Genomic DNA, 72,089 nt, shown 5'->3' on the forward strand with positions numbered 1-72,089 from the left:
GATTTTGCCTTGAAGATTTGGAGACACTATCTTTATGGAGAGAAGTGTTATATTTCACGGATCATAAGAGCTTAAAGTATCTCCTGACCCAGAAGGAGCTTAATTTGAGACAACGGCGCCGGCTAGAGCTTCTGAAGGATTATGATTGTGTGATTGATTATCACCCTGGTAAAGCTAACATTGTAGCGGATGCTTTGAGTCGAAAGACGGTATCGGAGTTGAGATCTTTAATGGCCAGGATGAATTTATATGATGATGGCACTTTGTTAGCAGAATTGCAAGTTAAGCCGACCTTGGTTGATGAGATCAAGGCTAAGCAGCCCTTTGATAGCTCCTTGCTTCCCATCTTTGAGCAAGTAGAGCAGGGGACAAGCTCAGATTACGCCCTTGACCGGGATGAAGTTCTATGCTTCAAAGGTCGGTATTGTGTGCCTAATGATGCTGAGTTGAGACAGACTATCCTTACTGAGGCTCATAGTAGTCCATATGCTATGCACCCCGGTGGAGATAAGATGTATCGGAATTTGAGAGAGAGGTATCATTGGATCGGCATGAAGAAGGACATCTCAAATTTTGTAGCGAGGTGTTTGACTTGTCAACAAGTTAAAGCAGAACATCAACATCCATCAGGTTTACAGCCTATTAAGATTCCTGAATGGAAATGGGAGCGTATTACTATGGATTTTGTTACTAGCTTGCCTATGACTCCTTCGAAAAAAGATTCAGTTTGGGTGATTGTTGACAGACTTACAAAGTCAGCTCACTTTATTCCTGTGCGAGTAAATTATACTTTGGACAAGCTGGCAAGATTGTATATTTCAGAGATTGTCAGATTGCATGGTGTTCCATTGTCTATTATTTCTGATCGAGATCCGAGATTTACTTCGAGATTTTGGAAGGCGCTACATACGGCTTTGGGAACAAGATTGGATTATAGCACATCCTTTCACCCACAAACTGATGGTCAATCTGAGAGAGTGATTCAGATACTTGAGGATATGTTGCGGGGTTGCGTAATCGATTTTCATGGTAGCTAGGAGAAATTTTTGCCTTTGGCTGAATTTTCTTACAACAACAGTTATCAGACCAGCATTTGTATGGCACCTTATGAAGCACTCTATGGGCGTAAATGTCGCACTCCGATATGTTGGACTGAGTTGCGTGATAGGAAGACGTTGGGACCTGAGTTAGTGCGAGAGACGGAGGACACAGTCAGATTGATTCGTGACCGTCTGAAAGAGGCATTTGATAGGCAGAAGTCTTATGCAGATCAAAGAAGGAAAGATATACAGTTTGAGGCTGGAGATCAGGTCTTTTTAAAAGTTTCACTCTGGAAGAAAGTATTGAGATTCGGGCGTAAGGGTAAATTAAGTCCAAGATTTATTGGACCATTTCGTATCTTGAAGAAGGTAGGACCTGTTGCATACCAACTTGAGTTGCCCTCTGAGCTCAGTCGTATTCATGATGTCTTTCATGTATCAATGTTGAGGCGATACCATCCAGATCCAAATCACATCATTCAGGTTGAGAATGTAGAGCTGAGACCTGATTTGTCATATGAGGAGGAGCCCATTCAGATTTTAGAAAGAGATGAAAGAGTTCTTCGGAATAGGCGAATTCCAATGGTCAAAGTTTAGTGGAGTAATCGAGGCCCCTCAGAAGCTACTTGGGAGACATTGGAGTTAATGGAGGCTCAGTTTCCTCAACTATTCTCATAAGGTAAATTTCGAGGACGAAATTTCTTTAGAGGGGGAGATTGTAACAACCCGAATATTACAAAATAATATTTAATTGAAATGGACGTTAATTGTGAAAATTGGTGAAATTTGACTGAACTAAAATTTATGAAAAGTTTATAGGCCATTTTATAAGTTGAAGGAAATTCAGGGACCAAGCCCTGAATTCCTCCAAGGAGTGTCGACAGGCTTATAATTTAAGCGTGGTTTCTGATTGTAAATCAGAAAACACAATTGAGAATTTGCTCAATTTTCTTTCTCTCGTACCCTTACTTCCAAGCCCGATTCCGACGCCGTTCGACGTCCAATCGTAAAATTGAAACCACCGTTGTGTTCATCATCAAGCGAGGAACAAACCCTTCAAATTAATTGAAGTGAAACGCTGCCAAACGTCGGGAATTTTCAGTCAAAGCATCGTCGTTTTTTTTAGCTCTATCGCCGGGAAAAACTTAAATTCACCGCCGATCGTTGTTCCGTTTACGACACCTCCTGCACCATCGTGTTCCTTGTGTCATTTCGAGTCCGCTGGTGTCAACCTTGTTCACCGTCGACGGCGGCGCGTGAGGAGGTGTAGCAGTCAAAGATTCGGCCGAGTTGAAATACGAGCTCTCCGCCGTTCAAAAATTTGAACCGATGGTTGTAAGTATCTCGGAATCGCTCAAAATAATTTTTAGAAATTTTTCCAGGAATTTTCCGACACCGTGGCACTGTTCACGCGCCGCACGCACCGCCGCAGGGAGAGTGAGCTGCTGGAAAACCGGTTTGACCAGTTTTGAACCGGTTTGACCGGTTCGAACCGGTTTGACCGGTCTGAACCGGTTTGACCCGACCCGACTGTTGACCCGACCCGACCGTTGACCCGACCCGACCGTTGACCGTTGACCGTTGACCGTGACCGTTGACCGTGACCGTTGACCGTTGACTTTCTTTGACTAAAACTTAAAATGGCTTTGACCGACCCTTAAACGACCGTAAATCTTTTCCAAGTATACCTATCCTGATTGTTTTCGATGTGCCAAATCCATTTTCGCAGTCCATTTCACCAAATTCAAACCCGAAGATCTCCAAATCGACGGTCAAAGTGGTTGACTTTGACTTTGACCAAGAATCTGAATTTCTGAAAAGTCATACTTTATATTTTTCGACGTCTTGATTCCGTTTCCGCAATCCGTTTGGCTAAATTCAGACTCTAAATACCCCAAATTGATAGTCAAACTCGAAAAATGCTTATATACTTAAGAAGACTAGCTTTGAACAATTAAATAGGATTTGGGACTGATAGATTATTATTGTTTGAAGGTACAAGAGACTCTCCGGATTGTTCGACAGCTTGACCCAGCTCTTCTAGATCAGTTAAACCACGTGTGCCAGTATCACCCGTTCGAAATTGTAGCAGAGCGTGGTGAAACCAGCAATCAGTAAATTTGCTATTTGAACCTATTGTCGAGGTGTGTTCCCTACTTATTATTGAACTGTTTTATTGGTTTTAATATGTGGTACACCGAATTCATTGGCTATTGTTTTATGGATGCACCAATTTAATGTGACAATTTATGGAATATGGCTGCTATCTAATTTTTGTTTTGAAATGGTATATGATTACCATGTTTTTGGATTTATGGAATTTATGTCACGGTGCAATTGAATTTTGGAATGGAATTACGATGGAATAGCTCTGATCAAGCTAACTGGGCCTAATGTGACTCTTGAGGGCCCCAAGATGTTTCATTAGGTCGGCTTTCCTTTGCTGTGTGCTTAGGGTAAGCTATATGGACTTATTGACTTGGGCTTAAGGATACAAGATTCATAGCCTATCCTTAAGTCGGCTTTCTTTTTGCTATGTGCATAAAGTAAGCTATATGGAAAATACTTTTGGGAACTACTGATGGTGTACCAGAAAAGGGTTTAAACTATGATTTTAAAAAAGTTAAACTCTTTTACGAATTTGTGAGATTACTGGACTATGATTTGTACCTATTGTGATTTTATGGAAATGTTGGGACACACTGAGCCTAGCTCACCTTTTGAAAATGTTTTCCCCTTTCAGATACTGTTGGTTAGATACCTTGGTTCGAGCACTTGGAGGATCAACATATCTCTTGAAGTAAATCAAATTGTAATGTTTTTATCTGGCAAGTTGACTTTATTTTGGTGACATGGACCTTATTTTAAAATATCGGATTTTATAATGATAACTCTTTTGCTAATATTGCTCGGTTTATTGTGATATTGAATTTGAAGACAAGTTTTAAATTAAATTATTTTGGTACTATATTTACGAGTTGGATTTTGATAGTATAATTTGTTTATAATTTCATGTTATTTATAATGTGATTTTATATTGATGGAATAACGGTTTCGAAAAATGTCTTTAATAATCATAATGTGATCCACTAGACTTAGTCGAAACGCATAGGCCGGGTCTAAGGGGTTACAAAATCTTAAAATTTATGGTTTAAATTCTAACGATATAAATAAAACAACTTGCATTGAAATGGTTATTCTATAATAAATCTCTAAATGATATATTTCAACAATAATAGATTTTATACTTGGAATTAAACTAAAAATACTTTATACAGATATCCTGCGAAAACATTTGAATTTGTCTTTATATCATTAGATTCAGTTTTAGTTTAGGCAAAGGAAGGTGTAGCATTTAAAATCCACCATAAAGGTTTTTTAATGTCATTTAATGTTGCGAAAGCAATTTCAGATGACAAAATCCACAAAATTGTAATATATATATTATTAAACTGAGATGATAAAAATATAATATATGTTTTGAACATTATAAATCATTTGACGATGAAAGTTAAAATATCTCTGTTTACAGATATAAACAGATATTGCTATTTGAATCTGAGATTTTTAGAGACAATAAATATCTCTTTAATCACTGAAGTAGCTTGATCCATACATTTTAAATTATATTTAAGGAAGTAATCATATTAGGTTGGTAATTCATAAAATGGGGATGAAAAGTTTTTATAAGCTTGAATATATTAAGACTAATTAAGTTACTATTCCCCCAACCAATAATAATACCTTCAATAATTTCATAGGAAAACTATGTGTCGATTTGCAGTTATTAGTATTTTGGGTTATAAAAATATACATATTTTAGAATTTAAGTCATCAATGCAGCTTCCATTTCTTCTAATATCTAAATTTCGGTGAGTTAATAAGAAATTCAATGCTTATGTAATTGCTTTGGTAAGTCATTAAATGTTGAACTTCAATGCATTGTTTTTGTTTGTGTTGTTTTTCCCCTTTATGTTGAAATGTGTTTGAAACTTGGAAGTGCATATAGGGATGGGCGGAAATTGACTGACATTTCTTTAAAAATTTTGAATTTTTATATGAATTTTATGTTTTCTATTGATAATTTATTTCCGCTCTTAAAATTTTATGAGTGTATTACTAAAATTTTATAAATTCGTTCACTAATATAAAAGGATGGATCGGTCCGAGAGTGTAGATATTGAGTACTATTTCCTATGCACTCACCATATTGAGAGGTCAAATTCGCAGGTCCCTCTTGAATCAGAGGGAGAATTGATAGTGAAGACGACAATGCAAATGTGCCCTGAAAACAATGTTCTTAATTGGCCGCTGCAGTTGTCTAACTGTTGATTGAATCTAAGCCATAAACGCATCTAATGTTTCACCAGAAATTCTGAGTCTCATTCACTCTAAACTTTAATACAAAAATGAATTCCATAAGTAAATGGAAATATCCATAGATATTAGTGCTAACACTGAACTCTATCTCTTAAGTTGCCAATGCGAACTGTTGGGTTACACATTGGTATGTTGATTTTGAATGATTTAAATAATAAAATTTACTGATTTCAACGTATTAATAGATTTAGGTATGATTCTACGTTTAGTAATCATAAAGGCGAAATGGAGTTGGAAAATAATAAAGTTATGAGAAATTCTTTTATCTATTAGCCTTGAGTTATATATTTGAGATATGAAATCACGGACAAAGTCATGATTGAATTACGAGGGATGTCTTATTTAATTTTGAAATAAATAATATTTTTAAAATGATTTAATTTCATTAATTTTAAAATTGGCCAATCCTTCCCCACACACGTACTGATTTGGATTTGGATTTGGATTTGAGGTTTTATGGGTTGATTACATATTTTGTACTTGTTATGCTGTCTATATGCATTTTAGTCTCTATACTTTTCATGGATTTATTTTTAGTCATTTTATATATAGTTGTTTAATATGTTTTGAACCTTATGTGTTTATGTGTATACATTTTATTTCACGTTCTTTTAAGTTTATATTTTTTTAAATATTATAAAAAAGTTCATTTTATTTGATAATATATTTATGTTTAACACTCGTATCAATTTTCAAGGTTATATTTCGTAGAATGGGCATGAAAAGTGCAACCTACCGAGGTAGTACAATTCAATACGGCATTCGAACGAAATCGAACTTGACAATAATTGAGTATGCTTTGATAAAAAATAAAATAGTAAAAACAAAATCATCATTTTATTTAAATAATGTTGTTTAATTTATTTTATTTATATTTGATTCATGTTTAATATGAGGTTTTAACAAATAGCTCGAAATAAATTGACCAATTTTTTGATAAAATGATTATATTTTAAATTTCGACTCTAATTTACAAATTTCACTGTTTCGACAGCGTTTAAGCGATCAAGTACAAATTTTTTAGCATCGTGGGGTGTTAATCCTTCCCCACACGTAACCAACTTCCGAGCCCTTAAAAATGAATATTTGGTTAATACAGACCCATTTAATCTTTTTTAAATGATTTTTTAAGAAGACATTTTTTTTATATTCAACCTACCTAATTTAAAAGTCTATTGCGACTCCAAACCAAATTGATTTCGAAACCCATCATTTCTCAAAAATTGTACAGTTCTAAATTTTCTATTTTTTAAAAAAAAATGTTGACCACATATGTAAAATAATATTATATTTTATTAATTGTATTCATAGATATAATTTAACAATTTAAGAACCAAATGCATAAACAAATTTATCGTTTTACCATAGTTGACGTGAGTTATTATGTCATTTGCGCTCGCCCATATATATATATATATATATAATAAAGTTTTTGAAAAAGATAAAACCTTAAAATGTTGTTAAAAACATAAATAAATATATAGTTTTAAAAATTGTGAAGTTTATAAAAAAGGTAAAAATAAATAAATATATGATATCAATTTAATAAGATTTTTTTCGTGCATTGATTTAATTTCATACAAATTAAAAATTCGAGGATTAAAAGAGACAATGTTTTGAAAACCAGAATTTTCATTTCTAAAAAATAGAGGGGAAATGTCATTAAACCTATAATTAATAATCTTAATTTCCCCCACTTGAATAGTTCATACCTAAACCTTTCTCAAGTTCAAATTTTAATTAGACATTAAAGGATTAACGACTAAACATAACTAATTACAAAATTAAATGCGTAGGCACGATATTAGTTTTGTGTAATCTGTAATTTGGTCGAGTAATTAATATCTTTTAATAGAACTTAAGTGATTATCTCTACATAGAGCTTAGATATGGCATTAAGTCAACTAAGGGGATGTTTGTTTGTCTCTTAATGGAACCATTCAACGCGTTTGTTTCTCACCTCTGAATGATTCAGTGCTGACTGATTCAACAAAACAGTGCTGAATGATTCAACACAGAAGTACATTCTAGATGATTCAGAGCCATTATCAAACATCATGTCACATTCAGAGCTAATTCATACAGAGCCTCTGAATCATTCAACATTTGAATCATTCAGTGCTTAATCATTCTAAAGTAAACAAACAACCCCTAAATATATAATAAATAAAGATTTATTCATCTCTCATCATGTTACTGTGGTTAAAGATGTAATCTTGGAAACCCTAAAAGCAACATGGAATCATCTTTTGATGAATAAGTTGAATTTCAAGTATGCAATGATTTAGTTTTACCTTTGGATGACCAAGAAAAATTTCCATAATATATTTTTTTAAATAATCTAAGATGTTTATAAGATATGATTTGTTCAAAATTTTCTTAATATATTAACAAGGTATATGTGCATTGCAACGCCACTGCCAACGTTTCTTTTTATTACTACGGTCACTTGATCAGTTCAATCATCAAAAGATATTTTTATAATTTATCCGATTTTATAGCTTAATGTGGATGGGCATGAAATCTAACATACTTAGAAATAGAGTCAGAATTAAAATATGAGAGATAAATTATTTGACTTTAAAATATATAGAAAATTAAGTGAAATTAGTATTTAATACTTAATTGTACTAATATTAAAATTAAAAGTTCTTAAAAAGTTAAATCAGAAAAATTAAAATCTAAAGCATAATAATGATTATAAAAATATTAATGATTTAAAAATAATTAAATAATCGAAGTTTGGCGGCAATGCCCCCTTTCACCTACAACATAGTGTCCATGAACCTAGCTACCAGCTTCATTCATTTCCTATGATTTTTATTGTAGTTATAGTCTTATAGATTATCATAATTAATATTTTTTTATAATTATACAAAAATTGTTATAATTTCTTTTATAATAGTTTAGTTATTATGAATGTACATTGATTCTTTATAACCGAAATGATCGTTGATTAATTATAATAGTGGAAAGATTTTATTTAACTTGATTATTAATGTAATTCGATTTTGAATTAATAAAAAGATTAATAATAGCATATCATAAAATTTTAATTTTGATTAAGATCTAACGAGATTAAAAGATTTTTTGATGAATTTAAACCGAATAAAAAAGACAAAAAGAAGAGTAATTAGTTATATTTTTTATTGAAAAACCACCAACTGATAACAAAAAAAGACGATAAAAAGAAAAACGACTCTCAATTTAGAAAATAAATATGATATACTTGGAGGATTTTTGGAAAATAAAATGAAAAAAATAGACATGACATATCAATTTTTTTTAATAACAGTTGATGTTGGTGACCATAATAAAAACGAGTTAAAAGTTTAATGATCAGATGTAAATTACCCTATATATCTCAACACAAAAATATATAAAATAAATATTCATAAAATTATTAAAAATGTTTATAAATAATTTAATTAAAAATTCATGAGCATTGTTATATACTCTATTTATCATTTTTATATCGTAGAAGGAAATCTTATAAGAGATTGCTATTCTCATGTAATGTCCATTATATTAAAAATATGTTCGAGAAACGATAATAGACTTGAACCAGTAAGAGAGAACGTATCTACTAGAAAAGTACATTTTTTAAATTTGAAAATCTTATTTATTGAATATTTTTAATATTAGATTTCTTTTAATAAAATTTTAAACATAATTTAATTTAATTTTAATATTTTTATTATATTTTACTTAAGAATTTAAGTCGTCAAATTTTTTAAACAAAATAATCAAATTCTTAAATTTCCCAAAAAACCGATCTCTTTTATCATATCATTGTTGATATGTTAATTGTCACGTTAATAAAAATTTATGATTATATTAATATAATAAATTGTCAATAAAGAAAATTGTCAATCACAAACCAAAATAATATAATTTACTAGTTTAAATATTTAATTAAATAAAAATATGTTTCATTGATTTTTTTTAAATTCAAAAGTTTATATCCTTGCACCTTTTATGTATGATTTGACTTTTGAAATGCCGATTACAAAAAATAAAATTTTGATCGACAAAGAATGAGCTTCATTTATTTACCAACTAAACTAGTTTTTATTTTATACGTGAACATTGGCGGAAGTAAATGGATTTTGAACTCTGAATTTTTTTATACTGATTGTATATATATATATATATATATTTATGTTGTCTACTTTAAAATTTTATTTGTGTTATATTAGGGATGAATGTTCAATCGAGTCAAGTAAAAAAAAATTTTGAGTTATTCGAGTTGTCGAGTTATAACACCCAAAACCCAATTGAGTCTAAAGTGCCACATTTGACTACCGAGACAACCTCTGTTCAAGACCTATTCTTTCACTTTTCAAAACATATAGAATGGTACCAAAAGAAAATACATGACAACTATAAAAATCACTTTTATAAATCTGAGTTCCGTGACATATAATTTAAAACCAAAATAAAACAACTCAAAGTTATAAATTTGAATATAACAATAAGGGTCCTATGAATACAAATGCCCATTAAAGCTACAGTAAAGTACTCTTAGGAAGGTCTTGAAAGTCATGCTGTGACGGTGCTCCACGAACAACTCAAGCTAATAACATGCAAACGAAAAACAACCAAACGCTGAGATTACAAAGTCCAGCAGTATAGTCGCTAATTTAGAGCAACATTATGAGTCTCATAAACATAAGCATGCTAAAGACATGATACTAAGCAGTAGGTACATGCATGATCATAATCAAGTGCTACCTATTTAAGGTTCAACTGTTATATCGCTGAAGTAAGAGTTTCATGCTTCCCTTAATCCTCTATTAAGGGCCTCGCCATGAGTACACACCTCTATTGGGTCTCTAACCCCAATAGTTGTAACTGTTGTTCATTCCCTAAATGCAACACTGACACTATTTTGCATTATTTGAATGCGATACAATGCTAGTATTTGGTCTCACATAGCTACACACAAAACACTGACTCGGTCTCAGACAGCCGTTAAGCCAAGCTCTGAAGATATATGATGTGTACTATAGTAATGCTACTATACATGCATGACTGAGGGCTCAAGGCCACAAAACACTAAAAATTCCCAACGAGAGCAACCAAGGTAGCCTAGGTACACACCACTAACAATGCTCCAAGGGCAACTAAGGTAGCCCCACCACACACTAGCATAACTTGGCATACTAAGGTAAGGTCATCCCCTTTACTAGTTGTTATCTTGTTCATCTTCTCATCTAGAACATTAGTCTGTTATATATGTTAGTCTGTTAAGCTCCTCTATTCTGGATATTTAATATTGAAGGGTGTTTTGGTCATTTTTTTTCTAAGGAGATCTCTTTGTGTTTCATGACTTTACGATGATTAATGATTCTGTTGTTCACTTGATGTATTATTTACTAGCTCGATACCTGACTCGGGTTCAATACTAAGTAGCGATACTCTAGTCAATTTTGCTACACTTTCCCTCAATTCACGCTCGAATTAGAGGGGTAATTGTACTTCTACCATTCACTGACATTTTTCCAGCACATGATTCCGCTATTTTGTAATACGATTAATTCATCATACCGCTTGTCGGTACATCATCTTCAACGATCCTTCATTATTAGTTACTCGCTACATTCTCATATGAAGATATTTGGACGTATTACGCCTACTATGGTTACTTCGGTTGTACCACACTTCTACGAGTGTTTCTGGGTCCTTTTGGTCATTTATGTCCATCACATACTATGTTTTACCATTACAGATCATCCTTAACTTTAACGAGCCTTAATGAAGTCGAATTTAACCACCCAAAATGAGTAGTATCGATAACCTACATGCAATATCGATACCCCTAGGCCAAGTATTGATACCATGAGCATCAATATCAAAAATAGTTTCTGTTTGCTAAAAAGTGGCCCAATATCGATACCAGGTACCCTCAGTATCGATATTGGAGGGGCAGCATCGATACTCTCCCCCTTAGTATCTATACTCCCTTCTAAAATGGCAAAAAATTTGTCCTAGTTCATCTAGTATCGATACTCAAACCCATAATTACCTTAATTAAGCTTGGGTCATAGTCATCCTAATGGTCTTATTTTGGTTCATAATTATAACACCCATTGCCCGTATACGTCTTGTAATACAAGCTAAAGATGTCACAACCTAAATGCCTAAAAATTTTCTTTCGGTTTAAAATATTCTTTTTATCATTTAAAAAATAATTTTCCTTTCGTATACATAGTCATAACATAATAATTTATCATTATAAACAAAGCTGATTTTATACAACAATTAGGCAGTTCCATGCTGTTTTATATCTATATACAACTGCCTAATGTTGCTTGGTTTAAACCCAATTAAAACCATTCATAATATTCATTCATAAATACAATTATAACTGAAATTAACCAAAATTAAAACAATCATAAATTACTATTATCGACCCTTCTTAAAATAAATCTGATAAAGCAACCCAACGAATATAATGTGCATGCCACTAATAAGTCAAAGTTAGGATGTCTTATTGATACTGTCGGTAGGTTTGAATTCCACAAGATGTTGGCACACTCCTCACTTAACGTCCTTTTCTGTAATCAAACATACGCATGAAAATAATCACGCGCTAAGTAAAACTTAGTGAGACAGTAACATAGCTAAAATGAGATAAAACATAAGATTTCGTAAAACATTATAAACATAAATATGGAATTAAAATAAAAGTATTAAAGCTTTCAAACCATGATATTCATGTTGTTTTCCTCTTGAAAACATGAAAATCATCATCTCATGGTTTTATAAAAAATCATGTAAATCAACATCAAATATTATAAACAACTCATGTTCTTTTCATTCGAACATAATTTAGAACTTTCATTTCAATTCCACATTCCTTTCTTTCATATTCTATCATACCTTTCACATTTTCTGTTATAGCCCAATGTATATGTAAGAGAATACAAGGTACTGAGTCAGACGAGTGTGCACAATAAGTACTTTAGTGCTGTCATCACAATCTGAACAATATAAGCACACACAATGCTATCACATCAGAATCATACTATGCACACAAAGTGCAATCACATATGACAAATATATTAGTGTACCCACCGGTAACACCACAGTATATCATAAGCACACACAATGCTATCACATCGAAATCATAATATGCGCACAAAGTGAAATAATATCTGAAAAATATAATAGTGTACCCACCGGTAACACCACAGTATATCATAATCACTCCACCCCATGGCATGCCAATTGTACCTACGACTCTCAATGCAATATACAATGAGCTTTACTTTAAATTCATATAATTTATTATTCAACATTTCCAATCAGTAGCATTTTCAAATATCATTCTCATAAAAATCATAATTTATCAGTTCATATTCTAAACATTCATAAAACATTTATGCAAACATTATATAAATAATTCATATTTAAAATAGAAAATAGAAAATATACTCTAAAATAATACGAGATTGACTTATCACAAGGGGTCCTCAAGAAAATTAATTAAATAAACTTATGTTCTTATTTTAACACTTTACTTATAAATCAAAATATAAACCACACTAAGCTTTATGTTTAATCCTTTGCTTTCCATTGTTTCAACTACACTATTTATCAAAATTTCATATTCTGACAATTTGACTACCTTCAATAAAATATTATTATGTATTAATCCAAAAACTTAAAAATTATTCGGTTTGCACCACTGAAAACTAGACTTGGATGCAAATCTAGCCATATAAGGCACTTCATCTAGTTTCACTTGTAAAATTTATAGAGAATTTTCAAAGTTGACTGACAGAAGCTATTTTGGGCAGAATCTGCTTCCCTGTTTTCTGACCTATCACTGATTAAAAGTTCATATCTTTTTATATACTCCTCGAAACTAGTTTCCGTTTGTTCTAAACAAAACTAGACTGATATACAAATCCAATGGTGTAAGATTTATCCTTCAATTATTTTTTAGAATTTATGGTAATTTTCTAAACTTACTATTTATAATATAATTTCTAGGCAGATTTCACCAACTTGCATCCTTAATTTATTCACTAATTCTATTAGCTTACCAATTGAACATATAGGCTTAAATCATACTTCACATACACTAAGAGTCACTTTTTAACGTAACTCCAACAGTGGTTCATCGCAAGCCAATGTTTGTTCATTAACATAAATACAAATTAAATGCACTTATCTTTGCCTAGCTACTGAACCTTCTCCACAATATTCTTCTCGATCCTACACTTTTCTTTCCCTTTCAAACTACTTGGATCACTAGATTTACTGTGGTATGATGTCATTATATAATAATATAAAAATATTTAAACTATATGTTAGTATCGAACTAACATAATCTAAACGTAATTATAAAATTCGATAGAAATAAAATCAATACTTAAATCGATATAAAATTAAATCATACTTCATAATTTCAAACTTCTCAAAATACTTATTCAATCCTATGAATATTTATTTCCACTATCAACTCTTTAATTTTTTCCAATTATACCATCAAGCCATAAATTATGAATTCTTTTTAGAATTCATATTAACTTTCACATTTAATTCATAATTATGATCATTTTACATTAATCACATAAAATTTCCAGCGCCTTACTAAAGTATTCAAATCAACACTTAAACATTCAAAAACTTAAAATTTCATCCTAAACTTTCTTAGACTTTTCAAATTCAACCACACAACTTGATAAACTTGCAATTAGATCTCAACTTAATAATTAAACCCAAAAATCAGCATACTAAATATAATTTCTAGCATTGCAATAATTACCCAAATGATACTTCCACATTTAATAAACTTGAAATCAAGTCCCTATAATATACATGGATCACTTGATGAGCTTGCAGATGGGATCTTAAGGGAGTAGAGGAACTTCCAGAGTACATGAAATTTCTCTACGGAGCCATCTACAACCATGTTAGTGAAATGGTCCAAGATGCTTTGATAGATAATGGTATCGATATTCTACCCTACCTTAACGAACAGGTACGACCCAGTTGAATAACAAATCCAAATACATATTCACTTATCCTTCCCCAATGATTACTTCTTTATCTTTTTTTAGTACTCGTTATAGAATCTCAATGATAAAAAAAAAAAGAATTTTTCTCTTTAAAGGTTTCAAATTTGAGTAATTACATTTTGTATAGTGTATTATTAATAATTAAAAAAAATCTGAACATATATTATCTTATAATCACACCTAATTATTTAAAAATAATCTTCCTTGTTGACTTGTAATTTAATTCTTGAAGGAGTATATATTAATTAAAAAATTACATCAAACTTTTCATTTTTTGTGTGGAAGCATTATGTTAGAGCACATCTTAAGGAAGCATAATGGTTGCACAATGGATACAATCCAAGTGCAGAAGAATAATTAAAATAATCTTAATGATATAATTAAAATAAGAATAAAAATTTAATATTATAATTAAAATAATTAAAAATTTTATAATATAAATAACGTAGCATAAATATGATTTACTTTTGATTTTTTTGTCGGCAGTTATACTAACTAGCGTAGCATAAATATATACGATGAAAGCAAGCTAAACTGCCTTATATATAATATAGTAGTTCATAGAAGAATCAACAAATGATAAGATAGATAAAGCACATATATAAAAGTTTATCTCATGTCGTTGTAGAAATAATCTTAATCTTAGTTCATATAACAATGAATAATTGATAATACGTATAAAACATGCGTAGAAAATTCTGCATCATGTTGATGTAGAAAGAATCTTAATATTAGATCATTGCACTTGCCATTCACACTTTCAAGTTTTCAAAAATCTCCAAATTGTAGAATTAAAGTAAAAAAAAATACACCATTTATGACGGTAATACATAAAGATCGTACATCATATATTACTAAGATATTCAAGAACATGAATGGATCATACGTCTAATTTATTTTAGTGCCATACTAGTTGGTATTACATAGCACACCTCAAATAAGATATTTTAAATACACTTAAATATGCACGGCCAAGCACCAAGAAAGCTGGAAAAAGGATTGCCTTTAAATAGGTGTTGAATCAACGAATAAAGCACGGATGTCATCTTTCACATATTCCGGATGTGTGTATCCATCTCCATGCTTGTAAAACAAATATGATGCTCGAGCAAAGTTCAAATGTCGTAAGAGCAGATCTCTTGGGATACATGTCGGTCTCATGCATTCTTCATTTACATTCTTCCATGCATCCTCCAGCAGTTTCTCAAATGCTTTAAGAGTAAGATGACCTAAAAGGTTGTGTTGCTTCATGTAGCATTCAACGCTGGAAGGCGTGTGCTCTCTCAATTGCTCGATCTTTAATTAGAATGAACCACCAAAATAATTGTTAAGTTCTTTACGAGACAAGTTCAAAGAAATCCTTTTATTAAATGAATACCTTATGTGATACTACGTCATCCATGAGACGACCAATAACATTTAAAGCCTGCATGATTCTGGGATCATTTCACTGCCATTCAAATGCTTCTATCCCTGCAATTTCCCCATTCCTATGAGTGATATTGTTATAAAGGGATTAAAGGTAGACGTCTTCATTGCGACTCTCATACACTCCTCAAATGTTGGTACGTGTTAAGAAACTAGATTGAGCTTCAATATACAACACACATTGAATTCTTTCTCATTGCTTTCAGTGCTTTCAGTGCATCAGTTACATTGTTTTTATAGCAGCTCATAGAAGCTTAGCACAAGTATAGAGGCTTTACAACTAACTCAACTAACTACTAACAGTTCTAACTCCCTTAACTAATCCTTAACTGCTTAGCTATTTTAATAGTACGTGACCATCACGGTTCCATTTCACCTCAGCTTGATAGTTGGTCAATAGTCCAATGAGCTAATTATAAGACCAATGTTAAAACATGAACAATTATAAGTTACAATTAAATACAACCAATCAGTTGATAGTTGATCTTACAGCATCTTTTGCGTAAGGGACACCGTAAGATGTTCCTTCCTTCCTAGCCTCCTCAGCTATTTCATCAAAAACAACTAGCGAAGTCTTGCAAATAACTTCGGTGTAATCAAGCAACTCATCAAGAGAACTAATCTCCCATCTGACTATTAGAATGGATATGCATGAATATTAACTCTAGTATTATGGAGATGACTAAGCATAGCATGGCAAGAATTAGCTAGAATCATGTATCTCATTACATTTTTAATGCAGCTATAAGACGTTCAAGCTCTTGAGGTGTCCCATAAGCATCAAATGTGTCATCTAAAATTGATACAAGTACCATTATCTTAGTAATAATTATCCACCACTTTGCGTAGCAAGGTTCATAAAATACGGAATTAATCCATGCGTAGGCCTCCACATATCTCTCCCTTGCATAAGAAAGTTCAGAGGAAAACTTATTTTCCTCCCAAAACCTGCAACATAGAAATCCCTTTAACATGCATGCAAAAGTCATCAGGAAATCAATCCTCAAAGTAATATCAAAGATATATATAAACCTTGTGATTTGGCTGATCTCTCGTTTATGAAGTAGTACTCGATTAAAGTCTAGCTTTGCACACTTAAGCAGGATCTCATTTTTGGACTCTTGTTCCTCATAGAAAGAGATACAGGTTCTTGCCGCTAGCCTTGGAGGACATTTGTTCAATAGCTGATCAAGGGCGTTGGCTATTTGCTTGGCAAAAAGTGGGCCAAATTTCTTTGCCGAAGACTTCAAGTTTGCAGTGGTGATGCAAGGGTTGTTGGAAATAAAACACTCACACAAACAACTTTTATTGAAACTCAAACAAATATTACAAGAGCACTCTCACTCAAAAACAAGAACTACAACTTACTCTTATAGGACTTTGCTTCTTCACTCACTTAGAAGCTCTTAATTTTTCTTGATGCTTAAAACTAAAATGGGAAGGGGTATTTATACTACTCAAGAACAATCCCACACCACACAAATAAACTAATTTAAACCATTACAAATTTAACAAATATCTAACTCTCACTTAACTAAATTGATGTAAGCAATGACATCATTACTTAAATCATGTAAGCAATGACATCTTTAATTAAATGATGTAAATAATGACATCAATTTAGTTTGAGTTTGGGTTTAGGCTCCCATAATGGATCAAGTTTATGATCCAACACCCCCCTTAAACTTGATCTCGTGACCCCTAGTAGGTTCCTTAATCTTAAGAAGTCTTCGCTGGTCAGTGGCTTGGTAAAAATATCAGCAACTTGATCTTGTGACTTCACGTATTCAACTTCCACATCTTTTCTTGCAACACATTCCCTTATATAGTGGTAGCGAATATCAATGTGCTTGCTTCGATCATGGAATACTGGATTCTTCGCTAAGGCAATGGCTGACTTGTTGTCGACACAAACCTTGGTAGGCTCTTCTTGTATCAAACCTATCTCCTTCAATAGATTTCTAAGCCAAATTTCATGACAAACGCATGAGGTAGCAGCAACATATTCCGCTTCACAGGTGGACAATGTGACAATCAGTTGTTTCTTTGACATCCATGTGAACGCAATATCTCCCATGAAAAATACGAATCCAGTAGTGCTCCTTCGATTATCTATGTCTCCACCCCAATCACTGTCGCTATATCCAACAAGCTTGTAATCGTTAGAAACTGAATAGAACAAGCCAAAGTCAATTGTACTTTCAGATAGCGAAGAATTCTCTTTGTGGCTTTAAAATGGGTGGTTGTTGGAGATTCCATATAGCGACTAACCAATCCAACTGCGTGAAGAATATCGGGTCTCGTGCAAGTTAGATAGCGTAGACTTCCTACCAAACTTTTGAAGAATGTTGGATCTACACTTTCGCCTTCTTCATGTTTGGTCATCTTGATCCCGTATTCTGCAGGTGTGCTTATTGGCTTACAGTTCTCCATCTTGAACTTATTCAGTATCTCCTTTGCATAGCTTTCCTGTGAAATGAAAATTCCATCATTTTGTTGCTTAACTTCAATGCCAAGGTAGTACGCCATGACCCCCATGTCTGTCATCTCGAATTCTTTCATCATCACATCCTTGAATTCATTAAACATGCTTGGGTTGCTTCCAGTGAAGATCAAATCGTTCACATAGAGACACACGATCAAAATATCTTCATCTTTGATCTTGATATATAGAGCATGCTCGTAGGGACATTTGTTGAAGCCATTCTCTTGGAAGTACTTGTCGATTCGGCTATTCCATGCCCTTGGTGCTTGTTTTAGCCCGTAAAGAGCCTTCTTCAACTTCAACACCTTGTCTTCGTGCCCTTTGACTTCATAGCCTGATGGTTGCTGAATGTAAACTTCCTCTTCAAGAACTCCATTTAGGAAGGCGGACTTTACATCCATCTGTTGTATCTTCCACTTGTTTTGAACTGCCAAAGAAATGATTAGTCTGATAGTCTCCAATCGAGCAACAGGATCAAATACCTCATCATAGTCAATTCCAGCCTTTTGACTATAGCCTTTAGCAACTAGCCTCGCCTTATGCCTTTCAATCTCTCATTTGGCGTTTTGCTTAGTTTTGTACACCCATTTGACACCTATCGCCTTATGTCCCTTGGGAAGTGAGGTAAGTTCCCATGTGTCATTCTTCCTTCATCCATCGCATCTCTCCATTTCTTTTCTTGTACCGCTTCTTGAAAGCTCACTGGTTCACAATCGGCAAACAGATAAAATAATGTAAGATTATCTTGTCGTTCAGTTACCTCATAGAGATCTCTAAGGCTTCTTGTGTGTTGCACAACTCTTTCACTTTGACTCCCACTTGACGATGACGAAGGTGATGAGTCTCCTTGAGTGGTTGATGTTGGTGAAGTGGGTGGAGTTGCAAGCTCTTGTTGAGATTCATCTAGTTGTTCCCTCATTGTCTGCTCATCTTCTTCAAACTGAAGAAAGAAATTGAAGTCATCTGTATGAGAGTTAAAATCCCATTCTCCTTCTTCGTTGAAGACCACATCTCGACTAATCACAAACTTCTTATTGTTTGGATTGTACAACTTGTAGCCCTTCGAATTAGCATCATAGCCGATGAAGATAAAACTCTCGCTTTTATCATCAAGCTTCGTTCTTCTCTCGTCTGGTACGTGAACATGGGCTATACTTCCAAAGGTTCTCAAATGGGAATGTCAGGCTTTCTTCCACTCCATGATTCTTGCGGTGTCTTTCCCCATACACTTCTTGTTGGAGATCGGTTTGTCAAGTAGACTGCACAAATGTTTCGTGCCATGTCGAGGATTGTTCTGTTCTTTCTTTCTGCCACACCATTTTACTGGGGGGATCTAGGAACTGTCATTGGTCGACGAATTCCATTTGCTTCACATAACTCTTGAAACTCCCTGGAAGTAAATTCTCCACCTCGATCAGATCTCATGGCTTTGATCTTTCTACAACTTTCTCTCTCCACTGCTGCTTTGAACTTCTTGAAGACTTCAAAAACTTCTGACTTCTGTTTCAAGAAATATACCCAGGTTTTTCTTGAAAAATCATCAATGAAGAGAAGAAAATAGTTACTGTTACCGAAAGAGCTCGACTTGATCGGTCCACACACATCGGTATGGATGAGCTCAAGTGGCTTCTTGGCTCTTGTCTCTGACTCCTTTGGAAAGCTTTTCCTGAATTGTTTCCCAGCTAGACACCTTTCACAAAGCTGGTCAGGATGGTTGATACGAGGTAGTCCCTTCACCATCTCCTTCTTAGATAGGAGCTCTAGACCTCCAAAATTGAGATGCCCAAATCGAATATGCCAAATCCATGATGCATCTTTATAGCAAGCTTTCAGGCACTTTGCAACATCATTTTGTATGTTGATCAAGACCATTCTATTCTTTGACATCGACACTTTAGCAATGAAGTTATTATTATCATCTTTTATAGAAAGATTATAATTATTCATGTGAATATCATAACCTTTCTCTACCAGTTGCCCTAAACTAAAGATGTTACTTTTTTATATTGGGCACATAGTAGACATTTGAAATAAATTGATGCCTCCCATCTTTCAAACGGATAAGAATATTACCTCTCTCTTTCACTACTATTGTGGAATCATCTCTAAACGAAACATTTCCGCTTACTGACTCGTCTAGCTCCACGAACATGTCTTTCCTTCCACACATGTGATTGCTTGCACCACTGTCAAGATACCAGGAATTTGCTTGGCCACCATCAGTTTCCTTTCGTGCTAGAAGAAGAGTTTCTTTGCCATCTGTCTTTTCCTCCACGTAGTTAGCCTTCTCCTCAATTTTGTTGTTGGAAGCTCTACATTCTGAAGCATAATGCCCAAACTTTTGACAATTATAACATCGAACTTGAGATTTGTCATGCCTTGAGTTCGAATTGATTCTTCCACAGCCTCGTGTTGAGCTTTCTCCTTTCTCATAGTTGTTGTTGGAATTGTTTTTGTTGTAATTCCAGCCTCGTCCACGACCTCGACTTCCACCTCGTCCATGGCCTCTACCTCTGCCTTGGCCATGTTGGTTTCTATCATTGCGTTGGCTTTCATGCATATCTTTGAGTTGCAGCTTGAGGAGTTGCTCAGTAAACTCATGCTTCTTCTTATGCTTCTCTTCGTATGCTTGCAATGATCCTTGGAGTTGCTCGATCGTCATTTCTTCCAAGTCTTTAGTTTCTTCAATCGTCACGACGATGTTCTCAAATTTGGGATCCAACGAACGGAGTATCTTCTCTATTATCCTCACATCGTCTAACTTTTCACCATTTCTTTTTAATTGATTAGAAACAGCTACTACTCTTGAGAAATAATCTGAAATAGACTCAGATGATTTCATGTTTAAGGATTCGAATTCACCTTTTAATGTTTGGAGATGAACCTTCTTCACTTGCTCGAATCCTTTGTAAGAGGTTTGCAGCTTCTCCCACACTTCCTTGCTAGAGCTTGCACTTGAAATCTTTTCAAAACCATCATCATCTAATACTTGATAGATGAGGTAGAGAGCCTTCTTGTCTCTCTTTCTTGAATCCTTCAAAGTTGTCTTTTGATCTGATGTAAGAGTAGCATCATCATCCGCAGACTCGTTATAGCCTTTCTCTATGATATCCCACACATCTTGTGATCAAAGAAGTGCCTTCATTTTGATACTCCAATTGTCGTAGTTGTTGTTGTTGAGTGTCGGAACTTGGAATGGTGCCATACCATTTGCCATATCTCTCAATATAATGAGATTTTGTAAAATCCGATTGCACGGATGAATCCGGAACGCTGAAAAAAAAAACTTTGGAGGGACTTGGACAACTCGGTCAAGGGCTCCAACTCGGCTGACTCAGCTCAACTCGGTGAGTCGACTCGATTTTCTGGCAGCAGTCTTCCGGCGGTGCGTCAGAACTCAGATTGAGAAAATTCTGGCGGCGTCAGATTCCTCTCGTCGAGACCTTCGATCTTTCCAACTCGCTCTGATGCCACTTTGTTGGAAATAAAACACTCACACAAACAACTTTTATTGAAACTCAAACAAATATTACAAGAGCACTCTCACTCAAAAACAAGAACTACAACTTACTCTTATAGGACTTTGCTTCTTCACTCACTTAGAAGCTCTTAATTTTTCTTGATGCTTAAAACTAAAATGGGAAGGGGTATTTATACTACTCAATCCTACACCACACAAATAAACTAATTTAAACCATTACAAATTCAAAAAAATCTAACTCTCACCTAACTAAATTGATGTAAGCAATGACATCATACTTAAATGATGTAAGCAATGACATCATACTTAAATGATGTAAGCAATGACATCTTTAATTAAATGATGTAAGTAATGACATCAATTTAGTTTGGGTTTGGATTTAGGCTCCCATAATGGATCAAGTTTATGATCCAACAAGGGCTTCCTCTAATATACATTCTCCATGAACTCTCAGATGGCTAGCTTCGTACAGACCTAGCCATAGTTATTATATATATATATATTAGGGTAAATTACATCAAATATCGATAAACTTTAGGTGATATATTCTTTATATTATAAACTTTTAGTTGATGTAATTATGGAATTAGACTTTATTTTCCTAACTGTGTGATAACGTGATGACATCATTTTGCATGTTTTTCAAGAGGTTAGAACCAAAGTCTTTGGAAAGAAAAATCAAACACTTGACTACTAAGTCAACTTAAAAACTTATTATATTTTTAACAAAATTAATATATTATTAAATTACAATTGAGATTAATAATATTATTTATTTAATGATATAATTTTTTAATATTCTAATATAATGTTATAATGTAATTTATAATTTAATTAAAAATAAAAATAATTTATAATATAAAAAAATATTGTTTATAATTTATGTTTTAAATTTTTGGCTTAATTATAAAATGTGTCCAAACTATGTCACTTTTCTCAAATAGATGCCTAAATAATTTTTTAAAATCATTCAGGTGTCTAAAGTTTGCAAAAGTTTCCACTTTAAGTACTCGAATTACAATGACTGTTAAATGACATATGTCATATTCTAATAATTTTAAAAAAAATTATCTAAATTGAAAAAAAATATATATATATATATATTAAAAAAACTCAAAAATTTTGAAAAACATTTTTAAAAAACTAACAGTAAACCAAGCTTCTTGAAGCTTTTCTTCTCATCATCTTATAATTTTCCTTTCACGGACTATCATCATAATCATCACCTTGAAGCATGTCAGTTGCATTAAAAACATAATCAACAAAAAGATTATTATATATCATAACTAAAACTTTTAACTTTATCAAAATGAACATACAATTATTAATTAAACTACGATTTTTTAACAATTATATTTGTTCGGTTAATCAAATTATTTATCTTTGTTCTCTTATATTCTTTTAAATTATGCATTATAGATTCATTAGAAACACTCTCCTCCCTTCTTCTAAAATTGCCTTTCCTTTCCCCCTCATAACAAGATTATGATTAAATATAATTTTTATAAAAAATAAAAGAACAGAAGAAAACCACGATTTCTCCTAACCAATTTTCATTTTTTTGCTCAGCAAGGATTGATTTTATTAATATTTCGTTATAAAAAAATGCCCAAGTAAAAACCTCCCTAGACTTAAATGGTGGAAAAGAATATATTCGAACAACTGCAACAGGACCAGCTGCAACAGGACTGAAACACACTACATGCTGCTGCTAATCGAACAACTGCTCCATGGTGAAGACCACCACCTGCGCTTAATAAGAACAATCGCCACCAAGGATTAACCGACTCAAGTCTACCCAGCCCTAAAAAACTACAAGAACCGCCAAACCAATTGGCAAGAATTCTAGCTCCGAGCCAAACCTGATAAAACCATAATTCGAATAAACTTGACTAACAAGATCCGCTTGGAAAACAAACAATCCACTGAACCATCAATGAAAGTAATAGAAAAAACAAAAGGAAAGTTTATTTGAAGCAACAACCCGACTATCAAGAGCAAGTAACTAAAGTCATCCAACACCCTTTAGCCCAACACTATATCAACTTGTAAAACCAAAAGAATTCAACTTCACTGGAATTGAACCACTTCACCTAGATTAGCAGTCTCAGCCATTAAAACTTCAAAGAATTATCTCATCAATGAAATAACACACAACCAAGCAACACCACAACTCACGCCAACTCCTCGGATCAACACAAAACGGATCATGGTGAATGTTGCTCAAGCAAAGAAGAAACGGAGCCAAATCCATGGCTCGTCAAACAACTAAATATACCAGAAACAGGAAAACACCAAACTTGTAACCGAACGAAAAAACTAGTTCCACTTGATTAAACCTAGCAACCTTGTTTAGAAATTGAAAATACCTCAACAACCCAGAAAAACATTAACCAGAGCAACCTAAAACATTTACCCAGAAAAAATTGTGCCAAAAATCATCATTACCCCCAACCTTTCTATTGCACAAGCCACCCAGAAATTAACGACGTGGCAACCCAGAAAAACATTAACAACCCAGAGGGAAAAAAACGAAAATCAAGATCAACCAGAGCAACTTACTTAACTCCAGCAGCAACAAGCCAACAACATAACCGCCTTGAGGTTCTTCAAGATCATAAACGCAAGAGTTCGCTCCAATAGAAACGAACTTTAACTAACCATCGTTAAAAATTGAGAGCAGAACCACAAATTCCCACACTAGTTACAAGCTAGTTCTAGTGACACCGATTTCTCAAGGAACTCTAATTCATTCCCACAAATCTGAATCCCCAGTTTCTTTCCGAGACTTAAGGTCAACTCTGCCTCCCTAATCCCTGCTTGCCTCCTTGCCCTCATATCTAAATCAGAAAGAGACATCCCCAAAAGTTCTGAAGACTCCAAATTTTCTTTCTTCAGATTGTTTTTTTTCAGAGCTCGATTTCTCCTCCCAACCTCCGTTTTCGAAAGAACTTTTTTTTGAAGCTTCAAAAGAGACCCGCATTTCCTGACTTCCTTTATTATTCTCCGTTGATCTAATTCAGGAAGCGAAAATTTGTTGCCATTCTCCTTGACATTGCACTTACTGGTGCCACTCTTAGAAAGATACAGACTCAACTCTTCAGTTTGTTGTATAGGTAAATTATCAAACCTCTCTGTCACCCCCGGTCCTAAAAAGCAGTTGCCTTCTTGGGCTTGATCCAATGTAGGGTCCAATTCGTCTAATTTACCCAATCTCATAACGGAAGAGCTCAACTCCATATGATAGGCCTCCTTGCTTATGAAATCATTGAAATCTGATTTAAGCCCAAGGGGAACCAACCCATCAAAAGCTTCTACTCCTTTCAACAGTTTTGGACTTTCCACCTTCTCCCTCACGTCTACTACCTCATCACACTTGTCACTCCTATTCTGAACTGTTTTGAAATTAGTTTTAATGAAGCATATCTCCTTATTGGTGTCATGAACATCTCATTTCCATGATATTACCCCGATAGTGGGCCGAGTAAATATGACCTTGAACCAAAGAAAAGATTGAAGAATGAAAATGGAGGGCCTGTCGAGGTAATGGCCTTACTTCAAACATTCCAACGTACACTAGTGTCATAGCTGGTAAGTTTCTTTAGTTCTTTAGGGGGAAGTGATCTGTTGTTGGGTCTCCACCATCCCCCTCACCTGAGCTAGCATGTGGAGCTACCATAGTGTAAGTTACCTTATCCTAGGTTCATATGGAATCTAGGTGTGCAGGCATCAAGACCAAGAGGATGATACGATGTCTCTCCAAGATGATACCTACAAATGGTTTAGGTTCAATGGGCCCCATATCACGCTATGCATTGAGGAGTGGGTTGCAACATAGCATCCGCTATTCCCCGCGAGATCTTTCTTTCAAGAGTATTTATGGCTTTGGGGATTATATTATGGTTTGTGGACTAATATGTGGCTTGTTTATTTGAACATGTTATTGTGGGATCGACTAATGAATTAAGGGATGATTCTTAGTTAATGTAACTTGATTTCATGATGAGTAAATTTGAGGCTTGGATCTATGTTGGGAAAGATTGACTTGTTTGGGATTTATCCCATTCAAATATCATACGACATAACAATAGAGTCGAGACGTTATGTCCGTAACACTTGGTATCAGAGCACATAGGTACATGATCTTTTTGATTAAAAGCAAGGAGGTCCTCATTTAGTTAATTAAAGCATGGTGAAGCTTGTTGCATATTTGATGCATAATGGTGTACAATTGTCGAATTGAGCACAGAGGTGCTTAATTGTCGATTGCAGCACTGAGGTGCTCAATCGTTCGTCAAAGAACAGAGGTGTCAGACTCTAGATTGATGCATAGAGGTGCCAGATTTTATATTGAAGCACAGAGGTGATATACCATCCTAAAACTTAGAGATGTCAGATCCTAGATTGAAGGACAAAGGTGTTCAATCATTACAAAGCACAGAGGTGCCAGATTCTAGACTGAAGCACAACGGTGCTCAGTCATTTTTAACTGCACAGAGGTGTCAGTTTGTCGATTGAAGCACAAATGTGTTCAATCACTACAAAGCATAGAGGTGCCAGATTCTAGACTGAAACACAAAGGTGCTCAATCATTTTTAATTGGACAGATGTGTTAGTTTGTCGATTGAAGCACAAAGGGCTCAATCGTTAATTCAAGCACAGAGGTGCTATGAATTCAGCACAATGGTTCTCTTTTTTTTATTATTTAGGCACGGTGGTGCTTATTTGTGTTGCAGGCATAGATGTGCCGATGAGTAAAAGGAATGGTCGTTCTTGTAATGATGGATCAACAAGCTTTCACCAAGGTGAGAGGAAAGAAGTTGCAGTGTCGGTCATACATGAGACGGGTTCTGTGGATCAGCAAAAGTTAGATGAGATTGAAGCCGCACTAGCGACCCTTAGAGCTCATATGATCTTTGGTGATCGAATGAAAAGAGTCGAGGAGACTCAAGAGGAATTGGTTAAGACAATTACTGAATTGGGGAATGAGGTAAGAGACACCATAGGTGTCATAAAACTTGGGTATGAGGAGCTGAAGGCCCAAGTTAGTGTGCTTTAAGCGTTTGAAGCTAGTTTAACTGTAAACCCTGGTGAAAGGGGGCGTACGAGCCAAGATCCCTGATCCCCAACAATTTCATAGGGAAAAGAATGCTAAAGAGCTTGAGAATTTTCTGTTTGACATGGACCAATACTTTTTGGGCAATGCACACCGAGTTTGAGGAAGATAAGGTGGCGATGGCTTCGATGTATCTGGCAGGTGACACTAAGTCATGGTGGCAATCCAAGTTCAAAGATGGAGTGTGCTCCGTTAAGACTTGGGATGCGTTCAAGAATGATTTTAAGACTTTTTTTCTCCCTGAGAATGTAAGCTATAACTCTCGTAAGAAGTTGAAGGAATTATCCCATATAGGGACCATACGGGAGTTTGTGAGAGAGTTCTCAACTTTAATTCTAGATATAAAGGACATGTCTAAAAGGTATAAATTGTTTCATTTCCTTATGTTAGGATTCGATGAAGCTCTAATTGATCAACCAAATAAATTGCCAAGAGGCGGTGAATATGATTTTTTAGATTAGGGAATAAGGAGTAAAAAAGTACAATAATTTGCACAATGATTTATAGTGGTTCGACTTCTCAACCAAGTCTACATCCACTACCTAAGCTCATCACTTAGGATTTTATAAAAAATTCACTAATTTATTCTTTCTTTTTCTAGGGCAAAGAGATAATTTTTACAACTCCCTAGCTTTTCAAAGGCTAAGCTAGAACCAATCCCCTTTTACAAAGGATAAAACAAGTAAACAAGAAAACCTCTTAAAGGAAAGTGTTTACAAGATTTAAGCTCACAAGAAAACAATTAAAAGATTTACAATGAGATCAAAACACTAATATTTACAAGATAAAGGAAAATAAGAATGAAAAAAAAAATCTTCTATTGTGTTTAATTGCTTGGATAGGTGTTGTCTAACCTTCTTCAAGTGTCCTCAACTTGTTTTTATATGTTGGAATGAGTTTGTGGCTGTTTCTAGCCATTGAGTATGTTTTGGAGCCGTTGGGGATTAATTTTCTACAAAATAAAAATACTCAGGACAAGGAGTATCGGTACTCCTTTACTGAGTATCGGTACTACCTTTGTAATATTTAAATAAACTAGCCGTTGATGACTGTTGGACTTGACCAGTATCGATACTATGCTTCATGGTATCGATACCACTGTGTAAAGTAGTATTGGTACCCTTTGAGTATCGATACCTATTTTGCATTATGAAATTTGAGCAATTTGGAAAACAATTGGTAGTATCGATACTACCTAGAGAGTATCGATACTTCTCTTACTTTTGGTATTGGTACCACATGAATAGTATCAATACTATTCATGTAGTATCGATACTGTAAGAACAATATTGGTACTACGTACTGAGAAAACTGTTTTGTGCTAAAATTCTAGTTTAATGGACTTTTAATTATTTTTGAAAACTTTGAACAAATTCAATCAAGTCCAAAAAGCATTTTGTCTTAATTTGTTATATCAAAATATTACAAAACATAGTTCAACAATCTCCTCCTTTTTGATATAACAAAATATTTGAAAAAAAAATTTGGCAAAATTCCCTCTTAATAAAACATTTCATGAAAAAGATAAATATTTGGAAAATATTAAAGCTCCCCCCCCCCTTTTTCATTCTTGAAATTGAAATTTTCAAATTCATACTTCTCCCCCTTTCTGTTATATCAAAAATAATTTAACTTTAAAGTTAAAAAATAACCATGGAGAGTAAGTAATAAATTTTAGCATAAAATCATTTAAAAAATCAAAGACCCCCTCAATAGAAGCATTCCAAGAAAAATTTTGATTTTAAAAGCTTGACACTTAAAAGACATTGAATTTCAACATAGATGAACAAACATGTTAGTAGCACAAGAAATTCAATATATCAAACTCTAATATACTTTATGCAATACTAATTGTTGTATTTAAGTGCATGTGCATAAAGCTATCAAAAAATGTTATGCATTTGAAAAATTGATATAAATAGTTAGAGAGATATCATTGGCAATAAATCACATGCATAAACATTTAAATTAAGGTTAAAAATTAAAATTTTTAAAAACAAAGCATGAAAACCAATTTTGACCAAAATTCATTATGATGAACAAACACTTATGAAAAATCATTAAAACTTTAGAAAATGCTCATCACATTTCTTTTTAACATACCTGAGATAGAAAACATAAAATTATTTTTAAATCAAAACTCATGCCTGTTTAAACTAAATGAGCAACCAATTATGCAAGATAATTAAAATAAGCTTAGAGGTTACCCATTCCATATCAAGTGTGGATATAACATTTGAGTATCTTCATTTTCATCATTATTGCTCTCACACACCTACAATAGACACTTAAGTGGATTTTGGTATCTAAATTGCTTTGGATCCTTGAACTTTAGTTTCAATGTACTTGTCTAATTTTAAAATGTTTTCCTTTCTTTAAATGATAGGTATGTTCCATATGACCATGAAAATGACAATGTGAGCATTTTGCCATTTTTAACATAGATGAATTGTTTAGATAAATGATTTCTTTTTCTTCTATTAAGCATTCAAACATAACTTTCAATTCAAGATTTTCTTTTTTTAAATCTTCAATTTTAGTTGTTGAAAGCTCAAAATCATTTTCCAAACTTTCATTTTGCTTTTCAAACTCCAATTTAGCTTTCAAGAGAAAATCATCTTCAACTTTGAATTTTGAAATCAATTTTTTATTTTTGGAATTCATGGTCTCAAATTCCAAATACAATTCATCATATACAACTTGTAACTTATTAAAAGAATAAGAATTTGATTCACTAGAGCTAGAAGTTACTATTGAATCTTCTTCGATAGCCATGAGGCATAGATTGATTACTTCATCTTCATCATTAGAGTCATCTTCATTACTCAAGCCGCCACAAATGTCTTTTTCTTACTTGATCCTTTCTTCTTTAGGAGGGGACAATCATACTTGACATGCCCCATTATTTGACATTCGAAGCACACTGAGGGACCCTTTTTTTTTGCTTGATTCATGCTTCACTTTCATAGAAGTCACGAATCTCTTGAATCTTTTGAAGAGCTTGTTCTCCTCTTCTTCTTCATCTTTATCATTCACCTTTTTACTTGAGTCTTAATTACTCTCATTGGTGGATTTGAAGGCAATGCCTACGTCCTTCTTCTTCTTCTTATTTTTCTTTTCTTTATCTTCTTCTGTTTTTTCCTCCTTCACCATTAACTCATGAGTGAGAAGAGAACCAATGAGATCATCAAGAGTGAGAGTCTTTAGGTTCTTAGCTTCAATGATCGTCATCTTCTTCGATGTCAAGACTTTTGAAAAGAATAAATCATCTTCCTCACAAGCTTCTCATTAGGGATAACTTCTCCAAATCCCTTGAGACCGTTGACAATCACAGAAAATCTATTTGTCATAGCCTTAATGTCTTCATTCGGGTTCATCTTGAAATTCTCATAGCTATGATTGAGAAGACTAATTTTGGTTTCCCCCACTTCATTGGTTCATTCATGAGTGAATTGAAGCTTGTCCTATATCTCCTTGGCATTTGAACAATATGAGACTTTTCCATATTCATTCGGGCCTAAAGTACAAAATAGAATGTGCATAGCCTTTGTATTGAGTTGGAACTTATTCTTCTCTTTATCACTCTAATCATCCATCTCATTGGTTGGAATGGAGTATCCCTTCATAATTGAATTCCAAGCTCTTAGATTATTAGCTTGAATGATGATCATCATCCTATTCTTCCAATAGGCATAATTTGCTCCTTTGAAATAATGTGGCTTGTTGACCAGTTGAGAGTCTTCAATGTAGTAAGAGCCAGAGGTCGAAGAAATCTTCTCAGTTACGTCGGGAATGGATAGAGCTTCTTCAAGGATCGCCTCAAGGTTGTTAGACCTTCTAATGAGTTAGGCTCTAATACCAATTGTTAGGATTCAATGAAACTCAAATTGATCAACCAAATAAATTGCCAAGAGAGGTTGAATAGGCTTTTTGAATAATTTACACAAGGATTTATAGTGGTTCAACTTATCAACCAAGTCTACATCTACTACCTAAGCTCCTCACTTAGGATTTTCTAACAAATTCACTAATTTATTCTTTCTTTTTCTAGGACAAAGAGATCACATTTACAACTCTTTAGCTTTTCAAAGGCTAAGCTAGAACCAATCCCATTTTACAAAGGATAAAAGAAGTAAACAAGAAAACCTATTAAAGGAATGTGTTTACAAGATTTAAGCTCATAAGAAAACAATTAAAATATTTGCAATGAGCTCAAAACACTAATATTTACAAGAGAAAGGAAAATAAGAATGAAAAACTCTTTTCTTGTGTTTGATTGTTTGGATAGGTGTTGTCTAACCTTCTTCAAGTGTCCTAAACTTTTTTATATATTGGAATGAGTTTGTGGTTGTTTCTAGCCATTGGGGATGTTTTAGAGCCATTGGAGATTAATTTTCTACAAAATGAAACTGCCCATGATAGGGAGTATCAATACTCATTTATTGAGTATCAGTATCGCCTCTATAATATTTAAATAAACTATCCCTTGAAGATCGTTGGGCTTGACTAGTATTGATATTATACTTCATGGTATCGATACCACTGTGTAAAGTAGTATCGGTACCCCTTGAGTATCGGTACCTATTTTGCATTTTGGAATTTGAGCAATTTGGAAAACAACTAGTAGTATCGATACTACCTAGAGAGTATCAATACTTATCTTACATTTGGTATTGGTACCACATGAACAATCTGAATATTTTTCATGTAGTATCGATACTGTAAGAACGGTATCAGAACTACGTACTCAGAAAGCTGTTTTGTGCTCAAATTCTAGTTTAATGGACTTTGAATTATTTTTAGAAAACTTTGAAAAAATTCAATCAAGTCCAAAAAATAGTTTGTCTTAATTTTTTACATCAAAATATTATAAAACATAGTTAAACACCTTGTAAGGCTTAAGTCGTGGGCGAGGCATAAGTTGCAAAGGCAGAAGGTGCAAGATCTGACAGTAACGATGGTTGTTGTTAAGTGCCTTAATGATTATAATGATCATCATAGAAAGCGTAAGGTGCCTTCTACGATTGGAGTAAATGCCCAACAGGTGGGTGGGAACAAGTTGGCTCGAGAGGAGAAGACAACGGGTTTGAGAACAAATAGGAGTTTCCCTAGAAGGGACCCAACCCAAAATAGAGTCTCGACTGGTTCTGGATCGCATAATGTCCTCAAAGAAGTACTTTCAATGTTATTGTGGCATCAACAGAGGATGGATCTCAAGTGAAAGCTCACATAGAAGATAGAGAGCTTGAGACAGCTAGGATGGGTTTCATCCGATTCATAACCACCTTACAATCCCACCTAAGTAGCCCAATGAAGGATCTAGAGAGGGGATTGATGGATATGGACATTTTAGTAAACGGGAAAACCTCTAAATTTCTAGTTGACATGGGAGTAACATATATATTTATCTCACCAGAGGAAGCTAAGAAATGTGGATTGGTTGTCACTAAGGAGGTGAGACAAATAAAAGCGGTTAACTCAGCTATTTGGATGATATAAAGAGGTGCGAAGAGTATAAGTATCAAACTAGGGTCTTGGGAAGGAAGTGGAGATTTCACTGTTGCCCATATGGATGATTTTGATGTGGTCTTAGGGCTCAATTTTATGATGGAAGCCCAAGTGATTCATGTTCCAACGTCAAGCTATTTAATGTTCATGGGGGAGTAACTGTGTATGGTACCAGCTACGATTATTCCACGTCCTAGGAAGAAGATACTCTTAGCTATCCAGTTTAAGAAATGAGTGAAGAAAGGAGAGCCTTCATTCTTGGTATTTCTATTTTCCAAGGAGGATGCCAATTCTGGTAAGGTGCCCGAGGGTGTTCAGGAAGTGTTGAAGGACTTTGAGGATGTAATGCCAGATGATTTGCCGAAAGAGTTTCCTCCTAGAAGGTCGATGGACCATGATATTGAGTTAATCCTAGTAGTAAAACATCCTGCGAAGTGACCTTATCAGACGAGTCCTCTAGAGTTGGCAGAGTTAATGAATCAATTGGATGGATTGCTTCAAGCAGGATTCATTCGACCCTTGAAGTCAGACTTTTTGAGGCGCTTGTGTTCTTCTAGAAGAAACATGATGGGAGTTTTAGATTGTGTGTGGATTATATGGCATTAAATAAAGTGAATGTCAGAAATAAATATCTTTTTCCTATGATTGCAGATTTGTTTAACTAGCTGAGCAATGCCAAGTATTTCTCAAAGTTGGATCTCAGGTTAAGATATCATCAAGTGTTCCATGACTACCTTGATAAGTTCATAGTCATTTATTTGGATGATATACTGATATTTAACTCTTCCATGGAAGAGCATCATGAACATATTCGGTTGGTGTTGGTGAGATTACGATAGAATCAGTTATTTGTGAAGAATGAGAAATGTGTTTTCGCCCAAACCCATGTCTAATTTTTAGGCCATGTCATTGAGCAAAGGTGGATTCATATGGAGAAAGAGAAGATCGAGGCACACATGAGTGGATTAAGTGTACAATATATGGGAATGAGGCACTATGATGTTTATGAAGAGGTCATTATGAGTTCGAGCAGAGGATAAGGTGGAGCTATAAAATATAGAGTGATATAGTAAATGTTGTTCATGACAAGGCCGTCATGAGAATGAGTGGGGGGGAGAAGACAGAGCCTCAAGATGCGGATTCAAAAAGAATGGTTTGAGCAAGACAAATCACTTGGTATAGTGTCAACAAGTGAGAATCATAGATAATGGTAAACTTAAGGTACTTTGGTATCTTGGTATGAGGTATTTGGATTTGTGTTATATTTATATTAGTAAATGTTATTGAGATGGTGTATTTGGATTCGTATTATAATTTTTGGGCTAACAAATGTTTTTTTGTTAGTAGTGGTATAGTTTTTAGTGTTTGAGCAGGTATATAATTAATATTAAGGAAGGTTAGGACAAGAATAAAAGCGGGTGAGTCTTTATCCTTTGTCGCGAATGTTGCAAGTGAGCAATCGTGAGCCAGTTGGACCAAGTTTAGGCGTGGTGTTTATGAAGGGTTAAAGGACTTGAGTTTAGACATGTCTAAAATAATTGAATGCCCATATGTTTTGAGCCAATATGGTACCTTTGGGAGTGATTACCTAGATCTTGTCATATGTGGCACATCGTTTGAGATGTCGCAAAGCAGTAGGTACGTGAGGGGTAACATACCAAGTGATACGTCATATGGTTTAGAATTTGTGATGGTTTAACAACGTTGGTTCCTCAAGTTTATATCCTTAGAAAGAATAAGCTCAATGTCAATGGGAGAAAAACAAAGGTAACTGGGTATACTCTAACCAAAGTTATGAGTTAGGTGTCCCATGGAACGAATCATGATCTTAGTTCATGAGGGCAAGCGATGAACCTCATGAGAAGGGTCAACTTTATGTAACATGTAACTAAGATATGGTTTTAGTGTCGATGAGGACATCGACTAAAGTGAGTAGGGGAGGATGTCAGAGACATCTCATTTCCATGACATTACCCCGACAGTAACCCAATGGTGGGCCAAACAAATATGACCATGAGCCAAGGAAAAGCTTGAAGAATGAAGATGGAGGGCTTGTCAAGGTAACGACCTCAGTTCAGACACTCCAACGTGTACTGGTGTCATAACTGGTAAGTTTCTTTAGCTCTTTAAGGGGAAGTGATATGGTGTTGGGTCTCCACCATCCCCCTCACCCTGAGCTAGCATGTGGAGCTACCATGGTGTAAGCGACCTTCTCCTAGGTTCATGTGGAACCTAGGTGTTCGGGCATCAGGACCAAGCGGATGATACGATGTCTCTCTAGGATGATATCTAGGGATGGTTTGGGGCCAGTGAGCCTCATATCGCGCTATTGGTTGAGGAGTGGGGTTGCAACCTAGCATTTGTTATACCCTAGCATCTGTTACACCCGCGGGATCTCTCTTCTAAGAGTATTTGTAGATTTCGGGATTATATTATGGCTTGTGGACTAATATGTGGCTTGTCTATTTGGATAGGTTATTATGGGATCGACTAATGAACTGAGGGATGATTCTTAGCCAATGTGGCTTGGCTTCATGACGAGTTAATTTGAGGCTTGAATATATGTTGGGAAAGGCTAACTTGTCTGGGAGTTGTCCCATTCAAGTGCCGCATGACATAACAATAGAGTCGAGACGTTATGTCCGTGACACTTGGCACGCTTTGTCTTTACTTTCTAGGATGCTAGAATCCTCATTGGGATTTCCAATAACACGAGCATTTAATTCCTCTGTGACAAGATTATTTTCTCTTACCATTTTAGATTCCGACCGTTTAACTTGGCTCTCATCCTATAAGGATTCCAATGGGCATTCTGCCATCTTCGCTTCCTTCTCAGCGTACTTATCTTTTTTCACTGCAACAGAAAGAGTATTCGAGAATCATTTTTCTAGTACTCGAACTAGATAATATTACCATCTAATTTAATCTCCACCACTTCCTTAATTCTTCTTTCATGGTTTGTAGTGATTAGAATTGATAATTGTTCACAGTCCAACGAATGGAAAACATTCTCATCAAGAGCTTCAAAGTTGCCCCATAGCTCAGCTATACTTGAACAGGTTGCTTGATTCTAACAATGCAGGGGCAAACCATGAATTTCAAACCACATTACACTTTCTATCTACATCGGTGATTATTTCCACAAACTCACCTTTGTAAAAATCTCCTTCAAATAGGACCAATCAAGATCCTCTAGCAACATGAATAACTCATCATCTTCAATGGATATCAGAAACATCTTCCCACTCATTCTATATACTTTTATTTTGCCAAAACCCCAATTATTTAATCTCTCTAACATGTTGTTGGTACTACAAACCATTTCCATCTCACCGATCAAACATCTCTTCACCTTTAATAGCTCTTCGGATCAACAAAGCCTGATATTCGTTTCTTGTTGGTCTCCTTCATTGAACTTGAATTACACTTTTCTTCTACTTGATTCTTCTTTACTAAGTAGCCCAATTGTTTTTCTTCTAGATCTTTTCTCTTTTCTTCTCCGTTCTCCCACCCAATCCTCCACTAATCTTGTTAAGATTTTCTCCAGTATGTCATCCTAGCATTGAACTTTACCAATGACACAAATAGTCGAAATCCAAGTAGTGTGAAGCTGTTAAATCTCTCTATCGCTATAAATTTCTTTACTTTAAAAGTATAATTTTATTCAAAAATTTATTTTTAGAGTCAAAATTATATTTTTAACATTTATTTGTTATAATATGGTGTGTTTATAAATTTATAATTATTGGATATAAAGTAAACATGAAAATATTTCTCAACTTAAATTTAAAAGTTAATATCATTGAATTATAATCATATAAAAATTTTAAATTTAATTTAGAAAAAAAAACTTTAATTTATTTTTAATATGGTATAGTGATTAGATGATTGTGTTAACTAAGTCACAAATGAAGGCTTGACTTGGTGGCAATTGCACCTTAGAATCCCGCCAACCCTCAAGATGCTGGTTTGATCTTCATGGGCTCTATCCTTCTTTATAAGTTGTTTTTTCTTAATCGGATTCTGACATGTATCCTCATTTGGTTGGATATATTAAATAAATTAAAATTTTCAAAACAAAAAAAAATCTCCAATAAAATGGTGACATGTGTCACCATATGATTAGAGAATTAAATATATTTAATTAAATTAAAAATAGGACTACATTATATTTAATTAAATTAAAAATAGGACTACATTGATAGAATGTATAAATATTAAGGATCAAATCTAGAATTATACTATTTTAGTTAACTGACACGTCACATATTTCATTAAATATTAACTGTTAGTGGCTTGATTGAATCATTTAAATAGTTAGATGATATGATTGATAAAATTTTAAAAATGGTGGTCAAGGTGAAAAGAGGATATAGTTAGATGGTAATGGGTATAGTTTACCCAAACAAAAACTAAACTGTATGATTTTAGAAAAACTGAACGTTTAGGTAATAAAACAGATCAAAATTGATAATTTAGTTATTAAACGCATAATTTACCTAACTTAAACCTAAATCACCTAAAAGGCCATAAAACATTTAAAAACCCAATGAAATATACAGTCTGTTGTCTTTAAGGTAAAGTATGTATTTAGTCATCTAATTATTCTAGGGTTTTTATTTTGGTCACTTAACTATTTTTTTAAAATTATACCTAAATTTATATTTTTATTCTATTTTGGTCACCTATCGTTAAAAATTTAACACTAATATTGATGTGTCATCATAATGTAAAGCCACAACATCATTAAAAAATAAAAAAGATGTCACATCAATAATCCTATTTATTTTTTGACGGTGGGAGACCAAAACAGTAAAAAAAATTTAAATTTAAGTATAATTAAAAAAAATATGTGACCAAAACAGAATAGTAAGAATTTGGATAACTATATATTTTTCGCTATTTAAATTAATCATACCACATGTCACATTTGTATTTTTAAATCATATTCACAGTTCACGTTAGTCACCATTTTAATTGTTAATACAAACTTTCTTATTTTGAGTGCATTTCTGTGTTAAAAAAACATAATAATTAAGGTAAAAGAGATTATCTTGTGAGATTTGGTATAAAATATAGATATTCTTTTAATTTATAAAGTGATTTCAATAGTAAAATGAATATTGTTGTTTTAGATGATTTGAGTTTGAATAACTGCGTTTGTATGGTGTGTGTGAGTTATTTATTAATTAAGAAAATTCTAAACAAATAATATTTTATAATCACCTTAAACTATTAAAAATATATATACATATTTTTTATAATTTAAAAATATTCATCTATCCTTATAAAATACATGTGTTTTTTATGGTTAAAAACATTTACCTAACCTTATAAAATATATGTATTCTTTATGATTTAAAAATATTCACCTAACCTTTTAGGTATATTTGTGAGGAAGTTATCCTTGTCAATTATTTAATATTTATTTACATTCTCCCCTATAAATTCTCTATGATACAAACAATAAGTACACATTAGATTTAGCATGGAACCCACCGGAGCTCAAGATACAGAACGCCGATCAGAAGCATCTTATCTTCCAACCATTTGGGATTGTGAACTGTTCAAGTCCTTTACCACACCCTATTCGGTTAGGTTCCTTTCATTTTATCACCACTCATTAAACTACATTAATGGTAATCATAAAACACTTAATCACTTGTTTTTAGGTGGGGAGTCATGGGGATCGTCTGGAGGAACTTAAGCAAGCTGCAAGGAACTTGCTTGCTAGCCAGAAAGATGCAGATCGCCAATTGGAATTGATCAACACAATGCAACGATTAGGAGTGGCTTACCTTTTTGAAAACGAAATCCATGATTCTCTTACTAAGCTTATCCATCACAATATTCCGACTGATCTTTACACTGTTGCTATGCACTTCAGGATTTTACGCCAGAATGGATTATTCATTAGCACAGGTTAATTACTATATGCTATGTTTTTAAGAATTTATTCGACCAATTTTTTGATGACCGAAATGTAATATGTATACGTGTAGACGTGTTTAACAAGTTCATGGATAGCGATGGAAAATTCATGGACGGTTTAGGAGAAGATGTAATGGGGCTTTTAAGTTTATACGAAGCGTCGTTCCTTGGGATGCCAGAAGAACATGTTTTAGACTAGGCCCAGAACTTCAGTGCTGAAATAGTACTAAGGGAAAAGATGGACACGAGAATAAGTGAGGAAATACGAGAGTCCATGGAATACCCACAGCACTGGAGAATGGCATGGACAGAAGCACGAGACTTCATTGGTATCTACCAGAACCAGAGAGATGATGATGATAAGATGAGTTCGGTTTTGGTAGAGTTGGCTAAGTTAAATTACAACATCTTGCAATCCATTTATCTCAAGGAGCTACAGGAGCTAGTGGAGTAAGATCAAATTCTGATAAAATACAGACCAGCAATTTGTAAAATTATCCCTAAATAAAATTTGTATGTGCAGGTGGTGGGAGGACTTGAATGTCAAGGAAAGACTTCCCTTTGCCCGAGATAGGTTACCTGAAGTTTACTTTTGGGCAATGGGTGGTACCCCTCCGTGTCCCCAATATTCCAAGTGTAGGAGGAATCTAATGACGACTTGTTATGACAAAATTTATCCCGAATTGCAGATGGGATCTTAAGGCAGTAGAGGAACTTCCAGAGTACATGAAATTTCTCTACGAAGCCATCTACAATCATGTTAGTGAAATGGTCGATGACGCTTTGATAGATAATGGAATAGATACCCTACCTTAAGGAGCAGGTACAACCCAGTTGAACACATTCCAAAACCATATTCATATATTCATAGATTAAACTTTTCTTTTTGTAGTGGAAGCTTTATGTTGGAGCATATCTTAAAGAAGCAGAATGGTTGCACAATGGATACAATCCTAGTGCAGAAGAATATCTAGATAACGCACGGCTAACCGCTGGCATTGTTTTATCTATGATATATGGCATCTTTGGAGTGGCAGGACACAGTATTGATCGATATTTGTCAGAATTTGTGGAGGATTGGTCTCACTCTGATTTGGTTTGTATGCCTGCTTACTTTGCCCGGTTCCTTGACGACTTAGAAACTACAAAGGTTTGTAAACCAGGTTCACTCACTATATATCATATATAAACCCAACTCAATAATCTGACGTCACATTTTACATGCAGGCTGAAATGGAGAGGGGAGAATCAATGAATCTCATACATTTTTATATGATTGGAAAAGGAGTATCGGAAGACGAAGCACGAGATCACGTAAAGGGTTTGATAAGATATTTATGGAAAAGATTTAACAAAGCAGTAATCAAAGATTCAGTGGGAGCACCTGTTGTTGTCAAAGTTGCCCTACGTGTGACACGAAGCTGTCATCGCATCTACCGTTATGGGGATTTCTTTGGCCCTCAAACTAAACAAAATCAGGAATGCGAGAAATCAATCCTTGAATCCATCCCCATGGATCATTTCTGATATTTCACCCTCAAATTTGCTTATTATGTTGGTTTCATTAAGCCTTTTGTTCCTAAAATAAGCTAGTTTTAAGTATTTGTTAGCCTTATAATTTATTTTTAATGCTCTAGAAATTTAATAGTTATCAAGTAATATCCCATCTATTGCACTCAATGCTAATAAACTGTTTTTGCAATTCGTTTTTCTCAGATTTAATGCAACATTTTAATGTGTTAGAATGTTGATTGCTATGCAGTACTGTCTAAGCTAGTGTTACAATACCTGTTCATACGGTTACATTCGACAGTCCTGGATTATATTTAACATGTTTGAAAGTTGACAATTTTTGTTTGTAATCTTTTATTTATTATTGTTATATATCTCGACAAAAGCAACACATTAAAATTTGACTAAAAGACTTCTCAGTCGAGTAAGCCTTCGGCTATGAGCATTTATCAAGCTATTCTTGAAGAATAAAGGACTGAAGGAGAATGTCATCTTTTGATAATTATTTGTATGCAGGAGTAATTGTTGTAACGTCTGGAGGTGAAAGATTGTGGTGTTAATATAAAAATCAGGGTTTTAAAAAACGGTCCGCGACCGTGATTTCGGCCGTGATATAGCGGTTTCGTCGCCGTCCGAGTTATCCGCGACGGCCGCAATAGCGTCTGCGACAGCTGCAATAGTGCCCGCGACAGCCGCAATCACAGTAAATCCAAAATAACCGAAAACGCGATCGCAATTCAACCTATTCTAAACAAGTATGGGAGAAATTTACAATGGAGAATTGAAGGAGATTTGGGACATTTGTGAAATTGTGAAGAAAAGGATAGGTAAAAGGCCAGAAGGTAGACCTTCCGTGGGGAATGTTGTGAATATTTTAGATGACGAATCCATTAATATTTTTAAGGATGAACGCACATATATTAATATTTTTCATCAACTAATGTACAATGACTAATGTCCTTTTACCTATCATTTTCTTCAACTTCACAATTATTCATCGACTAAAACTTTTATACATCAGATTTGGGACAATTGTTCATCCCAACCCGCTTCAGCGTTTGGTTTCGTCGACTAATGTACAATGACGGATCTATTAATATTTTCAAGATGAATACACATATATTATTGATATAAAATTTTTATACAGTTGACTACGACTAAATTTTAAAGTGGACCAAAGAAAATTCAAATTTTAGAGTAAATACATATTCGTGTTTATCTAAAAACAAGCTGCATCCGCCCCTGCTGAAGTACATTCATGCCTGGTTAGTGGCTCAAATTCAACGACAGTGTATAAGGATGATAGAGATGGCACCATAATCTTGAGAAAGTATGAGATCCATCATGCATCTTCCTAGAAGGGATTAAGATTTTTATTTGGATAAATCATATTTATATATTCAAAGAGAAGCAGCGAAATGCTACAATAAAACTAGAGTATTAAAAAAATCCACTATACTCAATCAAAAATCTCCCAAGCTATACAAAGATTATTATTCACATATCCTACTCTGTTCACCTTCCTGTTAAAAAGCTGGAACTGAACAGTGGCCTTCATCAATTTGAACACTTCATGGTTGCTTCTGGCCAACCCCTGAAAATCCTTCGATTATGCTCTTCCCAAATAAAGCAAATCGTCGCACTCCAAGCTAACTTTAAGATAGTAGACCAAAGCGAGCAACCTTTCAAGGTAGCACATAATTGATGACTTTCGTTTCTTTTTTATTTATTTTTCCTGATTGATTTCAAAAAAAACATAATATATTATCACTTTCATTTTTATTTAATTTAGATATAGCCATTGAGGGTTAGCTATCGTTATATTTTTAACGGATTATTGATGTGACATAATAAATATATAAAATTAAAAAGAGTAAATTACATAAATAGTCACTAATATTTGAGTAAACTTTTATTTTTCTACTTAAGTTTATAAAATAACAAATTGGTCAATACCATTTTGTGATATATGTCTTGGGATGGGAACAAGATCCGAACTCAATGAGTTCCGACCCGACTTGACCCGGCCCGATTGGGTTATATTTTTTTATAAAATATCGGGTTTGAGTCGGATTTTTTAGACAATATGTTTGGGTTGAATTTGATTCGGTTTTAGGGTGAAAAATAACTGACCCGACCTGAAAAATAATGTAAATTTACCTTATATATGTAGGGATAATTACAATAATAACCCTTTATATTTTTTTCAATTAGATCTCTATTTATATTGAATAAAAATAATATTTTTATAAATATATTTATTTCGGGTTCGGGTTGGATGAAGTCATCCCTAAATTTGGGCCAGGCCTGACTTTCGATGAAGGGTATATATTTTTGGGTCGGGTCAGGTTGATCGAGAACCTAACCCGACCCATGCCCATCCCTATATACGTCTCCCTAGGCAATTTCTTCATCCCCTTACTCCAAACCGCCCGTTAATAGAAGAATTATAAGGAATTATTTGATGTTTTAGTGACCAATTTATTATTTTTGAAATTTTAGTGAGGAAAATAAAAATTTACTCAAACATTTGTGACCATTTGTGTAGTTTACCTTTTTTTCATTTTTATATATTCATTATGATAAGTCAACAATCCGTTAAAAATCTAATGACAGTTAACCCTCAATGACCGCATCTTAATTAAATAAAAATGAAAGCGACTACGTTTAATTAAATAAAAATGAAAGTAATCAAATATTATAATTTTTTAAATTAGTGAGAAAAAGTAGACAAAATATAAATGAAAGTAATCAATAATTTTGTTAACTTTTTTATGCACTTGGTTCTTGTGTTTCTAGAAATGTTATTAATGAATTAGGTTTTCTAACCTGGAATATTATGTACGGTTAAAGTAATTAGCTGATTTTTACTAAAAAAGTTATGAATCTAAGATGAGTATAAATAATGGTATTTGTTCTACATATTCTTAAATGAATTTGTGTTTTATTAAAAATAAATAAATCTAATATTATTAATATCTAATCTCAGGGTTCTCATTGACGTCAAGAGCAAAAGTTCAAAATTGATTTAACATAAAACTAATATATTTTAGGGTAAACTACATATCTAGTACTTAAATTATCAATTTTGATCTGTTTTAGTATTTAAACTTTTTTATTTTTCCAAAACCATACCTAACATTTAGTTTTTGTCTCATTTTAGTACTCCACCGTTAAAAATTTAACTTTAAATTTTGAATAAAAAATTTTAAGTTTAGGTACTAAACACTTTTTACACATTTGAAATTGCATCCCTCTATTTTTTATTCAATCATTTAATCCCTCTACCAGATAATGCAATAAGAATTTTCAAATTATACTAATGTTGCTCCGCATGACGGCCAAAATATCTAAAATAGAGGTAAAAGTCAATTGATAAAATTAAGGGCAAACTACATAGTTCGTCGAGGTAGTTTTTGTTTTTTCCCATTGATGTTTCAAAAGTTACAAATCGGTCCCTAACATTATCGATTGGTTACAAATTGGTCACTCAACGTTAACAGACATTAAAGGACGTGACGAAAAACATACTTGGCGTGTTAAGTGCTTACATGGACTTAGTTGGCTAGGTTGAGAGCCATGTTGGAGACCAAAATATCTCTAACGGTCACCTTCTCTTCTCCTTTAATAATTAACCCAATCCAAAACTTAAAAATTAGAGTTTTTTAGTAAAAAAAATTGTCATCTTCTCATTTTCTCGTCTTCTTTAAAATTTTTGTCTGAAAATTGTAAGAGAAAATCCGATGAAGATGGAAGACTACATAGATATTTCGCTTTGCAACTATGGATGCCCAGCTAAAGTGACCAATGCTTGGACGAATGAAAACTGTAGGAGGAGGTTCTTTGGCTACCGAAACTATGGGAAGAAGATGAGCAAAAAATGTCTGTTTTTTTTTGTTTGGATTGATCCTCACATGGTGACTCAGCAAGATTTGTGTGCTTAGAGTTGTTGAAAAAACTGAGAAAAGTGAAAAGGGAAAGAATAAATGAGATGATTTTCTGAATTTTGTCTTGCTTTTATGTCTCTATAATCTTTGGCTTAGCAAATGAAGAATGCTTGGATTTTTTTGGGTTTGATGAAGGTTTTTGTTGAACTTTTAGTTGAATGATGGAATGAAACTTTTTGTAATGGTTGATTTTATTTTGTAATGGTAGAATTATGAAATGAAAATTTATTTTGCATTGATAAATTATGGGATGAAAATTTTCTTTTTGTATTTTACTACAAGAACCAAAACAACTTAAAATGAAGTTTAAATTAGATGTTGAAAATTTGAACCTGGTAGATAATGAAACCTTGGTATAGTTTAATATCACAAGCTGATACAAATCAAAATATGATGTAGTTCAATATCAGCAAGCTGATACAAGTCAAAATAACAGTTTGTGAAACATGCTCTAGTTCATAGATAAAATACAAAAAATATGAACAACAGAATTGATATACATCAAAGTCACCATAATCAAAATAATGGTTATCCAACAATGAGTCAATATTTAGAAGTAGCATGTATATGACAAAATAAGTAAAGCTCCAGATAAACTACACAAAAAGTCCCATCGTCACTTGGACATACTTCAGTCTTCTGCCGTAGTTTGATATTCTTGAGTAGGAGGGTTAGAATCACAAGATTCTTGACTGGCAGTCATCGAATGGAATGTTGATGGTGAGTTTGATTTCGTTGATTGGATCCAACTTCATGTTGTTGATGTTGGTTTAGTCTTCTATTACCACTAACTTCTCCTCTACAAGTCCTCTTATTTTAGTTAGGTTTTTCGCACTGGGAACAGTTGCCCACCTCATCTTTCTTTCTTAGTTTAGGTCAATTGTTGTTTCCTTCATCAGTTTTCTTTCTATTTTTCTTAGTTAACCTTTAAGGTGGTCTTCTGAATTCTGAAGGCGGAACGTGTTCCATGTCGGTGACAGGAGTCCATTGGTTAACACATGTTAATGAAGAAAAAGAAAATTAAAAAATTAACATAACATAAAACATTCTTTAATTTTTAAGTAGTTGAGCAGTTTACCTTTGACAGGGCAAATGAAATTCGAATATATTGCGAGCTGGATAGTTTTGTGTAGCATTGATTAACATAAGGTTCAGTACGCTCATTGTTCAATTGAATGATTGCTACTGCATGGATACATGGGACGCCTGTCAAGTAACATTACCTGTCAGAACAAGAGAGGGATGCCATGTCCACCACATGTTGGTGTCATGGCCTACATTCAACTTGGTATTTCAGTCCTCCAGTAAGTGTAGCCTACCTCATATTCGTGTCCTGACCCACATGTGAGTTTTCAATGTCCAAGTTTCTTTCAAGAATTTCAAAAAAACATAACCATGACTGTTGATTCTCACTCTCGACCGCAGCATATGCTATGGGATAAATACCACCATTAGCATCGATACCAACTCATGCCAGTAAGTAGCACGAATAATATCCCTTCAAGAAGAAACCAACAAGGCTGATAATCCTTCCACAACCTGCCTTGAACCAATCATTGCAAGCTTGAAGAAAACATAAATTCTTTGAAATAACCTACTGTTTAATTTACAAATTGTTGTATTTTGGCATTTGTGTTCCTCAATTCAAATAAATATTCATAAACCCTATATTATTCTTTCAATTTACCTTGACACTTTTTTAATGAAGACTGCCTAGCCCTACCACATTTAGTTAAAAAACAGTAGGTTCCATAATCATTCATTACATCTTACTTGAGGGAAGTCGATGAATAATTCATATCAGACATGGATTTTTGAATATACTTGTTCCCAATGAATTTGTAATTGATATTCTTATTTCTTAACAACTTAGCACAAGTGTGGTTAGACACATCTTGATTTTTCGAGTGTTCAAAGAATGGTCAATTTACTACAATAGGGAAGTCCATATTTTTCATGGACAACCTTCCCTACAAACTATTTGTAATCTCTTTTTGTCATTAACCTTAAGCGAGACAACAATTTTATTCACCCTTTCATAGTGTCTCACTGTCTCCTTTAAAATCTCTTTACTAGAAAAAAAACCCTTTTGAAATTTAAGGTTCTCCATCTCAGTCACTTTGTTACACCCAAGAAAGCAGGCAGAATCCGAGTTAGAATCTATTTCACTATTGAATTCCTCCAAATTAATAGTATTAAAGTCAAATATTTCATCATGTTTGTTCATTTCTCCTAAAGTTTTTCTCACATCTTCCTCTACCAAACTAGGTAAAGTATCTTCTTCATCAATGGAAGTTTCACAGTCAATTTCATTAAAATCAGAATCTAATGAATCAGATACATAACTTACATCTTTCACCACAATTTCTTCAGCTGAAGCACTATCTGCTATCCCTCTATCTTCTTCACCATCAAACATATCTTCTTTATTGTCCATTTCAGCACTACCCATTTCAACATTGCCCATTTGTACACTACTCATTCCTACACCATCCTTACCTTGTACATAGATATGAATATATTCATTCTTAGGTAGACTATAAACTATTGTCATGACATCACTGTCATTTGATAAAGCCATAATAGATGATTCATTTAACTTTTCACCTGGAACTAGCCACTATAATTCTAGAGAATTACAAACAGATAACTGGTTCAACATTTGACATACGTCAAGTAAAGAAATTGTGTCACAATCACAAAGGTAAAAAAAAAGTAACATTTTTACTAGTGAATTTCATTATAGGTGAATGCACAAAAACTCCACCATAATAAAAAAATAACAGTAAATTTTTCATTTTCAGTATAATAGAGTATTAAATAAAGTTTAATTAGTTTAAGTTAAACTTAAAAAATGTCATCCAACTATTTTTAAGTTAAAAGTATCATCATAAAACAAAATATTAACTAAAGTGTTTAAACATAATATTAATTTCATGTTTAAGTTTAAGTTTAAACAAAAAAAGTTTTTAAATTTTATGTTTAATTTTAAACAGAATATTAATCTAAAGTGTATATCACTAAGCCCAAAACAACATGTATGGACCACAAACCATTATTATTTAAAATTTCTAATGATAGACACTAACTTCCATAAATACATGGACATTGTCAACATTTAACATAGTTTCTCAAAATATGGGTGGTCCATAACAGCATAATATTAGTCTTATTTTTGAAACATATAGGCCCCACAATCCTACAACATTCAATATTTACAATATATTATCAAACTGAGTGGTCCACAAAAGTACAACATTCAACAAATTTTGACATCAAAACATTGTCAACATATTTCTCATAACATATCACAAATTTACAATTGCATATCACAAATTTACAATTGCATATCACAAATGTTTATCATAACTTAACAATGAAAACTAACATTGAGTATCAAAAGGTTCATATTTTGTTAACAGAGGATAACATTTTTGTATATCAAAGAGAAAACTAACTTATCAAAATGTTAAGAACTTTTGCATATCACAAAGAAAACCAACAACATATGTTTTACTGACTATACTAAAAGTTCATATTTCATAAAATCAACAATATATCAAAAATCCTAAAACCTCAACCTTTATATCTTAAAGAAACCCTAAAAATAAGCTTACCATAAAACACGGCTTTGTCCCCCCAATCCCCATCGTAGCCTCTATGTAAGTATCATCTTCCCTTAAAATTTAGAGTTTTTTTTGCTCGGACACTCAAAGTATTCCTTGTTTTTTTGCTCTTAATCACTCAGACCTAAAATTTTTTTCTCCTTTTTCCCCATCCAATTAACTTTTTTTCACTAGTTTTCTCTTAATTAGAGTTGATTTTCTCAAACAAATGGAATGGAAGAAAAATAAAATCCTAATGGTTAAGATTTTTTTTTTGTTTAAATAAAACCTTTGATTTTCCCTTAATTTATTAATCAATTAAATATTTATTACATATTTATTTAATATACATTGTAATATTAGTAAAGTGTCGGTCAACAATCCATGTAAGCACTTAACGTGATAGGTATGTTTTTCGTTACACCTGTTAATGTCTATTAACGTTAAGTGATAATTTTATAACAAATCAATAATGTTAATGATCGATTTATAACTTTTAAAACATCAGTGTGAAAACAAAATCTATCTTAAACATTAGTGATCAACTTTGTATTTGACCCTAAAATTAAAATGTTTTTATCATTAACATTGACGGAAGAGCAAAACAAAATCCAAGAGGACCAATTTTATCAGTCACAAAAGGTCATCATGGACGGAACCATTTTAACTAATAATAAATGAGAAGTCAACCTTATCAGCCTCTACAATAAAATTCACTCTTGGCTGAGATACCAGCCACAATTGGACAAAAAACAAATGCAAAATTAAAGCTTAAGCGTCATTAAGAGCAAGGACTCCAGGAAGTTCTTTGCCCTCAAGAAGCTCTAAGCTGGCACCACCACCGGTCGAGATGTGGCTCATCTTGTCAGCAAGCCCGACCCTCTCCACTGCTGCAACAGAGTCACCGCCTCCGATGATCGTCGTCACTCCTTTACCACTGAGCTCGGCAAGCTTCTTTGCAACTGCCTGTAAATAGTATTAACAAAACCATTCGTAAGCACGCATAACCAAACGGAAAAAAGGACCTAATTCCACACCATGACCACTTAACCTAATTCCTGAAAGTAATTCAGACTTACCTCAGTGCCTGCAGCAAACTTATCAAACTCAAACACACCCATTGGTCCATTCCAAATAATGGTCTGGGTAGTGTCCAAAGACTCGTTAAATGTTTTGATGGAGTCCGGTCCTATGTCCAAGCCCATCCAACCATCAGGGATCTCTGCAGCTGGAACCACCTGCAAAAACATTTAAAAATAATAATAAATCAATGTCTGAAAACAATTCAAATACGGGGCATGTATACTAGAAGATTTGGTGTTATGTACACTCTGCTTCCATGTAGCCTATGGCCGTTAAAATTAGGTGTATTGCAACATAGTACACTCAAATCTCTTATCATATACTTCAAATTAGAAACAGCACAAACCTTGCTGTCGGCATCATCAGAAAACTTGTCCCCAATAACCACATCAGTGGGCAGCAAGAGAGAGACCCCTTTTGCCTTGGCCTTCTCCAAGAGTGATTTTGCTAGATCAAGTTTGTCTTCTTCCACAAGTGATGTTCCAACTTTGTATCCTTGGGCCTTGTAGAAGGTAAATATCATTCCTCCACCCAGTAAGAGAATATCAACCTTGGCCAAGAGGGATTCGATCACTCCAATCTTGGTTGATACCTTAGAACCACCTACTATTGCAGCAAATGGCTTCTTCGGATTTGCCACAGCTCCAACAAGATAATCAAGCTCCTAAAAAGAGAGAATAGAACATACCATGCCAAAGAAGCCCAACAAAGAACTCAAAAAACTTAACTATTGCATGTTCTTCTTATCTGTATGATATCTCTATCAGATCCCAAAAGTAACATGCTAAACTTTACATGACACGCGTAAGATAATCAATATAACACATAGTCACAAATATGATTCTTAGACCAATCTGTTGGATCACACGATACTTCAATTTAAAACTTAAGATAATCGTAATACCTTCTGCATAAGAAAACCTGCAACAGAAGGTTTTAAGAACTTGGTCACTCCCTCTGTGGAAGCATGGGCCCTGTGAGCAGTGCCAAATGCATCGTTAACATAGAGATCAGCAAGAGAAGCTAGTTTCTTTGCAAATTCAGGATCATTCTTCTCTTCCTCCTTGTGGAACCTCACATTCTCAAGAAGCAATACACCTCCGTCTGGTAGTCCAGCAACCATTTTCTCAACTTCTTCACCAATACAGTCATTTGCCATTTGAACCTTTTACAAGACAGATACAAATGTTTAATAGGGAAACAAATCCAGCAAATGAAACTCTGAGGTGGATAAAGAGTTAGATTTTCTCTAAAGACAAACCTCAACTTCAAGGAGTTGAGATAGCTTCCACACAAGAGGCTTCAAACTGTAAACAGGAGTGACACCCTTTGGACGTCCCTGAAAGAGAAAAAACAATAAGAAACATATTACGAGATCTTCAACATGTGAAAAGGTCAACAACGAAAAATAAACATTTCATCCACTTTCCATCCATCTAATTGCTAATTGCACTAAAATACTGAAACAAATCACATTAATAATAACTTTTCGATACTGAATAGCATAGTACTACACACAGAGACAAAAGAATTGTTCCCTGAGATCTTTGTTAAGATCTTAAACTATCATTTACTGGAACAAGGAATGGAAACAGTATAACTTTACTTACGACAAAGCAATTATGCAGTTTTAGATGAACTATTGCTGCCAAAATGGTGCAAACAATAATCCGAGCTCAAAAACAGGAAATCAAACACAAGAGACAGTAAAGGTGACCAGTTTTTGAGTAAAAAGACAAATCGAAAATACGAAAATATCAACTAGAAGAATATGCCTGTTAATTAATCAATAAACGCTAGCTAAGTTCAGCATTATCGAAGTTAAAGAACAAATAAAAACAAAATCAGATCAATAAAAAACAAAAAACTCAGAGCTCAATAAACACCAGATCAAAACATGCAAATAAATAAACAAACAATAAACACCAGGTCAGGAAGGTACCAAATGACTGCAAAGAATGACTTTAGAGCCATGTCCCATCAAATACTTGATGGTGGGAACAGCGGCACGGATTCTGGTGTCATCAACTATGTTGAAGTTCTCATCCAAAGGAATGTTCAGATCAACTCTGACGAACACTTTCTTTCCCTTCAAATCAGCTTCCTTCAAATCACCAACGCTCTTCTTTCTACCCATAGTATTAGCGCTTGTTCTTCAACAGCAATCGAATGTAAAAACAACGCCGCGCACAGGAAAAAAAATGTCTGAAGAAATGAAAAAGAAAATCAAAAATGGAAAACTAAATAAAAGTAACCAAAGTGAGAGAGCTTACGAAGATGGGAGAGGCGAATAGATCAATACAGTGACAAAAGAGAAAGGTCCATAAGGGTTTTATATACAAGGCACGAGGAGTCGAGAAGAGCATAATTCGGTAACTATATTCTATTTTTGGTTGGCAGTTTAAATAATTTTATGGGTAAACTACGAATCTAGTACCTAAACTATCAGATTGAATTCGTTTCAGTACCTACACTTTCAATTTTTTCAAAACCATATCTAACCTTTAAAATCTTGACGGAAGAGCTGATGTAGCATTTTTTATTATTTTTAAATTAATTTTATTCAAATAAAATGAAATAAAAACTAAACGTTAGGTATGGTTTTGAAAATTGAAAATTTAGGTACTAAAATATACCAAAACTGATAGTTTATATATTAAATGCGTAGTTTACCTTAATTTCATTTCGCATTTAAATTATTTTAGTATATTCGATATTTAAATTTAATTAGGCGAAAAAAGCTTGTTGTTAGTTGCTCTACAAAAATATCATTTGATTGCATTTTCATAGTATACTTTTCAACTGTAATACTAATGTTTCATCAGTATTAATCATAGTCATAATGAAAAAAAAAACTCATTAATAAATTAAAATAAAATTTAATTTTTAATTTTTTCAATTTTATTAATTTAAAAATAACTAATTAGTCAACAAATTACTCATCTAACCACAAAATAGTTTAGGCAATTCCCACTATTGAAATATTGAGAAATCCATCTACAACTACATGTATAAATACCTCTCCTTTAATAGAAGATTTTAACTCTACCTTTCAATGGATTCTATTATTTCTCGTCGACATTGACCAATTGACATTACTACATGGTCTATATTTCCATCCAAAAAACTTAATATTATATGTATTCAAATATATCATCAACCTTGATTTCATTTCGATTTCACTTATTTTTAAACATGACACGGTTATTAAAATATTTGTATCAGGTACCTGATGATCTAAAAAATGTATTTTAGTCATGTTATCTCTTCCAAATATCTTTCAAAATTCACTATCTATTTAGAAGATTTTTCAAAAGTTTATTGTTTCCCCCATTTCTATATATATCAATCAGAATCCATTTATAACTAAGAGTTTTACACCATTTTAGGACCTGGAGGAGACAAATCAAAATTTGAGATTAACAGTAAGAAATAAAAAGATATATACTGGAAAAAACGAGTTAATCTTAACATTTGATTTTCTTTTATCCAAGAATCATATAAAAGTGTAAAACTCTTAGTTTTACATTCGATATAAGTGAATCCTAACCCTATATATATCCGGAGGTAGCCTTGTAGGGTCGTGTTCTTTAGCCTGGCATTGGGAGATCCTACGTTATCAAAAAAATAAAAATAAAAAATAAAAAATAAAATAAAATGATAGTCTATAAATCAAGCAATGAATAAATTCCAATTAATGGCTCAAGATATTTAATTATCGATAGAGATCCAAATCACACATGTTCTCGACCTCCTTTCAGGACTCATCTTTATGTGTTATGATGCAATAATTGGAACATATATTGCACACCAAAAAAAAAAAATTCTAAGATAAGAAGTATTCTATTTATATTAAAAATTATTTATAATAAAAAAACTTATAAATCATGTTTTCTTTTTATCTCTAACTATTAGTGTTAACTTTCAACTATATTAACAATTATCAATCATTACAAGTATTAAATTAAAAATTAACTAAACTCAAAGGTGTTGCATTTTGTAAAATAGGTCCGAAGGAAATCGGGTAGCGTTACTCTCTTTACAAAATAATTAAAAAAATCTTTTTGTTGGAATAATACCCACACCACAAATTGAAATGAGTGATAGATAACGATAACACGATGATTAGGGTTGTAAACGAGACGAGACAGATCGTGAGCTACTCGAGATTGATTTGATTAAGGCATGATAAATACTCGGATCGAAAGGACTCGACTCGAGTCCTTAACAAGTCAAAACGAGCTACTTGATATTCGACTCGAAAAGCTCGTGAGCAGCTCAAAAATATAATATATTAAGATTTTATTTTTTTCAAAAAATAAATTATTAATAATATTAATATTTATGTATTCATTTAGAAAAAAATACAGTAATATTTTCATGTATTTAAGGTTTAGGTTCAAGTTTTAGTTTGAGGCTTCAATCGAGTTAAGTTTAAGATTTTTTTTCTCATTTCGAGCTTTTTCGAGCTGCTCACGAACTTCAGTTCAGGATTTCGAGTTTGAGTCGAACTTGAAAATTAGCTCGCGAGTTTTCGAATCGAGTCGAGTCGAACTCTATTTCAGAGTTTTCGAGTCGAGTCGAGCTAAACAATACTCGAACTCGACTCGGCTTGTTTACACCTCTACCGAGGATGATGGCCACAAACACAGATTTCATGGGGTCCTGCAGCACACATAATGTGACCCCAACGAAAAGTTGATGCGTAGAAGCAGTAAAGGCCTCTCATTTTTACGTGGCTTTCGTTACTAACGACAGATTTCTCATCAGATTTTGGCTCTTCTATCCCTTTCCACTGTCAAACTAAAAATACGCCAACTTTGTTGCAAGGTATGAACAAATGTAATGAATAATGCAAGGTTTTGAGAAAAATGAAGCAATTTATTCAGAATCAACACTGTTCTGGCAACCTTTTAGGAAGGAGCAAGAAAGGGGGAGAGACAGAAATGGGTCCTTCTAGCGATTTAAGGTGTACACATTTACAACAAGAACTCATTTCAGCGTAGAACGTTTTATTTCTCGATTACAAAACCGCATAAATTACTGAAAATTTGATTTGATCTTACACGGAAACCGGGGTAGCCTCATTCAGGGCAATCACACCTGGAAGCTCCTTCCCTTCCAACAATTCTAAACTGGCACCACCACCGGTTGATATGTGGCTCATGACGTTTGCAACTCCGACCTTTTCTACAGCGGCGACGGAGTCTCCACCTCCAATTATTGTTGTCACTCCCTTGCCACTGAGTTCTGCTAGCTTCTTTGCAATAGACTACAAGTAGAGAGCAATCTTAATTCCAATTCACTTATGCAAAAATAGAAAACATAAAATAAAAGCAGTCATCTTGAAAACTTGGCACTCCCCTGGGGACTGAGGGATTCAAAGCTTATTAGTTAAAGGTAGGCAACTTCAAAGCATACATCCTAAATTACAAATTCTATAATGATTAGTAAATGAGATTTAAGATTTTATAAAGGTGACTGGAGAAAGGCTTGCTTTAGCTAGTTTGGCCACGAAAGCAAGTGGCTACCAACTTAAAACTATATCCTACTAGTAGAAGGGATACTTTAATTCTATGTATGCAGCAATATCATCAAGAGCTAAACCCCATAGTCAGGAAATTCAAGCATACCTCGGTCCCGACTGCAAACTTGTCAAATTCAAACACTCCCATCGGTCCATTCCAGATGATGGTTTGGGTAGTATCCAAAGCGTCATTGAATGTCTTAACAGAATCAGGTCCAATATCCAATCCCATCCAGCCATCAGGAATAGCAGAAGCTGGCACAATCTGCAAGAGAATAAAGGCAATATAAGAGCAGTTTATTTCCAATTATAGGCTTATAGCTCCATGTTAGTGTGATTTGGCTTTCTTTAGCACAGATGGCTCTGAGAACTTTACGGGGACAGGGACGGGCAGAAAGTAGAAACAAACCTTGCTGTTTGCATCAGGGGCGAACTTGTCTGCAATAACCACATCAGTAGGTAACAAAAGAGACACTCCCTTCGCCTTTGCCTTTGCAAGGAGTGATGTTGCAAGGTCAAGCTTATCCTCCTCTACCAGGGATGAACCAACTGATAGGCCTTGTGCTTTGTAAAATGTGAAAATCATACCACCACCGAGAAGGAGAATGTCACATTTCTCAAGGAGTGACTCAATGACTCCAATCTTGGAAGAGACCTTTGAACCACCTACAATGGCAGCGAATGGCCTTTTGGGGCTTGAGACTGCACCAACAAGGTAGTCCAGCTCCTGCAACAAGATAGGAAGCAAATGAATACAAGGGGAACCTAAAACATTAAAATGTAACAAGAACTATAATGATAAAATAAATAAAGGAAAACTTCATAGTAGTTTAAATGCAGTGTCAGAATCAAACCAATGATGAATTTACTCAAAAACATGTCTATTTGAATGCAGCAATTGAAAACTAACCAAGTTCGAATGCCATATCCTACCTTCTGTAAAAGGAAACCAGCAACTGATGGCTTCAAGAATTTTGTGACACCCTCTGTTGATGCATGGGCTCTGTGTGCAGTCCCAAATGCATCATTAACAAAGAGATCAGCTAAGGAGGCAAGCTTCTTTGCAAATTCAGGTTCATTCTTCTCCTCCTCTTTGTAAAATCTAACATTTTCAAGAAGAAGAACACCGCCTTCAGGAAGCGAAGCAACTAACTTTTCTACTTCTGGACCAATGCAGTCATCAGCCTTGACAACCTGCTCGGTTAATGAGTGTTATAGTCATATAACACATGAACTACACATCCTATAACTAGAAAAGTTTCAGCTTTCGTTGATTACCTGAATGCCAAGCAGTTCAGAGAGCCGGGGTACAAGTGGAGCCAAGCTGAATTTCGGTGTAACACCCTTTGGCCGACCCTGAAAATTCAATGAACCATTACTTTAATTCTTACATGCACAAAGAAATGGAATATAGCTGAAATGCCAAGCTCTGGTAATGGATTCAATTAGGCATTATTAAATGACACACAACTCGAAAATATAAGAATAAAGAGAAATCAAGTTACCAAGTGGCTAGAGAGAATGACTTTAGCACCATTCTGAACCAAATGCTTGATGGTGGGAACAGCAGCACGAATCCTAGTGTCATCAGTAATGTTCTGGTTATCATCCAACGGGACATTCAAGTCAGCCCTCACAAACACTTTCTTCCCTTTCAAATCAGCCGCACTCAAGTCCCCAACACTCTTCTTCGCCATCGAAACAACCCCTCTCGACCCCTTTCCCTTAAAAGATCGAACTTTGGAGGAGACATGAAGGGAGAACAGAGAATCCCCAGAAGCAGTCGAGGAGAAGCCGAGGCCGTGGGTGAGAGTGGAGGATTTGAGGTGGCGGCGGGAGGAGGGAAGTCGGATGAGGGATGTAGAAGGGCGGGAGGCGGAGGATGCGGATGTGGTGGAGGCGGTGGCTTTGAGGAGGGAAAGGGTAGTGGAAGTGGTGGCAGAAGCCATTGGACACAAAGCGAGGAAGACAGTGGTGGCTGAGTTTAGACAATTGGAGGCGGAGAGTGAGGGAAAATGAGAGAGGGTTGGTATGTAAACGTGGGGTGGGAATGGGACAGATGTGGACGTGGAAGGCAAGGGAGAAATGGTTGGACGTGACCGAGGAGAAATTAGATATGTCTTCGTTTTTCTTATCGTTGAGGAGAGGTCCAAGATGTTCGATGCTTTCTTTACATCTCCCTGCACTCTTTTCCTTTGTCTTCTCATCCAACTCTGATTCTATTAAATAATTTAATTGCTTTTTAAAAATTATATATATAATATTATTTATAGTTAAACAATATATAGAACTATTGATGTAGTATTTTTTAATTTTCTAACGATGATATACATTACTTTATAAGACACGTTAATATACCTCATTAATGTTTTAATAAGTGACCAAAACAAAATTATAACATAACTTTATATATGATGTTTTTAGAAAATATTAGTTAAGTAACTAAAACGGAACCAAAATGATAATTGTAGACTAAATACATAATTTATCTTAAATTATTTCACAAATTTTCCTCCTTACAAATAAATTGAGTTTTATATTTGTCTTGACCTTTTCTTCTTTTCAACTTGAAACCTTTATCTATTACTACATGCTAATCAAATGTGTATCTCTCTTCTTTATTTGTTTTATATAGAGTAGATCGTTTGTTTTCATAGGTACTAACGGAGTTACTTTAGAATTTGAATTTTCTTCTTATAATTATTTATTTTGATATGTATTCCCATATTACGTCAATAGTCAAATATATGTGAAAATATCACGTCAATAAATATACATTAATTGACTAGAGAAATAAGAAGAAGAAAAATCATTAATAAGAGATTTCCATAATAAATAATTGGAGAAATACGTTTGTCCATTGGTTGACCAAGTTGAACCATATACTTTATTAATTAATTTAACTTAGATAAAGATTAATACAATTAAAAAAAAGCTTAAAAAAGCCTTAAAAATCATTCTTCAATGTTTCCAGGCTCAACTCTCCAACAACCAAACCAATACTAGCCGCCATCAAGTCAACTGTAGCTAATTTCAACTAAGAAATATAAGTTTATTAATTTAAACAAAATTTATTAACGGTAAAGTCACATATAAATTTTAAAATATTAGATTTAGGATAAACTACATATTTAGTACCTAAAAATTTACTTTTTCCTCTTTGGTACCCAACGTTATTTTGTTTCAAAATTATGCCTAACGTTTAGTTTAAGTTCTATTTTAGTACCCGATTGATAAAAACTTAATGGTGATGTCGACGTGTCAGCATAAAATAATGTCACTACATAATTGGAAAAAATAAAAATATCACGTCAGTAGTTCTGTTATTTTTAATGACGGATACCAAATTAAAACCTAAATTAAGTATTATGTATGATATTGAAAAAAATAAAATTTAAATATCAAAACTAAACAAAAATAATAATTTAGAAACCAAATATATAGGTTGCCCAAGATTTTATCGCACGTTATAGATAATTAAAAATAATTTATATAAAAGAAAATTTTATAACATTTAATCTAGTTATTAGTTCGTAGGTCACCACTTTAATAAGGACAGACGTAGAATTTTAAATTATGGGTATAAATTTATAAAATTAAATTAAAAATTTAAAAGTGTAAATTACAAAATTTCAAGATACTAAGTTAGATAGTCAATAAAAATAAAAATAATATAAATTATTTTGGGTTGAAATTCCTTATACGAAATATAATTCTAATAAAAGGTTACGTCTTTCCCTGTCTATGTCGTAGACAAGGGCCTAGTTGACACTAAAAAAAAGAAAGTTTGCATGATATATTTCATTTATATATATATATATATATACACACCATGAGGCTTGGTAAATCAAGCAGCAGTTTGTGGGAGTTTTAGTTTGGTTTAATGGCAGCTACGTTTGATTTTGAAGATGGGTTGAAGATGATAGAGGAGCTAACCACCAACTCCGAGCAAACACAAGAGCAAGTATTAGGTCAAATACTAAAGACAAATGCAGGAACACAGTATCTGAGTCCATACCTCAATGGCAAAACTGACAAGGAACTCTTCAAAACGAATGTTCCCATTGTTACTTATGAAGATATTAAGCCTTACATCAATCGGATTGCCAATGGGAATACATCGAATATCCTTTCGACCGAATCCGTCACCGAGTTCCATCGAAGGTCTAAACTTCTTGCCCCTCTGTTTATTTTGACCTTCCCTTTCCATGCTTCCTCCTAAGTGAATCCGGTTTGATTTGCAGCAGCGGCACCTCAGGCGGGCAGCCAAAGTTGATACCTGCCACGGCTGATGTATCTAATCTAAGGACACTATTTTTTACCCTACTGACATCCGTGGCGAAAAAGTAAGAAACTGAGTTTTACATTAGACATACAACACATGTGCTTTGACCTAACAGTATCTTCATTTACAGGCACTTCGGTAACATAGATCAGGAAGGTAAAAGATTGGAATTTATGTTTACCAAACCAGATACGGAAACTCCTTCTGGCCTCAAGGCAAGATCTAGCTCAACAAGCTTTTACAAGGATGATGCCTTTACGAACATTATCTCCAAGCTTTATATAAGCCCTCTTGAGGCCATCTTTTGCTCAGACACCAACCAAAGCATGTATTGTCAATTACTTATCGGTTTAATACGGCGAGATGAGGTCGTAACGCTTGGCTCAGTCTTTGCATCCGTAGTTCTAAGAGCTATCAAGTTCTTAGAAGATTACTGGAAAGAGTTCTGCTCCAACATAAGATCAGGTCAAATTAGTGATTGGATCACCGACTCCGGGTGCAGAAACGCATTGTCTTTGGTCATGAAGCCTGATCCTCAATTGGCTGATTCAATACAGAACATATGCAATTGTAAATCTTGGGAAGGAATAATCAAAAAGCTTTGGCCCAAAGCAAAGTTAATCAGTGCCATTAGTACAGGTGTTATGCTTCAATATGTTGAAACACTCAAGTTCTACGGCGGAGGGCTCCCTTTGGTATCAGGATTTTATGCTTGCTCTGAAGCATTTTGCGGGATCAATTTGGAACCTCTAACTGAACCTTCCCACGTCTCTTTCACCTTTGTTCCCAACATGGCTTACTTTGAATTCCTTCCCATCAACAAAGACAATCCAACAATGTCTCCAGTGGATACAGAACCTGTTGATCTTGTACATGTTAAGCTTGATCATTATTATGAACTACTGGTCACATCCTATGCAGGTAAGATCAATTTTCCTCTCTTTATGTATGCATGTATGTATGTATGTATGTATGTATGACCATATCTATCTTTTTCTTCTCAGGATTGTATCGATATAAAGTTGGAGATGTTCTTAAGGTGACAGGGTTCCATAATAGTACACCACAATTCAAATTCGTAGAAAGACAAAATGTTATTCTAAGCGTTGATACAGATAAAACAAGCGAGGAAGACCTACTAAAGGCAGTGACAGATGCAAAGATTCTTCTTGATCCACTCGGATTCATGTTGAAAGGTTACACTAGCTACGCTGATACAAGTTTGATTCCTGGTCACTATGTCTTTTTTTGGGAGCTCAAGGAAAAAGAAGGCAACGATGGGCAAGTGCTTGATCCTAAAATAATGGGAGACTGTTGCTATAGGATGGAAGAGTCATTGGGATATATATACAGAAGCAATAGGAAGCAAAATGCAATAGCAGCTTTGGAGATAAGGGTGGTAAAACAAGGAAGTTTTGATGCACTAATGGATTACTATGTGTCCCGAGGAGCTTCTATGACCCAATACAAGTCACCTTCTTGCATTATCTCCCAAGAAGCCTTTAACATCTTAGACTCCAAAGTGATGGCAAAGTTTTTCAGCCCAAAAATCCCTATGTAATCACTTGTAATTTCCTCTTATGCCTGCCTTTGTATGACGGACTTGAAGTGGCGGAAGGGCTTTATCAATGTTTGAGCGTCTAATCTATTGAACTGCAATATATTCATAACCTATCCGTCAAAGTTAGCCTATTAAGCCTTTAATCGTTTGAACACTCCTAATTCTTCAGGTATTAGACTTTATAAAAGGTGATGTTATTTTAGAAAGAATATAAAGAATTTGATATATGATTTAAAATTGTTAATGAAAACCATTGGGATTTAGTCATAACTTTTGTGAAATACTTTTAATTCTCAACGAGCTTGGAAGATTCTTTAGTATCTCACAGGTTTACTAGAGAGAACCCATTTGCTGGTATACCTTTTGGGTTATATTTATAGCACCATAAGGCCTAAATTCGATAAGCAACTTTGACCACTTTATGAATGTCATATTCGAGTAATTCAATTTTTTTAAAATAATATAAACCAAAATCACGTATTAAAACAATTGTACAAAATTCAAAGTTCTTTTAATTTAAAAAAAAATATTTACAAAATTTATAAATTGACTCAACATCAAAAATAACTCTTACATTTTTACCGAAATAGTAACTTTTGTAATTGAGATTTTCAGTAAGATTTTTCCGGTAATGTTGTCCCATCACGCTCTAAAAACAGGGAAGTTTCGATGCACTGATGGACAGGGATGTGCAAATATGAGTAACCCGACTTTCGGATACCCGATTACCGGGTACCCGAAACATCAGGATCGGTGATTTCTCGACCCGTGTCTTGATCCGGATATTTCGAATACCCAGTAATTGGGTACCCGAATTTTATGGGTATCCTTATGTCGGGTACTCGGACACCCGGATTTTTTTTCAAATTATTAAATAAAAACACACACATAAATCTGAGTTAGGTTGTTTAGCAGTAGCAATCTGTTAGCAATAGCAATTTTTAACTTGTTTAGCAGTAGCAATTTATAAGAAGTGGATACAATATGGACAGCACATCTTTGTATTCAATTTCACAGCAGTAGCATTTTTTTAAGTTATGGATGCAACTAAATTTGAAGTTCAAATTGTCAAACAAAAATAATTTGTTACATTTTAAATAGTTTCAAATTCCTTCACTAAAACGTTGCATCCTATCAAATATGAAATACCTAAACAAAGAGTTTTGAAAACCCATTTTCATTTCAGTGTTCTTCTTGTTGTTCTTCCCCTATTATCTCAAGAAATGAAAGTGTTTCTTAATCATTTTATGGCGAGAAAAGAAAAGTAACAGTTCTTAGAGGGTCGGGGAAATGAGTTGGATAAACCCACGAAATACACAGTGAAACTAGAACAAAAACAAGCTTAGAAACTTCTTAATCTCTAGCACTTTGAATCTCTTATTTCAGCTTATGACAAGTTAAATTTAACTTCCAAATCTATCTAATCCTTCTTTTTCAATAATTCACTTAAAAACTCATTTTACTTAATCTCTCATAACTTCTTCATCTTTGAGTTTTAAACCATTTAAAACTTCCCTTAAGCTTTCTTATAACTCTAAGAATCAAAAGAAACCTTAAAAATTAAAGAAACAATCCAGTTGAATCCAACTTACCTTACCACTGAAGCCACAAGAGGAAGAAGATAGCCAAGCCTCCAGAATTTTTATTTCTTTTTCCCCTAACTCCATGTGTTATCTCCAATATAAAGGAAAAATAAAAAATATTTCTTATGAAATAACCATTATACCATTACTTCATTAAATATTTACTGAAGAATCCTTCACAAAAATATTTCCAATTTAGTCCCTTTGATACTATTTTTAAATACAAGTTTTAGTTTTATTTTATTAATCGCAATTTTAATTTTAAAAACAAGTTATGTTATTTTGCTTCACCTGTGTGTTACAAACGTAATAATTAAGGTAAAAGAGATTATTTTGTGAGATTAGTTATCAAATATGCGTATTCTTTATGATTTGAAAATGTTCACCTATCCATGTAAAATATATGTATCCTTTATTATTTAAAAATATTTACCTAACCTTATAAAATATATGTATTATTTATGATTTAAAAATATTCACCTAACCTTTTAGGTATATCTGTGAGGAAATTATCTTTATCAATTACTTAATATTTATTTACTTGTTTAAAAAAAATTATCAACTTTTATTTTCTTCGATTATTTCTCAATTATCACTTCACATTAAAGGTGAAAAAACTTAAGCTGAATTAAAAGGGTAAATTAAATATATACAATGTGTTTGGTAGGAAGTGTCAAAGTCATCTTGCTTTGGTTTCAAAAATGTTTGAGTTTTTGAAGAATTTGTTAAGATTAGAATTATTAGTTGGTTTTGGTTATGTTTGATCGGATTACATTCAAATTTAGTATACGTCAATATCGGGATCATAGTTTAATTCGAGAGTTGATTACACATGAAAAAATCTAAAACACTGAGGTAATATTCAAAATAATTTTCAATCCAATTTAATAAGTAGCTTTTCCTAGGAACTAATTTTCTCAACATTCTATATGATAGAACATTTTTCACTATATTATCTAAATCAATTTTGTCATCAATAAATTGAGTAAATGGTTAAGTTAATGATTTAAATAGTGGTCGAAAATTGAAATAGAAATTGTTATATAATGAAAATGGTGTCTTGAGAAATTGTTATTGTCGAAAATAGCAATGTAAAACATAATCACATCAATAATGGTGGATCATGGCCATAATTTAATGTGTAATGTGTAATGGTTAGGTGCAGTAATATTGGGCTGTTATTCATGTTACTATTCCGTTACATTAAATTAAAAAAAAATATTATTTTCTCCTTTTCTTGGTGTATTTGGTAGGATTGAAGGGATTGAAAAAATCATTTTCTCATATAGTATAAATGTTACAATGCCAAATCATCTGACGACTTCTAGAAAATATCCGAATTATTTAAGGATTTTTAAAAAATGCAAACAAAAATAAAATCAGACGACCTCTCTCCAAACGATCTCTAAAAGATGTCATTTTCTTAAGTGATCCGAGCGTTTTTCAAAAATCCGTAGGTTGACGTTTTATTTTAAAAGGGTAAACTACATCATATATGACTAAATTTTTTAGTACTGATTCATTTATTTTAATAGTAACGTTAATTTTAAGTGTAATTATGTTACTCCCTTGTTAATGATCAAACGGGATGATGACATGGTAGCTATGCGCCATGACACTGCTGACGTGACTACCTCACCAAAACAACATCGTTTTGACATAACTATTTTAGTGATTGTAAAGTCCAAAACAACGTCGTTTTGTTAATTGAATAAAATACTTTTCAAGAGATTTGAACCAGATCTATTGGACCTAATAAAAAGCAATCAAACACCAAGTTAACTTAATAACTTATTATTATTTTAACAAAATTAATATATATGTTAAAAACAATTTGAATTAGTATAATTTATTTAATATTATTTTATAATATATATGATTTATAATAATAATAATGTTTTTTCAAAAAAACCCCTAAATTTTTTGAAATTATAGATTCCCCCGAAACCTAAGCCTTAAGTACCAAATCCTTAATTTCATCCATTGTTGTCGCCGAATCAACGACCACCGCCCACCACTTCCGTCGTCAAAACCTTAACACCAATCACCCCACTCTGTTATCTTTGGAAATTGGTGAATGGTCTGTTAATCGTCTGTTAAACGTCAAAATGTGAAATATTCTAATCGAACCCTAAAAGGCGACTGATCGACGAGCAAATGGTTAATGACGTGCATGGCGAGAGGAGGAGGCTTAAGTGTGATGGCAACATCTTGCTATTGACGATGATAGTGAGTGAATTTAGTGATTGTGATTCAGAGTTTAGGTTTTTTTAGATTTTTAGGAATTTAGGTTTTTTTCGGATTTTTTGGGAATTTTAAAAAAAATTCTCAAACAAAACTTTTCCATTTTGGGTTTTTATAACCAAACACAATCACGCCAAAACAATGTCAGCAGCATCATTTAAACTACGATTTAAATCATTTCATATCGTGACTTAAGAGAATTGATCAGATTATCTAATGTTTCATTTAAACTACGAAACTAGAATCCATAATAATTCCAACAATAAATTGAACATTAATTTAATTGATTTTACCATCCGGTTTTGTTAAGCAACAATGCAGTTACTTTCAAACGATTTAGTTATAAAAAAATAAATCGAATAAATTTTTTTGGATGACAAAATTAAAAACCTAAAAGTAATCTTCTGTTCACAACAGATCATAATTTTGTTTTGGTACCATATTAATCACAACGAGTAATTTCTATTAAACGACGAAAATTTAGTAAAACTAAAACCCAAAACAGAAATTCACAATCAACATCAGTTTGTTGAGCTTGGACCAGATGAATCGATCCAAATGAGCTTGGGCAAGACCTCTCGACCAAGTAAAATATGGCCCAGAATAACCCAAAACTCTCAAACCATAGTTAAGGATTAAATTGTGGAATGCGCGAATCGAAATAGTAGAGGGAGCACATCACTTTCTGTCAGAAGCAGTGATTGTAGCGTTAATGTCCCCGAAGATGATCCAAGGCAATCGCATAAAAGAAGCTATATTTCTCAAATGAGGCCATAAAATCTTACGACTCGATCCTGAAGGGCTAGCATATACGGTAGTAGCATAAAAAGAATTTTCACTCTGCTTGGAGGTGATATGGCAATGGATAAATTGTGTGTGATTAAAATAACCTCCACCGAAATCGTATCATACCAACCTAACCAAATACTACCGGAAAACCCCATGGCCTCAATGCGATGGGAATTCAAAAATACAAGAGATGCAATAACTGAATCTGCTTTATGGCCACTGATATGAGGTTCCACAAATAAAACCAAATCCGGATGATAATCACACAAGAATTGTTTGGCAGCGGGAATAAATCTAAAGTGCCTACAGCCCTAAACATTCCAAGACAAAAATTTTAGATTCATAAGATAAACAGACAAATGAAATCGAGGTTATCGTGCTTATTCAAGCATTGCCACGGCATGATTACTGTCAAGCATTGCCACAGCATGGGCACTATCATGCATTGCCACGACGTGTTCACCAGCCATAACAGGATGATCTCCGTTAAGATGAACACTCGACAAGGGTCTATTTCCTATTGCTAAGGGAGGGACCTCTAGCTGTAACTCAATCATCTGCCTGCCATTATAAGGGGGATCTCTCGAGGGAGAATTCTGTGAGTTGATGGCAACATGACCCGCAGCTGCAGAGATAGCTATGGTGTTTGGGTTGGCATTCTCATCTATCACAACGATCAAATGCTTGGATCCATCGAGAAGAACTATTTTATAGGTGGAAGCAACAAGACGAGAACCTCCAGCTCTCCCGATATTTTGAGTAAGGTGCGGGCATCTTTCGACAATCATCCAAGGACCAAAAGGTCCATAATTGGAGGTTTGGTTTGTTGTAATAGACGTCTCACCAATCAATTCCTTCTGTTGCTCAGATTGACCTACACGGCAGCCATCCAAGGTATGTGCATACGTATCGCATTTGAAGCAAAAGATGGGAAGAGACTCATATTCAACAATATGAGATTTTCATTGATGATAATTTTTGAAATAAAGGGTTTGCTGAGGTCCATTGTGACTTCCATACGAGCGAAACAGCCTCTCCTACCATTCTTCGTTTGGTAATCAATTTTAATGACAGGACCAATGTACTCACCTATTCCGTGAAAATGCTTCGTTTATAGAGGGTGACCGGGAGGTCAGACAATCTTATCCATGCCATGATAGTCTTCGGATAGGGAACAGACGAGGAAAAATCCAGAGTCCATAGATCCACTGTGAGATAATGACCAAAAACTGTCTACAGACCTTCTGAAAGAGCCTTGAAATAATCTGAACAGGTTCTGAAGATAATGAGGAAATACTCGTTTTTGATGTCCATAAGCTTTATTGGTTGTGACGGCTTCCATAAATCATAAATCTTATTTCTCAGAGTTGTGTAACCAATCTTGCGTCCCAACAACTTAAGCAAAACGGTTTGTTCAAAATATTTTTTGACCAAGGACAGAACTGTAGAAGAGAAAGTGATAGTCGGCAGACCATCAGAAGTACTCCTGACGACATTGTCTTCCTCAAGATTAATGTCTTCTTCATCCATAATCTCATTATCTTCGTTTGGGATAGAAGGATTTTCCTTCAAGAGAGAGTCTCTGTAAGAAAGAGCAGAGCCTGAGTTAATCGATTTGGTAGTCGCACTATCGATCCCCCCACGATCAGGAAGATCATCATCAATTTGTTTCTTTATTAACCGTGGTCTTATATGACTGTTGTATTTGGGTTAAATTTGTGAAAAAATGTAAAAAATGTTTAATTCAAAATTTGAGTGTTTAAATTATATTTTGGATAAATTACGCCAATGTTTGGGTAAGTGTTAATTTTCATCATTGATATTTTAAACTTTACAAATCGGTTACTAACGTTATAGCTTGTTACAAAATGGTCACCCGACCTTAACAATCGTTACTGTGGGTGACGGAAAGCTGATGTGGCACGTTAATATGATTTTCTGACATCATTTGACCATATTATACCATTTTTACCGGCCTTTGTTCTTCTTCAATTCAACCCATTCTTCTTTTTCAACCCAAACAAACTTGGATGCCAACAGTAAGCTTCTTAATGGCTACCACCTGACTCGCCCATGTTTTACGAAATGGATTGCGAGCAAAATAATGGGTTATTCAGTCGGATCGAGAAAGTTGGTGGATTGAACACTTCAAGTGAGCTTCTGGAATCCCTTGGCAATGGTGGGATCAACTTTGATTGTTTGACTAAGTATTCTTTCGGCCTTCTTCTGGAATCCCTTCTTATTATCGTTGTTCTTTGGTGATGGAGGAACAAACATTAGCTTCTTCTTCTTCTTCAGCTGTTATTGCTTCTACTACTCAGCACGAGCTATCGACTTCAGCTACTTCTAGCGGAGCTCGCTACAAGCTTGTGGCTCCGACTAAGCTACCGATCTCAAGGTTGACTTGTCTTAAGATCCCATCGGGGCTTATTCCTTCTTTCTTGGAGTCTCATGTTCTTCTTTCCGATGTTAAGGTTAGAGCTCGTCTTTATGTTTTTTAGGTTATATCGATTTTGGGTTATGTTTGTTTCCTAAGAAAATATAGTAACGTTGGGTCTTTTCTCAATATTTATTGGTAAAATTAATTTCCTTTCTTTTTTAAAAAAAATCCAAGATTATCTTTAATTGATCGAAGAATTTAACAATGTGAGCTTCAAAGTTTTGATTTTTATTTCCATTTGTGTATTCTTTGAAGTGGTTCATGATGTTGGAGAGAAGAAGAAGAAGAAGAATGGTCGGTTAAATTAGTCTAATATGATCAAATGATGCCAAAAATTATATTAACATGCCACATCAGCTTTCCATCACCCACAGTAACGGTTGTTACGTCGAGTGACCATTTTGTAACAAACGATAATGATAGTGATCGATTTGTGACTTTTAAAACATCAGTGATAAAAATAAAAATTTACCCAAACATTAATGACCATTGGCGTAGTTTACCCTTATATTTTTTATTTTATTTAATTATCAATTTTATTTTGTCAAAATAGGTGTATAATTTTTTTCCTGTTTTCGATTTAGATAAGTGTCTAACCATTAACGACCGCTAAAAGAAATCTGTCAATCACTCACATGAAATGGGGTACGTTTATTATTATTTTTTAATTTTTATTTTAAAAAATTTTAAAAATATTTTTTAAAAAAAAGACTCTCCAAAATTCTCTAAAATTTAAAGAAAATCTAGAATCTTTAATCTCAAATTATATTATCACCGTCGACTATCGTCGTTGATCGTCCACTCACCCATCTAGGTGCATTTCATCAGATATCCCCTTGTTATCATACAAATCTCTTGAATTATTAAACTTAAATATCTAAATTACCCTAAATCATTAATTCCTAAATTACTCTAAATCATTAATTCCTAAATTACTCTAAATCATTAATTCCAAAATTACCCTAAGTCATTAATTCCTAAATTACCCTAAATCATTAAGAGAAAATAACCTCAGTGACCAAAAATGCCTTATAATATACGATTTTAACCAACTTTTTTTGGATTTGCCAAAATAACCAACTAAATCACAATGCGATCGATAATTCGCAACGCGATCTCCGGTATTGCAAATCAGTTTCCAGATTCGCAACGCGATTCTGACTATCGCATTGCGATTTCCCAAATTCGCGTTGCGATTTTCCTAATTCGCAATGCGAATACGTAAATCGCAACGCGAATTTGAAAAATCACAATGCGAATCTGACTATCGCAATGCGATTTACATAGCGCCATTCGTATTAACGCGTATTTTTTTTTTCAAATTCCAAACACGAATATATTAATATATCAGAACACTGAACCGTCCACAGTATATCCCGTAATCGCAACTCATAACCTAAAACCCTAAATCACAACTCAGTCTCATCTCCATCTCTCACTCTCTAAGGCGACATCCGTCCCCATCTCCGACGAAATCAGTCCCCACGACGATATCAGTCTCCATCTCCGGCGAAATAATTCACGGTCAGAAATGGAAAATCAACCAAATCAACCACCGAGGGTTAGTTTTTTTAATTATTTTTATTTTGAAATTTTTGCATTATTATTAGGTTTTTCATATTGAAATTAATGATAAGTTTACTAGTGTTTTCAATAATAGATTAACCATTTCACTTAGATTGCTTATTATATTCATTCGATTGCTGCCAATACTGCTAAACTGTTTAGTCTTTAACCCTATGAAGTTAGTATTTGTCTTTGTTTTATCTTTTGGTTGAAGTAATGCAATCCATTCAAAGTTTCTTTCAATTTTAGTATTTGAAACCGAGAATGACTATCGCAATGCGATTCTGTCGTTGCGATTTTCATTTCGCGTTGCGATTCTTGCGTTGCGATAGTCATTTTTGTGTTGCGATTTTCATTTTCGTGTTGCGATTTAAAGTTTCAGAAACTATTCTTCTTCTGCAAATTGAAACTTGAATGAATTGCATTACTTCAACCAAAAAACAAATACTAAATTCACAGTGTTGCAAATTTAAGTTTGAAGAATAAACTACTTCTGTTTATTGTTCATATCTTCACAGTGTAGTTTTTGGTATATCTAAATTGGTATGTTTATTGTTTTTGCAGAACTTTTATTCAGCTCAATTGACCTTAAGAAATAAAGTAAGACTGGCTAAAACAATTGCGTCGAAGCTTTCACCTGCACAAAGAAAAATATTTGAGGATACTTGCTTCGGGCCATGACTGAAAGTACAACATCCGGGTGGAGATGCTATGTTGACCCATCTGTTTCTTCAAACCATGACTAGCGATCTACCAGAGACTATACAACGTCGTGATGAAGAGATATGGTTTGATTTTCCACCGGCGTATACGTGTTTTGGGCGGGAGGAGTTTTGCTTAATCACCGGTCTACGCTTCGGACACGATAATGTAGATCGGTACACTAGACATATTACCCGCCTATCATGGTTTTCCCGGGTTTTTCCTGAGCTATCAACGGAGAAGTCGAATTTACACGTGGAAGACTTGACGAGATTATTGAATAAAAAAGATGGTTTTACTCGGATGGATGACGTCGATGTTGTCCGAGTATGCCTTCTAATACTTTTGCAAGCCGGATTTTTAGGCAGAAAGGCCCGACAACCTATTCCTAATGATCTAATTAAATTGGTAGAGGACCTAAATGCATGGAACCTATTTTCGTGGGGTTCGTATCTATGGAGAGCTACATGGAATAAGTTGTCGTCTGCCTTTAATGATTGGAAAAGTTTGCGTGGCGATGGTTCCAAATACACTTTGTCAGGCTTTATTTGGGCCTTTAAGGTAATAATTTTTATATAATGTTTCCAAAATTATAATTAATTCTTTAACAATTACTAATGTTTGTTATTATATTGTTTGTAGATTTGGATATTTGAGGCCTTTTCCGCCATGCAGACATATGCATTAAAAACTTCTAATGATATTCCTAGGGCTATTTCCTGGAAGAGGAAATGGTCCTTGCAGCAATGGGAAGATTTACTACCATATACTACAATAAATAATGTAAGTTAACACAAATACTAACATATGTTTATAAACAAGTTATTACTAGTACACGTTTAACTTTGTTTGAGCTTTTATATTGTTAGGAGGCCAACACTCCATTACAGAGGCTGACACACACGGAAGCTGAGCTTGCCACTGATTGGTGGCAAGCTAGTAAACTTTTTTTTAATGGAACGGATAATGAGCAACCACCACTTCGAGAGCCATCACCTCACCCAGAGCCATCACCTGATCGACCCGAATATACACCTCCACAATGAGAGTCATCACCTATTATGTCACATCATCGAGCCTCTTCTCCACCATCACCTCATGATAGGCGAACGAAAAAGATGCCACGACGTTTATCTCACTGTTCTCCACCTCCACGGGATGAGTTAGGGGAGTTACGTAATGAGGTCAATGCCTTGCGTGAGGAGGTCGGTACTTTACTCGATGATAATGGTGCATGGCGTGTTGAGGTGTCTACTTTACGTGGTGAGGTAGCAGCTCTACGTGAGATTGTAGCATCGTTGCAGAACGAGGTTTATACTCTACGCAACGAGGTAAGTTTAATATTTTTCATATTTAACTTGATGATAAATTTACTCGTAATTTCACTTAGATTGCTTAGTAAATTCATTCGGTTGCTGCCAATACTGTTTAACTGTTTATTCTTTAACCCTGTGAAGTTAGTATTTGTTTTTGGTTGTCTTTTGGTTGAAGTAATGCAATCCATTCAAGTTTCAATTTTCAGAAGAAGAATAGTTTACTATCGCAATGCGAACATGACTATCGCAACGCGAAAATGACTATCGCAACGAGAGAATCGCAATGCGAAAATGACTATCGCAATGCGAATTTGACTATCGCAACGAAAGAATTGCAATGCGAAATGAAAATCGTATTGCGATTCTCTCGTTGCGATAGTCAAATTAGCATTGCGATAGTCATTTTCGCGTTGCGATTTTGTTGTTGCGATTTTCATTTCGCATTGCGATTCTCTCGTTGCGATTTTAAGTTTCAGATTCTATTCTTCTTCTGCAAATTGAAACTTGAATGAATTGCATTACTTCAACCAAAAGACAAATATTAACTTCACAGTGTTGAAATTTTAAGTTTCAAGAATAAACTACTACTCTTTATGTTGTCATTAAACTTGCACTAAACCTATATGTTGTCCTTTTAAATGTTTATATAAGTGCTTACTTCTGGAATGTTATCTGATGCATTTTGTGAACAATGATATAATAATGATTTGGGTGAATACCGTGCAAGTTTGAAATATATTTGTCTTTGTTTTCACTGTTTAATATCATGTCTGTTTATTTACTGATTTATGTATTAATTTATTTTTAGCGGCCCGCTAAGGTGGATGCTCTACGTCGGGTTTTTCTTGCAAGACGGAGTTCACGCATCAGACGGCGTGCACGTGCCATTACGTCTCCGTTCACCCCAATAGTGCGAAGAATCCGTAAGAAAAAGCCCGACTCACCTGTCATCGTTCAAGAGGCCTCCCCTATCGTTCAAGAGTCCCCTATCATCCCTCAAGAGTCTCCTCCCACCGTTCAAGAGGCCACTGTCATTGTTGAAGAGGTCCCTCCCAACATTCTAGAGCCCGATTCACACGGCGTAATATATCGAATTATTGAGAAGACCCCTCACGTGCCGGACATGATGGATGACTGTTGGCTTTCGTATAAGTTACCGGCCAGTACCATTCCGGTAGATGAAGTGGAGAGGAAACTACTACCAGAAACAATTCTGGATAATACCCTTTGGGCTAAGACCGTAGTTGATTTTTATCTACATGAGCGGAGCCAAGGGTGTTACGCTGACATATACAAACTCAACGATGATATGCATTTGTTGATTGAACGGTCTTGGTGGGGTGTATTATTAGGGGTTGAAGACAACGACTATTTCGATGGGGGGGGTAAGTCTTATATTTCTTCTTATATTTCAGCTTGATTAATTTTTTTTTTAAATTTATGTAATTCACTAATATATGTCTTTTTTTGTAAAACAGCATATTGATGCATGGGTGACACGTCTTCTAATTGTAAGGAAATTGAAGAA

At 34.0% G+C, this 72,089-nt stretch overlaps 3 protein-coding genes and 2 pseudogenes across 3 annotated transcripts; 2 read left to right on the plus strand and 3 right to left on the minus strand.

The window, feature by feature from the left end:
* Positions 1-15,457: 15,457 nt before the first annotated feature.
* LOC120145701 lies at positions 15,458-25,525 on the minus strand (annotated as a pseudogene).
* A 12,433-nt stretch (positions 25,526-37,958) lies between these two features.
* Positions 37,959-39,928, plus strand: LOC120145703 (annotated as a pseudogene).
* Positions 39,929-48,164: 8,236 nt separating this feature from the next.
* LOC120145009 (phosphoglycerate kinase 3, cytosolic-like) lies at positions 48,165-50,719 on the minus strand. The gene is made up of 6 exons (XM_039158924.1): positions 50,491-50,719; positions 49,810-49,887; positions 49,453-49,713; positions 48,895-49,212; positions 48,545-48,703; positions 48,165-48,431 (listed from the first exon to the last, which is right to left on the minus strand). The coding sequence occupies exons 1-6, from the start codon at positions 50,683-50,685 to the stop codon at positions 48,237-48,239; spliced, it is 1,206 nt and encodes a 401-aa protein (XP_039014855.1). The 5' UTR covers positions 50,686-50,719; the 3' UTR covers positions 48,165-48,236.
* A 2,674-nt stretch (positions 50,720-53,393) lies between these two features.
* On the minus strand, positions 53,394-56,039 carry LOC120145008 (phosphoglycerate kinase, chloroplastic). The gene is made up of 6 exons (XM_039158923.1): positions 55,581-56,039; positions 55,354-55,431; positions 55,009-55,269; positions 54,485-54,802; positions 54,182-54,340; positions 53,394-53,820 (listed from the first exon to the last, which is right to left on the minus strand). Exons 1-6 carry the CDS (start codon positions 56,022-56,024, stop codon positions 53,611-53,613), a joined length of 1,470 nt encoding a protein of 489 aa, XP_039014854.1. The 5' UTR covers positions 56,025-56,039; the 3' UTR covers positions 53,394-53,610.
* Positions 56,040-57,938: 1,899 nt separating this feature from the next.
* Positions 57,939-59,952, plus strand: LOC120145007 (indole-3-acetic acid-amido synthetase GH3.17-like). The gene is made up of 4 exons (XM_039158922.1): positions 57,939-58,239; positions 58,320-58,421; positions 58,491-59,281; positions 59,365-59,952. The coding sequence occupies exons 1-4, from the start codon at positions 57,959-57,961 to the stop codon at positions 59,919-59,921; spliced, it is 1,731 nt and encodes a 576-aa protein (XP_039014853.1). The 5' UTR covers positions 57,939-57,958; the 3' UTR covers positions 59,922-59,952.
* The last annotated feature ends 12,137 nt before the right edge of the window (positions 59,953-72,089 follow it).

Source organism: Hibiscus syriacus, unplaced genomic scaffold, assembly GCF_006381635.1.
Source record: "Hibiscus syriacus cultivar Baekdansim isolate YM2019G1 unplaced genomic scaffold, ASM638163v2 tig00110893_pilon, whole genome shotgun sequence".
NCBI classification, from domain to species: domain Eukaryota; kingdom Viridiplantae; phylum Streptophyta; class Magnoliopsida; order Malvales; family Malvaceae; genus Hibiscus; species Hibiscus syriacus.

Excerpts from the sequence above, each read along its gene's own strand:
- LOC120145009 (XM_039158924.1), bottom strand. The coding sequence starts at position 50,685 with ATGGGTAGAAAGAAGAGCGTTGGTGATTTGAAGGAAGCTGATTTGAAG. Across the intron at positions 49,213-49,452 it reads CAGGTTTTCTTATGCAGAAG|GAGCTTGATTATCTTGTTGG; the intron begins GTATTACGATTA and ends CTCTCTTTTTAG. Across the intron at positions 48,704-48,894 it reads CTGATGATGCCGACAGCAAG|GTGGTTCCAGCTGCAGAGAT; the intron begins GTTTGTGCTGTT and ends ATGTTTTTGCAG.
- LOC120145008 (XM_039158923.1), bottom strand. The coding sequence starts at position 56,024 with ATGGCTTCTGCCACCACTTCCACTACCCTTTCCCTCCTCAAAGCCACC. Across the intron at positions 54,341-54,484 it reads CCCCTGATGCAAACAGCAAG|ATTGTGCCAGCTTCTGCTAT; the intron begins GTTTGTTTCTAC and ends ATTCTCTTGCAG. Across the intron at positions 53,821-54,181 it reads AGTTTGCAGTCGGGACCGAG|TCTATTGCAAAGAAGCTAGC; the intron begins GTATGCTTGAAT and ends CTCTACTTGTAG.
- LOC120145007 (XM_039158922.1), top strand. The coding sequence starts at position 57,959 with ATGGCAGCTACGTTTGATTTTGAAGATGGGTTGAAGATGATAGAGGAG. Across the intron at positions 58,240-58,319 it reads GTCACCGAGTTCCATCGAAG|CAGCGGCACCTCAGGCGGGC; the intron begins GTCTAAACTTCT and ends TTTGATTTGCAG. Across the intron at positions 58,422-58,490 it reads CTGACATCCGTGGCGAAAAA|GCACTTCGGTAACATAGATC; the intron begins GTAAGAAACTGA and ends CTTCATTTACAG.